Here is a 69,498-nt window from a genome sequence, read left to right as displayed (position 1 = left end):
TGATGGAGTAAGGATCAGTGTGAGACGTAACAACAACAATAAACACATTGTACTCTTCTGATAACCCTTCTAGAATACTCTCAATGTGATCTTCAGTAGTGACTGGGGCATCGATTGCAACAAGCATGTTGACAACAAGTTTGAGGCTTATGGGAGTGGTGAATTGCAGAACAGAGGTCATTCTGGAAGAAGAGGAAAGAAAAACAGAGGAAGAAGAAGAGGTTAGGGACGAAGACATGAGTAAAAAACATTGGCCCGTGATACCATGTTAATAGGAAAGAGAATGAGTGGATGACCTAGAGGGAGAAAAGAGTAAAAACTCATATATTGAAAAGTGAATTAAAACTAGGGATGACAAAGCGGAGCAGGCTATGCAGGCCAGCCCGAGGCCCACTAGTAAAAAACGTAGGGCAAGCTCATTTTTTCAACCCGCTGACCTGCTTTACCTCGCTTTGCATAACCTACATGGGCCAATAGAGGGTTGGGGCGGGCTGGCCCACAAAAAAAAATTGTGTGTTGACTTGGCAATGGAAAATTGGACTAAAAAAAACTAGGTTTATGTTTTCCATTCATATTCATTCATCTACGTTGCACACTGGAAAAAATTAATTCATTAATTGTCATTGTTTGAATGTATGCATATGACTGATAAGATTATAATTATGAAAATTCTTTTAAGGCTACATCCAATGTTATTGAAATGAAAGAATATTAATGTTTTTGAATTAACTATGTTTATTATAGTAGTGTTTATGTTTAATGTTTTTGGATTAGTTATTTTTATTGTTTTTGAAATGGAAGAATATTGATATTTGATTTTTATCTTAATTGAATTATTAATATTTGATTATGTTTGAAATGGAAGAAAAAAATATTGATGTTTGATAATAGCAAATATAGGTTCAATTTGATAATTTTTCAAGAGAAAAAGTAAAAAAACATTTTCATTGAATTTCTTAAAAAAAAACAACAAATGTGAATTGGCCCACAAACCCACAAATTCACCATTATGTGGAGTGGAACAGAGAATCCAACCCACGTTCATTACGCGGAGTGGACCAACCTGCTTTATCATCCCTAATTTAAATTAATAAAAAACATAAAATATAAAGACAAAGATAAACTACTAGTAATAACAAAACTTTAAATAATAAACTTAGATAATTTGTTTAACATCCTAAACCTATAAGTGCCACATACCAACATTTATGCCAACTTAAAATTACAGATACCAAATGCATGTACAACTGGTGCTGGAACAACCTAAAGTCGTGATACTTGTTTAGTTCATTTTTTTTTCTTAGTAATAAAAATAATAATCTTCTTGAATATTTTTTTAATTCTTTGCCAGTTAGCCATGTTTTTTTTTTAAAAAAGGTATATTCTTCCTTATAGTATATAATTAAACATTGTAAGAATACTTTTAAGAAAACTTTAACTACATCTAACCTTTTTTTATTAGCACTATCTACATCTAATCTTATACACTACATAATTTTAAAAGGTAAAAATAGACAACAAAAATATTATGGTAATTCTTTCTTAGAATTCATTAAATGTTTGGCTTAACACTTGGTGCGTAAAAGTTTAATGGAGATACATGATTTAGTTAATTTTTGTTGTCTTCTTTAAAATTCTGTAATCCCTACAATTTTAATCCCATGCATTTATTGTTTTAATTCTTTAAATTAAGCATTCTGATCCTACCATTAAATATTTATCAATTGATCGTGTTTTCTTTTCTCATCTTGACCATTACACAACCAATTTATCTAAAAATAAGTCTAATTTGAATTATGTGGTAAATGACTTGTGGGTTTTTTTTTCTCAAAGTAGTGCATTTTTTTTATATTCCCAAATGGGTAATTTTTTTTATTCTCAAAATAGATAAATCGTCAACCACAGTAGAAATTTTGATAAAATAAAATAGTCAATCATAAGACAAATTTTGAAAAAACTTAAAAATTGTATACTGAATTTACAATAAGTAACTAAAATCATATTCTACATATACGATTTTATATTAAAATATATTTTAAAATATTAAATTTTAAAAAAAATGGTATATATAAAATACGATTTCAACATTATACGTTTATATATAATAATATATAATATTAAAAATAATTATATAATAGATATTTTTTAAATATTTAATATATAATAATTTTAATATATATGTTTTTAGTATTTAAAATAGAATTAAAAATAATAAAAATAGATAAATTTAATTTATTTTATATGTAATTAAGAATAAATAAATTTTAGTATTTAAAATAAAAATAATAATAATAGAAATTAGATAAATTTAATTTACTATTATAACTTTTTTTATATAATTAAAGAAAATTAGATTTTTATAAAAAAAATAACTAAATAAGTTTTCATAAAATATTTTTTTATTATACATAAAAACTATTTTGAATTTTTAATAAAATTAATGATGTGATGTAATATTTTAATAATATAAATTAATTATTTTAAAAAATATTAAATTAAATTTAATCCATAATATAAAATTAAGTTGGTAAAATTCTAAATTCGATATACTAAAATAAAACATAAACTTTAATCGAAAAAGTATAAAAGAGAACGTTAACCGAAAACTTAATTGTCATAGAAAGTAGAAAATTAGTACAAGAGTCTACATTCTACTATTGTCTATATGAACAATTTGCTCTATTGTGACCTTCATTCTTATAATAAGAACATTTTTTAGGTTTATTTGGAAGTGGTTCATCCATTTCATTATGTATACGATTAGTTGTTGGTGTGCCAAATTCCTTACAACACATGTGGGGGTTTGGGATGAAATTCGATCTCATATAAGCAAACCAATAATCTTCATTTCGAACCGGATGAAATTCAACTTCATAAGCCTTCAAAATATACTGCAGACTATAGATAGGATCAACGAATGTTGTTAGTTGTAAATGGCATGCCGAACCAACAATGATAACATGAGGACAAGAAAGTTGGAGAGCTTGAAACTCCCCACAATCACACCATTAGTCATTAAGTCTTATTGTGTATGACATAGGTAGGCGTTGTAGTTGAGCAATGGATGACTCTTAAACATCAAACTCTGAATTTTGTCTATTGTAGCTTTGGACATGACACAGAGCAGATTATTGTTCTTTTTTCCGTAACAAGGCGGTAATATCTTTTGGATATTGATGGTCAACTTGTAACATGCACTTTATCTTCGTCCCTCGTTCAACAAATCAAGATTTGGTTCTTTCAAAAGTTGTCTTCACAAGAGCTCCCTTTAATACAGAGTTCATGCACTCAGCTAAATTTGTTGTCATGTGGCCATACCTCATGCCTTCGTCATATGCTTGTGTCAATTTTTTCCAAAGGTATTTGATCTATCCAGACAAAAGCTTTCTGAAATTGTGATCTTATAGCCAACAACTTTGCCTGAACAATTGGTTGTTTCATTTCATAACCTGTGAAATGTAAAAAATTAAATGATTTAAAGTGATTGTGTTGCAACAAGAATAATCAATATAAGTGAATTAAATTAAGATAAATACCCATGTTTATTTCGTCTTGGCATTGTTGAACTTCTTATTGAAGTTAGATGCAATGTGGCGTATGCAATATATTGATAGAAGACCATGTCCTTCCCAAGCTACTTTTTGGAGATTTTAATGCTGATAAAATGGTCTTTCCTATGTCAGTTATCTTGTAGATATTTTGTTGCGGTATGACATGTGATCGCAACAGGCGGAAGAAATAGATCAATGCTTCTTTTGTTTCACCTTCAACTATTGCAAAAGCTAAAGGGAATATGTTTTGGTTGCCATCTTGACCAATTGTAGTTAGCAAAGTTCTGTGGTATTTTTCGGTCAAGAATGTTCCACCAACTTGGACTATTGACTTGCAGTAATTAAAGCCATCAATGCAAGGCTTGAAAGCCCAAAATACACGTTTGGAGATGTTATACGAGTTGTCTTTAACACCGTATATAACAAAAGGCTGAGTTACATATTCGACAATTGTCCCAGGGACACTTTCTTGAACTGCCTGCATCCTCTAACAACTAAATTCTTTCTGATTAATCCAACAAATTAATAATATTATTTCCTGTTGTTGACAGTTTTTGTGGACTCCATATCGGCAACCTCAAATTAGTGGTTTAATTACAATTGATGTGGCAGTTGTAAATCGGGTGGTTGTACCTTTAATCTATTTTGCAATTGTCGAATTTTGTCAAGCAGATCAGATGATGCAATAATTCAGGTATCGACAACCCATTCCACACGACCCATGCAACCTCGATGAAGTGCACAAAGAAGACATGCGTGGGAGATCATATAGGTATGGGCCACAGTATCATCAGAGAAGGATAACAATGTTGAATGACCGAAAAAACCATTTAATTGAGGGAGTACCATTCCACGAAAACGGTCATTTGCATGATGAATCAACTTACATGCAATGGTACACCACTCATACCATTCGCTACGTCTCACCTGTAGACACATCTGAAGATAATGTAAGTTCAATTTATACCCATTTGACATTGTTATTTTTTAAAATTCATACATTGATTTTTTTTAGAAAAATTGTAAATTATTTATTTTTTTAAACAACAATACAACATGTCACCCGATAGTCAACCAAACTATTCCAAAGGCCACCATCATCATGTTGGGTCTTCATCAAATGTTGTACAATTTGGACAACAAGTCCAATTTCAATCCGTCCCCAATCAACCACCACAAATATTCAACTTTATGGACCACCACAACAACATGTCTGCCCAATTTCCCTACCAACAAGTGTCATCAACTTACCTCAATTTTCCATCGCAGTGAAATATTTTTTCTAACGAAGAAGAAAACAATGATGATGAAAACTCACCTCCACTTAGACGTCCACCGAGACAACGAAGAAGACCCCAGGCAAAATCTCATAAATAGTTTGTTAATCTTTATGTTCCTAAATTATGTAATAATTTAAACTTATCCATTTTTTATTATGTTTTAGCTTTTCGATTAATTTTTTTTTATTAAAAATTAAAAATATTTTTAATATATTAAAATCCAAAAAGTTATATTTAATTTTTTTAATTATATATAATAAAAATTCAGTTATTTTTTTAATTATATAACAAAAAATATTTTCTGAAAACTTATTTTAATTTTTTTTATAAAAATCTAATTTTATTTAATTATATATAAAAAAAAGTTATGATAGTAAATTAAATTTATCTAATTTCTATTATTATTATTTTTATTTTAAATACTAAAACTTAATTTTCTTTAATTATATATAAAATAAACTTATAATAATAAATTAAATTTATCTAATTTTCTATTATTTCTATTTCTATTTTAAATACTAAAAACATATATATTAAAATTATTACATATTAAAATATTTAAAACATATTTATTATATAATTATTTTTAATTTTTTATATTATTATATTATTATATATAAACGTATAAAGTTGAAAATGTATTTCATATATATGATTTTTTTTAGTTTAATATGTTAAAATATATTTTAATATTAAAATCGTATATGTGAAATACATTTTAGTTAGAAATCTTAAATCCTGTATAGAATTTCTGTAACAGCGTAAACAAAACAAAAAAAAGATAAAGAAGAAAAAGCCCCCCACACACACGAAACCTCTTTCTCTTTCTCTCTCTCTCCAATTCTCTTCTCTCCCTCTCTCTTAATTTCTCTCCCAATCTTCATCTATTTTAGAATCTGATCATACCACGCTGTAGCAGAGGAGTTAAGGAACATTTCTACCCGATCAGATTTTCAAACAGAGTAAGTTCATTTTTACTCTAAATATCCTTTGTTATCTGTTTTTCCTTAAGATTTAGTCATCAAGGGGTCAGTTGAGAAGTTTAATCCTCTCAACTTATTCTATTATATACTGAAATTTTGTTCTGTTTGGATAATTTGCATTAGGCCCGTAAACCTTGAAGTTTATCCAAACGGTGGGGAATAAAATTCTAAAAGTTGCTTGGAAAGCAAGCAATTGAGGTAAGGGAAGCTAAATTTAATTTTTAATAGCACCCTAGGATAGAGTGTTATTTGTTTATATATTGTGTGTTTGTTTATATATTATTTAAATTTATGGAAATATTGGGTTTTGATGATTTAGTATTAAAGTGTATTTTTTTTATGTCAAATAAACTTTTGAATATTGTGGATAACTTTTGAAATAATATTGTATGACGAAATGGTATGAAATTGAATTCATACATTTGGGATAATATATGGACTGATGTTTGTTGTGTATTAAGTATTGATGTCGGGATAATGTATGGACTGATGCTTGTTGTGTATTAAGTATTGATGCCTATGTGGTAACAGAGATCTCCGAGCTTCACTGATGATCTAAGTCACATAGACTAAGATATCAGGTGGTGAGAAGCTGATGGGGGAGTTCATGCACACCGTGACATATGAGATGCACGGCTTGGGTTGTATTGAACTTACCCTGATCCTTTCTGTTGGATTCGCTGGTAATCTTTGGATCAAGTGTTAGTCTCTGGTAGGACTTACTTAATACGGGTCTTCCGGAAGACGTTATTTGTTGAATATTCTGGATGTGTAGATCCATGTGAGATCTATATGATTGTTTATTGTTGAGATTTGAAGAAAATTGAATAACTTGATAAATTGATCATGTAATTTGGTTTTCTCTTTGGATTTAAGTGTTTATATTATAAAATTCTATTTTTAGTCGCTTACCCTTGCTTTTCTTGCTGTGTTTGAACTGCGATGACTGTACTATGTACACGAGCAGATGACCATACAGGTGCAGGAGAACCTTAAAGGTTACAGAGTTTTATTTTGAGCTGTGGATATGTAAATATTTGTATTTCTATAAATCCTAATAATGTATTAGGAATATTTTGAAAAACTGTAAGCTTGTATAGAATTATGTAGAACCGGTATTGTAATAGTTATATGTAAATTATGGGGTGTTACAATTTCTAATTTTTTTTCAAAATCTCAGTTTCATTTTATTAAATTTTTATTGTGGTTAGCAATTTATTCATTTTAGGAATAGAACAAAGTTGCCCATTTTGAAAATATAAAAAAAAAAAAAAATTGGAGGAAAAAACCTGACTTGTGAGTATTTTATATTGTCTCAAGTTTGACTGTATTAATTGTCATTGAATATAAAGCAAAAAAAAAATAAAAGAAAAAAAAATTGTGGCATAAAAACAAAATAGAAAAAAACACGATATTTGCCACTTGTTAGAAGTGCAGCTGATTTCTGGAAATTTCCTAACCCAATTGTCAGTTGCCAAACATCCAGTAATAAATAAAATTGGATTGAAATATTTGATAAATTATGTAATTTTGTCACTCTTTTAATTAAAAAAATAGTGATTATAGAATCTTTTAAAATTGACATTATTTCTCTTATTTCTTTTATAAAAAAAATTAAACATTTAAACATTTAAACATTTCAAGGATTCCAAAATTATATATGTTCAAATTTTAAATGTAAAAGCAATTTTTAAAAATATAATATTTTATAAAAAAAAAATCTTCTCAAATTGCTCGTTTTATTACACAGATTTTGTGTTTTTGTATTTGTTGACCCTTATTTTTATTAAAAAATTAATTTTATTATAAGAAGTAATCACTTATATACGAAATGTTTTTATTTAAATTTAATATAAGAGATTTTACACATTCACGTTCTGAAACTTTAATATAACACTCGCTTAAATTTATCAACTCATTCATAAAACTATATATATATATGAATAGTTTTGTACCGATTTAAAGACGGATGACCTAATATAATAATTTTTTATTATGATAAATCTAAATTACTCTAATATTATATTAAAAAATAAATTTTAAATTTAATTCAATCTATAAAATAAAATAAGTATAAGATATAAAATAAGTATAACAGGAAAATATACATTTGATTTATTGTGCGAAAGTAATCTATTTTAAACATCTTTTAGTACTTATTAAGATAATGCCCCGCAACACACTCTTCGGTCAATAAACTTTGCGACACTAATCTTGACTAACTACTTTTGTATATCCCAATTATGACAAACCACCAACAAGAGAAACACTTGGCCAGAAAAGAAGAAGTTCTTATTGTATGTTCAAACATGGTGTTCTCATGAAACATAAAAATAAGTGTGTTAGGTAGCGACCCACAGTTACAAAGTAAATTACACAAAACAACAGAATAATGTTATATATTTATGAAACAATAATATGTTTAGATGTTCGAAAGATAAATTAATAAATATAAATCAAGTATGAGTGCGTTTGATTTTGATTTACAAAAAATTAATCACTTCAAAATATTGATTCCTAATTAAATTCATTTTATGGAAACTAATGACATCTACTTTAGATATCTAAATTTTTAAAAAAAATCAAATTATAACATTATGTTTATATATCATACACTAATTATCGTTATTTTTTTAAATAACATTTCACATTGCGCTGATCATTACCTAATGTTACCAGTAATAGAACCAAAAACAATTAATATTTTGAAGAATAAAAAATGATAAAGATCAAAACAAAAAACACGTTACTTAAAAGCTTATTTAAGAAAAACAAATACATAAGTTGTTGTAAAATTTTATTATATAGTAATTAGTTTGTTAATATCATCTGATTAGAATCTGCATATAAAATATCATCTTCCCGTTCTTGGAAGCGTTGACTATATCTATATTATATCATTGGAAATATTCGTTTTAGTGACATTAATATTCATTATTAAATATTATAAATGTGATTACGTGTGATAATAATTAAATTGTATAGCTGAGGTGTGTTAGTTTGGATTTACAAAATATTCATTTAACCCAAAAATCAAATAGGTTAGGTTTTGGTATTTTGTTGGTTTATGTAGTTTGATTTATTTAATCAGAGTTAAATGTTTGAAATGCGGGTCAATCCGCAGACATTTTTTAAATTCTTTTTATGGTTTTAATACTTTTATTATTTAATTGTTTACCAAAATATAAAAATAGAAACTTAATACTAAGAGTATTGTTTATTGAATAACCTATACATATTTTTATATTTTAGGTAATCCGAAAAAAATCATCAAATTATCAAATATTCAATTTTAAATTTTAAAAATTTATTTATTTTATTATTTAACTCTCCGAGTAATTCATAGTCTGCTTAAGTATACTTAACACGGACAACACAAAAAGAAACCCATTCAGTTAACCAAAATCAGAGTGACACATTCGCTTATACAATACAAAATTAGGTATTGTATTCTGCACCCTATATTTTCAAGGTGCACCTCTACAAAATTTAAAATTCCAAATTTATGAAAAAAAATCATCATTAGGTTTTCATTTTTAAGATTTCAGTTTTAAATTGTATAAAACGGTGACCTTTTAGACTGCAGATTCTAAAATATTGAAAATAATATTTGTGTATTTTAAAATATAAAATTTGTATTTTGGGATGCAAAATTTAAAATATAAATTTTATATTACGAATGAAACAGTTACATAGATTAAAATACAATTGAAATATTTATTTATGTTAGACAAAACATGTTTCGTAAACTAGTATCCATAAGATAAAGTCATTGATTTCTTAAATGTTTGGAAACTTGCTCCTGAAAAATCTAATTTGACATCACAGTAACTCGTTTCAATGTAAATCCATAAGAAACATCTTTAAATTACATAATTCAAAATTAAAACTACAAATCCTAAATTAGAGGATAAGTTGGAATTTCTAATTTTATGGGAGCGCAGCTTCAAAATATGAAGGTGTAGATTGGAACTGCATACAAACCTGTAGAACCAACTAACTTAACTTTTTTTATAACAAAATGGGCTTTTCTAAGCCCAATTGCGTCACCAGCATCAAGAACCAAGGAAAGAAGGTCTACGAGCATGAGACGGGCCCAGGTTTCACATTCCTGAATTGCTGATTAGAAGCATTTGCTAACTAAAACGTTTATATTCTGTCAATTTTATGGGAAACTTTTAAAAATAATACCATTATGCAAAATTAATCCCACTTAAATATGTAGTTATAATACCAAGTTAATAAAAATAAAAAAAAATAGAAAGATAAAGGAAGTCTTTAATTAAACTATATTAATCCAAATAAAACTAGGTTTGGATTTTCTTAATAAAATCTTATATTCAAATTTGATAGATGGTGAAAACAATAAATTAGAAGGAAAAATTCAAGTCAGGTTTCAGTAAATATCTCACACTTCTCTGCTAACAAAAACATGTACACTCTTGTATAGTAGATGGTTGGCCAATATCCAAGCATATGGTAAATTTTAAGATAACATATTTTAAAGTGTGAAAATAATTTGTCATACTTATTATTATTTTATTTGAAACTTGTTAAAATGTAACATTACTTATCAAATTATCATAAGTTAAGTTAGTTTTCCAAATTTAGATAGTGAACTTCGAGCTTTTTATCCAATGAAAAAAAAAAAGGAATAAGACGTATAATTTTGTGATTATGTATAAACAAAACGAGTATTTTGATGTATTTGAGAACCTGCACCATATTACAACCTTTTACACGCTTCAATTATCCCCTTATTTAGCCGTTCTCAATTCTGATCAATTACCTAGTTAAACCTCCATTGTTAACATCAACGTCAATTCTGATCATATTTATCTGTTTTATGAAGAAAAAAAATTATCATTGTTCTGATCAAACTATATCCACACGTATCTTATTCTTGTAGTTAACAAAAAATTGAAAAAGTGGATTCCTTGTTTAGTTCTTCAGTAACCTTAATACATTTTATATATGGATTAAATAATATATACACAGTGAAAAACATGACAATTATATAAGATTTTAAAAATAAATATAGGCTTAACATAATATTTAATAGTCTTAAGAAATTTATGTTATTTAATAGTCTTCATAAATTTTAAATAATTGCAGGTAATGGTTCTTTTAAAATCTTATTTATATTTAGTAGATATCCTCATAAGTTTTATCAACATTAAATTTATGTTGATGCAAAATTTTGGAATGTACTTATTTTGAATTTATTTAGGTCAAAATATTTTGTAGTTTTACCTACACTTACTAATAGTATGGGTAGATAAATATATATATATATATATATTAAATAAATTATTAAATAATTTTTTAAAAATAAATAAATAATCACTATATTAATAAAATTATATATTATTTTAGAGATTATAAAAATTATTAATATCTATTAGTTTATATTATTAATAAAATAGTTTTTAAATTGATATTTCATTAATTATTTAGATTTTAATCTGTTAGATAAAATATTGATAGTTAATTATATATTAATATAAAAATTATTTATTAATAATAAAAACTAGTTTAAATATCAATAATTTTTTAATTTCTAAAATATTATTTAATTTAATTAATATAGTAATTAATTATTTTTAATTTTAAAATTAATTTTTATTTAATAAATCTTTTGTAGTGATATTATTTCTTTAATAACAGTTAAAACAATTTTTATATACATTATAGAATAACATTTTATATTTCTAATATATAATTAACGTTACTATCATTATTATAAAATTATATACTAATATATATATATATATATATTATTATATCAACGCAACATTGTAACACTTAAATAATTTAACAAAAGTGTCCGAGTTTTGTTGTTCATATATGAGTCGGACACTCCTCTTAAATGGCATGTCGGTGTTCGATACTCGTATCAAACACTGATATTCGTATGACATTTGTAGGACACGTATCCGTGAAGTGTCTAATTCAAAAAATATTTGTTAAATTTCTGATCACAATTTTAAAAAGGAAACATACATTAATTTTCTAAAAATTCAAATTTTATTGTATAAATTGTTATTATGATTATAAAATTAAGAAACAAATCTTTGTAAATCAGTTATAAAAAACATCTTTTTGCTCCAAAATATAATCTTTATTGTCAATTTATATAATTCATAATTATATAATATATAGATCTGTGTCCTCATGTCCTACAATTTAGAAATCTTACATATCTTCATGGCCATATCCTTATCGTAATAATGTTTGTTATAGGACATAAACAACCATCCAAACAAAGATGAAAATAGATAGTGCGAATAAAAAGTAAAAGACATATTAAGTATTTTTTTTAATATATCTTATACTTTTGGCAAACGATTCTCTCCTGAATATTTGAGGAACATGTGTTTTATATATTTGGTATATGTTGTACCACTTTTATTTTTATTTTATTTTTTTATGATATTTTGAAATTAAACGAATAATGAATAGTTGTATAGTGCCACGTCTCTTACAAGTTTTAGCCCATGAGATTAGGAATCATACAAATTCGAATCAATTTGTTTTTGTCGAAAATTGGAATGAAGTTAAACGACGTTAGTAAATCCAAGTGGCACTCGTTGGGCTCATAGAACGTTATATCACGTGAGATCACATGGGCCAATGAGTACACGTGTTACGCAAATGCAGAAGTTCTCGTGGGCTGGGGCTCATTTTCCAAAGTGAATTCACGATACGCAAAATGGGTCCAAATGCATTGTTACATTTTCTAGCAACCCTACTTTTTTTCCCCTGGTAAAGGATAAGAAAGAAAGTACAGAATTCATGAATGTATATAAATTACATAAATAAAATATTAATTACTAATAATCAATAATTCATCCTATATCATAATTGAAAAAACAGATATAATATTGTAATATAATTGTGTTTTATGTTATTTTATTTTAAAAAATTCTATTTCATTGTGTTACCTTGTATACAATTATTGTTTTAATTATTTTTATAAATCCATCCATGTTCATTAACTACAAAAATATGCATATGGGAGAATGGTAATTATGGAAAGACAAACTGTTGTTATTTTCACGTTTTAATGACAGTTACTAATTAAATAGTCATTGTTTTGACATTTTAACCATGATTATTAACAAGTTGTTTTAAGGAATATTAATAATAATAATTGCATAAATTCATCTTTGTTTTTTCAGCCTGTTTTTTTTTTAAGAAAATTTGATGATAGTTTTTCTATATTATAGTTAATAAGTTCACCATTATTAAAATATTATTTAATAATGACAGTCTAAACCTTCGTTAAAATACAAAACTTCCATAATAACTTTAATAATGACAACTTCATAACTATTTAAAAGTTTTTTTATAACCATTATTAAAAGTTGTTGCTATCATTATGATTTTTCTTTTTGATGTAAAGTGCATTTCACAAATCAATTTATTTAATAAAATTAATAAAAAAAATATTTATTTAATTAAATTTTAAAAAAATATATACATGATTAATTTTTTTTAATATATATTCAAATAAAAAGTAATAATAATAAAATAAAATTTTCAACTAGTTACGACCTGCCTGAACCATCCCATTTATGATGATCAATGAGGATTTATCTTATAGTATTCAGTTTACATCAAAAGGTGTAGTTTTATTTTGTAATTATAAAAATGGATAAAGAAAACTTATTATAAAATAGATTAAATTATATATGAGTGATATGACTTTAATAAAATAAAATAAATTGAAATCTTCAATTATTTTTATTTAATATTAAAGTCGTTACACCTGGACCAATTTTAATTATTTTTATTTTACATTTAAGAAGTTGTATATAAATTTCAATGTAATTTTTTAATCAAAATAATCCTTCAAATTTCATTAATCCTAAAATCGTGTTTATTGATTACCACTTCTTCCTACAAATTCTTATACTGAGAGAAGACTTATCCAAATTTATAATTTATTCATTTTTATAATTACAAATAAAAATTACACTTTGATACAAAAACCGGTAGATTCACTGTTACAAAAGCGACCCTTTCTCTCAACTCAATTGTCTTCATTTCACACAAAACCATCTTCAATTGAAAACCATTGGAGAACATGGGAAATCACACCCACCATGCCATTACTGCTTTCCTGTCTCTGGAATTTATGTAAAATGTAAAAAAACAAATACAACAACCACACCAGGAATCTCCCAATTTACACTGTTACAAGTTTCTGCACTTTTCTATACTTTTGTGTTTAAGGTGATAGCTTTAGCTCTTTAATGATTACTTTGTTGATTATACATGTAAAACCAACAAAGTTTTTTATTTGTTCACATATATCCTCTATATAGGATGATAATTTATAAATTTTGAAAGTTCTCAGATTTATATTTACTTTATTTTGTTTTTCCTAATATAGTGGTCTCACTCTCCTTTTTTTCCAATTTAATATTTTTGTTTTTTTTTAAGAAATTTTTACTTGATTTCTCTCTTAAAGTGCCCAATTTTCATTATTAAAATATACATACAAAAATTTTAAGACAATGTTTTTTGGATCCATCAAGGCAATGCTAAGAAACATATTCACCTCATTAATCAATATATTTTTGTTTTCAAGGTAAACAGTTGAGAAACATCAAGTCCGCTGCAGCAGAATTGGGGGAGAATTTTTTTTATTTCATTTCACTAAGTACTGTTATTGGTACCTTGTATCAAGAAGAAAAAAAACTGTGTAATTAATTTGTTCATACAGAGATAGCTATGATTTGTTTTAGGTTGACAAATTTATCCTTAAACTTGTAGTTGGCATTCTATATCGTCATATATTATAGAGAATAACAAGAAATTATCCCTTAATATCTGTGGTTAAACATTTTTGGAAAAACAATTAAGAAACACAGAGAACATAAACAATCAAACTCTTGTGATTTGTTGACAATTCTATCTTGTTTTCCGCATTCACATGATTGAAAAAAGTGGATGAAGACTTCTAAATTCAGCTACTTCCTGTGAATCTAATTCAGACCCTTTTCAAATCTCTGTAATAATCATTAACTTATTGTTTTAATTAACCCGTTCAATTTATTCCTTGTTTAATTTAATTACAATCTCGAAAGTAAAGCTTAAGCAATTTAAACCAATTAAATTTGATTGTATTCCTTATTGTGATGATTAAATTTAAAGATGCCTTTTCGGTTGAATACTTCTATTTGGAAATAAAAAAAATAAAAAACACATTGAATTCTTTTACTCAAAGGATCACAAAATTGGTATCAGTAATGAATAGTGTTTTTACTTTTACATTCATAGGTAATAAATGGACAAATATACAATTCGGCGCAGGAGTGAACGTGCAACCGGACACGTGTCGTAATATAGTGCTCACCTGGGTCAGCCTTTCATCGCATCCAACGGCTGATATTCGATTAAAAAAGTACATTCGTTTTGCAGCACGAGATATATAAAGGGGGTCCGTTTGCACTTTTAGAAGTCAGGGGGTTGATCGCTCTTTCAACACTTATCCTTTTCAATTTATCAAAACTATGGGAGTTTCTCTCATCCGAACCGGTTCGCTGCCGGTCCAGAATCCGGTTTTCCACGGTTCACCTCGACGTGCTCTCTCGCGTCAAGCCTCTTTCGCCGGCGAGAAGAACCACGCGAAATTTTCCACGATTTCAATGCACTATTCCCAATCCAACGCCCGCAGGGACGCACCGCAAAACGGGATCAACAGAGCCTCGTCGGAACGTATTCCTGAGAATCCCGACGTTTGCCGGGATCTGAACCGCACCGGATCGTGCCCGCCGATCATACCTCACGAAGAACAATTCCTCTCCGACGCCAATATACGCAAGCCGAGCTACTTCGGGATCATACCGTTGGATCTACAATCCGGAAGTGGCGGCGGCGGTGACCATCACGGCGACGAGACCCTCACCGGCGGAAACGGCGGTGATAGGATGAAAATGGACGCGTACTACGTGGAGATGTTGAAGTCGAACCCGACGGACGCGCTTCTTCTGAGAAACTACGGCAAATTCCTCCACGAGGTGCGTGAAACGCTCCACAAACAAAGCACGATCATTGATTCATTGAATAAAAAAAGAGTCAACGATTTTAATTTGAACGGATGATGCAGGTGGAGAAAGACACTACAAGAGCAGAGGAATATTACGCAAGAGCAATTCTAGCGAACCCTAGAGATGGCGAATTGCTATCGCTCTACGGATCGCTAATATGGGAAACGCAGAGAGACGAAGCGAGAGCCAAATCTTACTTTGACCAAGCCATTCACGCCGATCCTAATGATTGGTATAATCATAATCTCACATTTTCCCGCATAGCCAAACAGAGAATAACGAAAATAACAGCAGTAATTATTATTATTTTAAATTATTAATTATTTTATTTTATGTTCAGCACTGTGCTGGGATCGTACGCGCACTTCATGTGGGAAGCGGAGGAGGAAGAGGAAGAGGAAGTTAACGGAGGAATGACGGAGAAAACGGCGAATGAGATGATCGCTGCTAATAATTAAGAGTGCCACCTGTTTGTTAGTATATATATTCCTAACCGGCGTTGAATGTGAAGGTTACGTTACAAGAAAGCAATAAATGGTGTGGTTTGTTTGATTTGTCGAACCGTAAGCTACAAAAAGAGACCATACACCGGAAAATGAGAGACTGAACTGAAAGTGATACCTATCTCTGTCTTTTTCGTTCCTTCTACTCGCTCTAACATGTAACTTGTAACTTGTTTGTACATGTAACTATGTGCGGTGTTTTCTTAACATTTTTCGTCTTAGTACGCAGTTTTAAAATTTTGTTCATGAGCAGCTAATTTTCCTTATCAAATCTTGGTTGCTGATTAATTAATTGCATCCATTGTTGATACCAGGTTGCTCTGGATTTCATAACCCTAAATTGTATCTAGCTTCTCAACCCAAACACCTTTTGTTTTCATAGTTTAGTAGCTGCATCTATCCTTCCATGTTAAAATTTGTTGCCCGAACTCTGTCTGATATTGGCCACGAATCTAGTGATTCTCTTTTTGTGATGGGTTTGAAACAAGTGTATTTTTAGTTAGTAACTAAGAATAAGTTTTTGGCTAATCACTTTCATGGATGTGTCTTTCTCCAGCCATTTTGTCTCTGAATTGAGTTCTTCAAATCATTTATACCAAAATGCTTGAGATTATTCTTGCTCAGAAGAAACCTGTGAATATTTCATGGACAAATTGGAGACGTATCTCTCTCATCACATGTGACCTGACGTATGTCTCGATCGGTGAACTGTGTGGATAAACACATGGTTCCTGGGTTATGAAAAGCTCTGAGATCTGTTCACCAACCCTACAGTCGATGGAAATCATGGATTTTGCTGTTAAAAGATAGTCGGTTTCTGCCTGTAACTAATATTTTTGTTCTGGTACCAGTTGTTCATACGACAAAGATTCAAGACGAATTTTGTTACAAGTTGTGATAGAATAATCCACATCCTCTGTTTTTGTAAATGGCTCCATGCCTATTGTTTTGACATATTTAATAAGTAATTGCAACTTAAAAGTCATTTTTTAGGTCTACATGAATTATACGGGGAGATTTATACCCACAAAGTCTGCCCACAGAAAGTAAGTACAAATTCTAATAGAATTTTGAAAGATAAAGAAGAAATTACTCATGTTGTTGATTTTTCATGAATTCATTAAACTAGAGATGGAATAACACAAAAAATAACTATATTTAAAGATAACTACATAAGAAAACAAAACAAGTTAAAAAAAAAGATGATAAGTACTATAAAGAAAATAAAAATCTAACGAAGATCTAATACTCCGTTTCAAGGTGGGAACATGGGATAGAAAAATGAGAGATTCTTATATCTTGATTTGAATGATATGACCATCAATTTTGATGTCTTGTTTTTTTCATGAAAGGAAAATCTTTTGGCAAGTTGAATGACATGAGCACTTTCTGATAAAGCCAAACTTAAATGATGAAACACAAATCATCATAATAATACTTTATCCATTGTAATCCACAAGTAAGGGAGGCTAAAATTAAACACTTATTTTTATTTTTTTTTATAACTTTTGGAGAGGGTAGATTACTTATGGAATTTCCATAAATTAAAGAACTATCAAAGAATGCATACTTTATAACAAGAGATTGTCTGCTAACTTGACATATAGCTCACTTTTGAAAAACTTGAAGTGAATTTTATGATCATTATGAATAAACAGAACAATCTCATTTTTAATGCTCCTCTCAATATATATTAGAATTTCTAAGATTGTCTACAAGTGAGGTGTCCTTGGTTTAAAAACAAATTGGCTATTTTGTTAAACAACAAAACCTATGTTTCCCAAAAGAAGTAGGAACAATAACGAGGTATCCATCAAAATTCAACTTTACAAAAGGATTAACATGAGAATTGGCTAGTTTACAACATTCATATTAAAAAATTATTTCCAAGCAATACTTTCTTTCATTTAGAATAAGACCAACTTTGATTTTTACAACTTCAAACCCTAAGAAATACTTTAAATAACTAAGATCCTCAATGTGAAACTTATTATGAAGTTCTTATTTAACTTTGTTAATTTCATTGAGATCAAGGTTATCAAACCCTAGGGTTAACCCTTAAATTGGCGAGTCGACTCAGAGTAAACTCAGAGTTGACTCGGTCAGTCTCGGTCAAATTCGCGAGTTCAAGGTTGAGTAAACGAGTTGTGAAAAAAAGGTTCAAAACGGTGTGTTCCATTATGATTAGGTTAGATTTTAGGGTTTCTTTACCTAGTTACACTCTTCACGCTCACGGTGCTTTCCTCACTGTCATCGTGCTAGCATTTCCGTTGCACTGCACCATTTGTCACGCTGCATTGCTCATCGCACCGCATCGCATTGTGTCGTTGTAGCACCTCACAGCTCAGCTGCTGGTGTAGATTTTTAGGGTTATGACATATTGGAATTGAAATTAGGCTTAGGGATTTTGAAATTAGGTTTAGGGTTTTTTCAATTGGGTTTGGGTTTTTAAAATTGGGTTGGGGTTTAGGGCATATTGGATTTCTTTTGGTTTTTTGATAGATTGTATTTTTTTTTTTTTGGACAAACTGTATTTTTTGGGCAGATGTCTGGAAGTGGTTCAAATTCAGCATTTTCACTATCACCTAGAAGTAAGAATATTGTGGGAAATAGAACAGATGTCTGTAAGTGGTTCAAATTCAGCATTTCCACTACTACCTTAGAGGATTAGATGAATGAGACTTTTAAACTTGATAACATTTATGTTGTTTTAGTTATTTTGTTGGTCTATGAACATATTTATTTCAATATTATGGAATTGGTATCATGAATTATTTTTTTTGTTAAATTTTTATGTGAAGTAGACTCTTACGAGTCTACAAGTCGGGTTTACTGGCCTCCCACAAGTCTGAGTAGACTCTCGAGTCTGATAACCTTGATTGATACTATTTATAGGAAGCACAACATTATCAACTTAAACTAATAATGGTGCAAAAGACAGTTGGTTTATCTTAACATATGAGGAACGATTTTAGAGCTTTGAATGTATCTAAGAGAAAGAATCGCTAAATTAAGCTTCTTATTACATAGTCTACTATCTTACTTTATGTCTTATCGAGATTTCTAATGTTTGCATATACGAGTTGGGTTAGAGATGGTTATACTAGAATGTGGTCTCATGTAAACTTCTTCATTAAGCTTATGTAATTGATGAATGAATCATTTTTTTAGACAAAAATAGACAAGATAACTATCAAAGTAGATGATTTTGGTGCATGAGAAAAGTCTAAAAAAATTACCCTCCATTGGTTTGTTTATTTAAAAGACTTGAGCTTAGTATGAATAATAACAAAAAGATAGAAAGAAATATGATTGTCATAACACTTGGGATTAAGAAATAAGAAAAGAGATGTGGAGGGATATATATGGTTTGTAACACTACTATCAAGGATAAAAAAGGAGGATTGGAAGCAATACCCAATGATTAACCATGGAATTCTGAACATATTTGATAGAGTATGAAGGAGTTTTAGACTTCTAAATAAGTGCTAAAATAGTTTTACATTTTACATTGATACTTTGAAAAACTTAACTGATATTGGCTTGGGTTGTCCACCAAGTTGGCATTGGTGAGGGGTGTCTAAGTCTATTTCAAATAGATTAGTAGAATACTTGAAATTAGAAGAATTTCCCTTGCCCTTTGTCTTATATCGAACACAAAATTCATGTTGAAGAATTTCACTATAAAAGTCACGAGTTTCATAAAGATTATCTACGATCGAACTTGTGCATATATACCATAAAATTCACGTAAGAATCTAATGATTCCCATCCTTTTCTTTAACTTTAAAACAAAGCCAAAAGAAAAACTGTTAAACATGTACATTGCAAAATATATCTATACATTTCCAATTTTTTTCATTAGATCTTAAGACAAGTATGATACTAAAAAAAATGCTTGAATCTTAGCGACAATTTTAAATTTGATCTTAAAGATGTGCAATGTGAAACTTATCAAAATGAGAAAAATGATATTTGAAGATCTTTTCATATTTTAAAAGTTGTATCCATACACATGACTAAATGCTTTTTTTGGAAGACTCACAAGAGAGCAATAATATTATCATTTGATTGTATCTCTTTCCAAGCTTCATGCAAGGGATCTAATTATGAAGGATAAGTTATTATTGGGGTTCGAGAGCAATACTTATGTCGTGTTTCCATTGACGTAAATTACTTAGTTAAGAGAGGAAAATACGATTAAGTGTTAAATTTTCCCAAGAACGAAGAAAATATGGATTTGTAGGATTAAAAATATGACTAGAGACCTTGATCATGATTATTTGCGACCATAGTTAATAAAAGATAAAACCTAAAAAATTGAAATTGAAAAAGTGAAAAGAAAATAATAAAATAAATAATTATAAAGACTAACAAAAGATTAAGATTGTGAATTCATCATATATTCATTAAACAATAATACAAAGAAAGGAACATAATTATATAAAAAAATAAAGCAGAGGAACCAACAAATAATAGATTAGGCTTTAAAGCTACTTGGCTAATACTGAACCACGATAATAAAATCCTATGATATTGATGCACATCTGATAAATGTCATAATTCAGTAATATTTCATACAAAAAGATAAGCGCTTATGGACTTTAATTGATAAAATAATTATAATTCAACCTTCGATTTAATAATTTTAATCTTTTTACATATTTTTGGATTATAAGATGAATATGAACGATTTATTCTCAATTTTGTGTTATTTTCAGGAATTTACGAGAAACACATTAGATCTTCTTTTCTTGCTATCTCTCTACTAGTCAACACGAGTGACTAATTATTTTATTTGGAATTGAGAGTAATCTCTTCAAACTACTCTAAATACATCATAAGAGTTTTTTTTTCTTCAACAATTTAATTACAATCATATCAATGATATAAAGTCACTTACCAACATTCATGTCCCTCAATTATTCGTCTTCTTTTCCAACAATTTGATTACAATCATATTTACTTAACACTTACATAATTCATTAAACACCATTATTTATATAGACATCTCACAAAAAATTATTATCATTTTCACCTTAATCCTGACTAGTGTTATGTAATGAAGTGTTCGTCTTGTTTGAGAGAAACTTATTTGACATTTAAGTATCTTATCTTTAAAAAAAGAATATAATTAATTATTATACCTTATTTAAATTAAAATTAAGTTAATCTATTTCAAATAACCACATGTTTAAAACAATATTTGAAACACATGTTCTTTTGAAAAAAAAGTTTGTAATTGAAAATCTTAATAGAATCAATGTTGTAAGTTGATTCTGATATTTTTTAAAATGCACTAATTAAAACTACTGTATGTAAAACTTCAAATAGTGTGGCTGCTGGGATTCGAGCCCAGGTCTCCACGGCCACAACGTGGAATTCTTACCACTAAACTACAGCCACTATATGTCTAAATTGTTAACTTGAAATTAACTGGTTTTAGTTACTTTTTTAATTGTGAGGTTTTTATGAATTTTGTTGGGAAATTTGGTTTTAGAGCTTTCAAGTCTCTAATTTAGTCAATATCTAATTTGAAATATCTTTAATTTAAGTTAATTATTTTTAAATAATTAAAAATAACACTTAATTGCAATATAAATTATTTATCATGAATATACAATAGAATTAATATGTTTAAAAAATCTATTATAAATTATCATATTACTAAACGTATAATCATAAAAATAATTGTTTTTACCCAACAAATTAAAATATTACTTAATTAATATTATTAATCGTTGAGACATTGTTAGTGGTTAGAAAAATAGGAATTATAATATTTATGTTTTCAAGTTTTTCTTTTATGTGCAAAATATATCTGAATACATATCAAATGCCTTTACCTTCCCTTCATTCGACCACCTTAAACCTATTTTAGGGTTTCTTCCAAAGCTCTCTTTTTTCTGGAAGTACTTCTTCACAGATTTCCGATTCATTCTTTCCAATCCAATTTACCAATGGGCAAGAAGAAACCCAAGGACCCGCAACAAGCCGACACTGTTTCATCCCCTTCCAGCATTTTCGACAAGCTATTCGGCAACGCGCCGGAACAGGGCACCGCAACCGCCGCTCTATTTTCTGACGACAACCCCTTTCGGAGAAAACCTGCTTCACTTTCCGACACAGTCAACAACGCTCAAATCCCTTACAATGGCGACGCCGAGAATCGCGATGCCGGCGACGAGAAGAAGCGGAAGAGGAACAGAGAGATAAGCCCAGCCCTTGATCCAGTTCCTGTAACCGAAGCTTTGAAGAAATCGGAGAAGAGGAAACGCGGCACCGATGAAGGAAAAGAAAGAGACCTTGATTTGGGTGCAGAAGCAATTGGGAAAAGGAAGAGGAAACGGGATGAAGTTGAAAGAGAGTGGGAGGAGAAGAGATATGGGCCGGTGGAGAAAGTTGAAAAGGAAGGGATTGAGAATAAAACTGTTGGGAACAAGAGGAAGACGTTGGATGATCCAGCTGATACGATGGTTTCAAAGGAGGGTTTTGATGACGAGGATAAGCTTCTGAGGACTGTCTTTGTTGGGAATTTGCCTCTCAAGGTGAAAAAGAAGATTCTGTTGAAGGAGTTTAAGAAGTTTGGTGAGGTAGAGTCTGTGAGGATTCGTTCTGTTCCAATACAAGATGTAGGTTTTCCTCTTCTCCTGTGAGTTTGTTTTGTACTGTTGAGGTTTTCATTGTTTTTTATTGGGATGATAATTTAATGTTTGTTTGTTCTTTTTTCTTGGTTAACCAGACCAAGAAACCTAGAAAGGGAGCTATCCTCGCGAAGAAAATAAATGATGCTGCTGATAGGTAATGGTTCTGAATTGAATGACTGATGAGGATATTGTTAATCGTTTGTAGTGAATGCGGTTACTTTTTATATTTCATTTGTTTTGAAATGATTCCATTGATTTTGGAGAAAGGTTAAACCTGTTTGTTTTGGGCTTCGAGAAATCATTATGTTTGTTTTTATTTACTTATTCATTCTAAGGATAACTATAAAAGCTCCCTTCATATATTTTATTTTGCAAATAGGTATAGTTTTTTCCCGGTGGACTCGAGTGACTTGTAGTGTGTCTGATAAGACTACAAGCCTGCTCTGTGTAAAGGATACCTTTTTATGCGTTTCTAATAGACACATTGTATTTTTTTTTTTGCAGTGTACATGCATACATTGTTTTCAAAACCGAGCAATCGGCACAGGCTTCTTTGTCACACAACATGTCACTGGTATGTCCTTGGTTCTCAAAGCTGATGTGGATTGGATCAAATATGCTGTTTTACCTTGTGTTTCTTTTCATTGGAATAATTAACTTTTTTAAAAATTATTGTGTATTCATCTGGCTGTAGGTTGAAGGAAACCACATTCGTGTTGATAGGGCTTGTCCACCCCGCAAGAAACATAAAGGGGAAAGTGTTCCTCTTTATGACAACAAGAGAACTGTTTTTGTGGGCAACCTCCCATTTGATGTGAAGGTGTGTTTCTAAGATAATTTTATATTTGAAGGTCACAGAATTGTGTGGTTGTTGTCTAATGGTTCTATCATGTGATCCTTTTCTACAGGATGAAGAGCTTTATCAGTTATTTTGTGGTATATCCAACCTGGAATCAAGTGTAGAAGCTGTCAGAGTTGTTCGAGATCCTCATCTTAATGTTGGAAAGGGTATTGCTTATGTGCTATTTAAATCAAAGGTATGATCAGGGGCCTGAATAGTGCATTTTCATATTATTTCTTATTATAGGCTCTTTTCATATTTAGTTCAAATATTTTATAGTTGATGGATGTTCTCGTGTCCCTTGCTTTTGTGAAATCACTGTTTTTTGGGGTTGACAAGGCCATAAAGACCTAATTTCTTCATTTGTACGATTCCTTTTAAAGGTTCTTGTTATCTATTTCTTAAGGAGATACTTTTTGTGCTATAGATTGCCTTGTTTTGATTGTTTGTTTACTTACTTTGGTGTGTTATGGGTTGGCGCTTCATATTTTATATCATGTCTTTTTGTAACTAGGTACATATATGTCATTTTCAAAAGGTACCTTGTTTCAATGAATTTAGTATTAGTTAGACTTAGAGACTTTGATATTGTGGAGTAGCAATGCGTTATGCCTCAGACCATTGTTTATCTACTGTTGCTGTGTTTTGAGGTAGCAGGAAAAGTAGTGGCCCATTGTTCTTTTGATCTTGGAAAATTGTGGCCCCTGATGCTGCTACTGCTACCACTCTTCTTTCACAGGGCAAAATCCCATATTTATTATCTTGTTTTAATGCAACATTTAAGAAGCCATTTTATGGTATTTTTGCCATTTCGTGATGTTTTATATCAGAAAAACTTGTGTTTCCGATTTGTGAAACCGAACACCTTTCTTGTACTGAGCCAGCTTTGGCAGTGTTTCTGGCCACTCTGGATGTGTCTTTGACCAAACCTCTTTTTATGTGACATTCCACAATTTTCTTTGTCTGTTCGTGTGCCAAGCTATGCAGAGAGGTCTCTGTCCCCTCCCGCATATCTGTTTTCTCCTTTTCTTTGTTTGCTGAGTGGCAGGATCGTCTCTATTCTTTTCCTCCTTTTATGTTCCTTGGCTTCTGTTGTTAATGCGTCTATTGTATAAATAACTGCATTCCATGAAGAGACCTTATTTTTTACTAAATAAATTTTAATTTTTTTCAAGTCATTTTCTTATTTTTAAACATTTATCTTACATATGATCACCACTTAAATAGTATATATATATATATATATATTTTTTTTTTAATTTTATTATTATTATTATTAATTTTTTCTATCTGCATTTTATATTCTTCAAAGTAGAAGTCATCTTGCATTTGGTTATCCTGTTAGCTGTCTGTTGTGTACCACATTTAAAGTCCATATGATTTACTCTCTGTTTACCTGTGTCTGATTACGTTTTAGTCACCACTCCACATTCTTGTAAAGCTCACTACGTTGTGACAACGCAGATATGACTAGACCTTACAGTTTAGATTTATGAATGATATAAACCCAGTATATTATTGTACATATTGTACGCTGACTTTAGTGCTTTCTCCCTTGTGTTCTTGCTTAGCCAGTCTTATTGCAAGATCAAGTGCCATTATTCCACACCTCTACACCCTGCTTTTGTTACCCGTGAAGAGCTAGGCACTGATCCCCCTCTCCCTCTTCAGGCTTGCAAACGAAGTGTGGCATAATATGCGACAGTTGATTATGGCTAATCCATAATCTACACTCATTCTGCACGTAAAGTCAATGCAATGTTAATCCAAAAAACCCATTCTCATGTGGTTTTTGTCTTAGCTTATGTGTAAATTAATATAATATGGGACAAAGGGCATTATGGTCAGTGCCTAGTTAAACCAACTACATCTCTTTTTTTCTTTTTTCAAATCATCTAGATACACTTACGAACTTTCAGCTCAAATCTTCTTCCTTTTCAGTTTCTTTTCTTTAATCTAAACAATGTCACTTTGCATTTTTTTTCTTCTTTCCTTTCACATTTCCTCATTTTCTATCACGAAACGTGTAAAATTTGTTTGTGCAATTAGGAGAAAATAAATAAATTAGAGAAGCTTTCCATAATCCCAATGCAGATTCAACTTGGGGTGATGCGTGATGACCCTCAGTTGGCTTGCATAGCAGTAGTCTGGCCAAAACTGGAGTACGACCCTCTGGCCAGAACTGCTGATCTTCTGAGTGCGGTTTAGTGTATGAGTACAGAATGAAAATTTTAGGGTTTCTTCTGTTGATTACTACGTGTAAATGAACTGTTACTTCATTTGGTTTATACTGCTAATTCTTCAAGTTTACTAAATGGTGTTTGATTTGTTGTAAATTTAGACATGTTAGGTTGTTATTAGAGGTGTAGTGTTTTTGCATTCAAAATAAAAGTGGCATAAGGAATGTTCAAACCTTTTTCATGTCTTATACCATATGTCAATAAATTATTATTATTATTATTAAAGTTGTCTTGTAAATGCAGGAAGCTGCTAAATTTGTTGTTAAGAAAAGGAAGTTGAGACTTCGAGACCGAGAGTTGAGACTTTCTCATGCCAAAGCAGATGCTATCCCATCTAAAAGGCCAAACCCATCATCAACACAAGCTTCTACCCCATATAAACGGCCAAACCCATCATCAACGCAAGTTCCTACCCCTTCTAAAAGGCCAAACCCATCTTCAACACAAGCTCCTGGTACTCCTGCAAAGAAATTTTCTGTGGCTTCACGGTCTCCTTCGAGCAGTATTAACAGGTCAAACAGAAAAACCAATGCATCTTATCAGGGTCTACGTGCAACCAAATCAGATGTGCACAAGAAAACCCACGGTGGAGAAAACCCAAAAGAACGCCAGACAAAGAGGCCTTCAGTGGCTGCCAGAAAGGCTAAAGCAAAAATGCACATGGAGAGTGGAGCACCTAAACAAGCAGGGATAAAACGCAAGTTTGATAGTCGTACTCCAGACAGTTCCCTGCGTATTAAGAAAGTAAAAAAGAACAGGTAGCTTGTTCTAATTGTTGGGAGAGGAAGTGTGCACATGGAGAAAGTTTTGTACCGACCCTAGCATGGATTCAAGGCAATGGGGGATTTCTCCTACATTTCTCAGTGGACTTGGCACATTTGGTGGCGAATGGTGAAGACGAATTAAGAAATCAGTGGACAGGAATTTAACGTTGTCTGGTCACTTTATTATTTGAAATTTGATGTGTAATTTTAGTTTATAGTGTTCTTTTATTGGTAAGTTGTAACTTTCACTTTGAGGCCTGTTTAATGGCTTTTTTGCATGTCCTACCTTTAGGAGCATTTTTCGATTCTTTTTCATAAGTTTTTTTTTATAATTATACTGTTGTATACTTTATCATGACAACATTCTGCAGAATTTATTTGTCATCTTATTAGTCGAATGGGTTGGTGGGCAATGAAACAGGCAGCATCTTCATCGTCTAAATGTATGTAATCTTATCAACGGGATACTTTTTTTTCTTTGGTTTAAACATTAAAGGATTGATCGAGTTCAAAATTGATTTTGGTACTAAATTAACATTATAGTTAATAATATAGACTTAGAAAAATGACCTAAATTTTCAAGATTTACAAATAATAGAACTTACAAGAATTTATAACATTTAAGTCAATTATTTTATATTAGATTTAAATTTATAATATATAGAAAAGGAAGAGTCATGCAATCAATTAATATATTATTATTAGTAACCATACTTTATTATTTTTATCGTTATAAATAAAACTTTGATTTATGATGTATTAAAATTTTTATTTTATAATATAAATTAGAATTAAATACTATAGCACGAATTAGTTTTTATCTATAATTCAAATTTTAAATATCCTAAATACTTATAGTAAAAAAACTATTCTTATCAATGGTAAGTTTGGACTAGGAACAAAAAATAATTTTAATTTAATAAAAACATATTTAATTTTATAAATTAATATATACAAAATAAATTTATATTTATAATAAAAATAAAATATAAAAAATTTATTGAAAAATAAAATTATATATAATTATTTATTTATATTAAACAATAAATATATCATTTAGTTAAATTGTACATTTAAAATATCTAATTATTTTAATTTAAAATATTTTTATCTTAATTATTTTAATTAATTTTTTAACATTCATCATAGCGTAAAAATATATTTAAACCTTCATTTTATCAACTTTTATCTACGTTGCCGATCCAAAGAATAATAAACAGAATTGAGGTATTGCCCAATGTTTTTCCCTATCTCTTACCTAAAAGGAGAAGGCCGTTTCTTTCCTGCGTACGTTTTTAAGGCTCAATTCCCTGTCTAGCACCCTTTTGTTTTTATTTCCCTATCTAGCATCCTTTTGTTTTTATTTTCCTATCTAGCACTCTTTTATTTTTTATTTCCCTATCTAGCACCATTTTAAAAATAAATAAATAAATAATAAATTATTATTTTTTTAATAATTTTAATTTTGAATGCATTAAAAAATAAATATTTTTAATGTTTAAAATAATTAGAAATATAATTAATGAATAAATAAATGAGTTTTTACAAAATAAAAATAAAAAAGTAATAAATTAAAAATATTTAGTTTAAAATTATTTTTTTTTACAAATGTTACACTTATTTTATTGTTGTTGTTTTTATTTTCTAGACTTATTTATTTTTGCATTTTTTTCTTCTCATTTTTAAGCATTAAGTGTAACATTTGTATTAGTTTTTTTTAGAATTTTGCATTTAGGTAAACACTTCAATATTATTTATGTGTCCACTATTAATTAATACTAATTGACTTTGGTTTTTTTATAAATATGTCCTGTATTTTTTAGTTGAAATTAACATGATTACATCATCAATAATAATAAAAATAAATAGTAATTTATGTTTATAGATTCAACTTTTATGTTGTTGTAAAGTTTAATTTTTTATTTTCTTCATTTAAAAAAAATAATTTTAAACTAAACATTTTTAATTTATTACTTTTTTTATTTTTATTTCGTAAAAACTCATTTATTTATTCATTAATTATATTTCTAATTATTTTAAACATTAAAAATATTTATTTTTTAATGCATTAAGTGTAGCATTAAGTGTAGCATTTGCATTAGTTTTTTTTTAGACTTTTGCATTTAGGGTAGACACTTCAATATTATTTATGTGTTCACTATTAATTAATACTAATTGACTTTGGTTTTTTTTATAATTATGTCCTGTATTTTTTACTTGAAATTAACATGATTATATCATCAATAATAATAAAAATAAATACTAATTTATGTTTATAGATTCAAATTTTATGTTGTTGTATAGTTTAATTTTTTATTTTCTTCATTTAAAAAAAAAATTAAACTAAACATTTTTAATTTATTACTTTTTTATTTTTATTTTGTAAAAACTCATTTATTTATTCATTAATTATATTTCTAATTATTTTAAACATTAAAAATATTTATTTTTTAATGCATTCAAAATTAAAATTATTAAAAAAATAATAATTTATTATTTATTTATTTATTTTTAAAATGGTGCTAGATAGGGAAATAAAAAATAAAAGAGTGCTAGATAGGGAAATAAAAACAAAAGGGTGCTAGATAGGGAAATAAAAACAAAAGGGTGCTAGATAGGGAAATAAATATGTAAATGGTACTAGATAGGGAATTGAGCCTACGTTTTTATGTCATTTTTATAAATTTTGTATTTTAATTTTTTTTAAAAAGTTAAAATGTATAAAGGTTATAATGTGGTGTAGTTTATATTATGAATTATATAATTTATAAGTCTTTTTAAATTAGGGATTAACTTCCAGATTATATGATACATAAACATTTTTTATATGTGAAATTTTAAAGATTAATTTATTTTTTTACTAAAAAAAGAAAAGATAAAAAGATACTTTCACAACATTTTATATAGAGTAGCGCTAGAATGTATGTATGAGCAGGAAGAAGCATCTAAAGGAGAAAGATGAATAAGTATGAAAGGAATAGTATATTATAGAGTATTGCATGAATTCATATTTTCGAATCGAAAAATGATGGTTGAACAACCGCATATGCGTTGCTTCAGCATAAAATCGCTGACGTGGCAAAGATAATAATATTTTATTTTTGTTGTGGGACTTAGTAAAAATTTATGAGAAAAGAATATTTGGGTGCCCTTGTTCACATTGTGAAATTAGGTTAGAAATTGGGGCTACACCTCTTTCAGTTTCTTCTTGAGTTCGTTGTCGTTTCTCCTATTCTCTTCCACATCCTCTTCCACCTTCTCCTCAAGCTTTCTCTTCCAACGTTGGTGGTGGTCGTGGTGGGTGCACCTCTTTTAATGGTGGTTAGTCGTGGTAATGGGTGCGACTGTTTTGACGGTGGTTGGTCATGGTGGTGGTGCGGCTATTTTGACGGTGGTTGGTCGTGGTGGTGGGTGTGGATGCTTTGACGATGGTTGGGTGGTAGTATTGGTGACCAAAGGTAATACACTTTGTCTGTGTTTAATATTTGCTTATTTTTTCGAGTATGATGATTTTTTGTGGAATATACTGTTCAACCGTATATATTTTGGTGCACTTAGTTTCTGTAAATATGCATGGTTTTTTAGAATTTTTTTTCTCCAAAAAGGCATTTTTTGAAGCTATGATATTGTGAAGAAAAATGATGTTGGTATGAGTTGTCCAAATATCGAGACTCTATTGTGAATTCAGTCACCATTGAGTATATAAACTAAGAGAGAGAGGTCACTACATACTGATATTGTATATAGTTAATCCTTGTTTGAGTATCTATTACATATACATGTCTTGGTGTATAAATAATGCAGAGTCTTGCTTTGGATAGGTAATCATGTGAGTTATTATTGCATATATGTGCCTTAATGTATACATAATGCAGAATGATTCTTTGGAATTTGTTAATCATGTGAGTGATTATTGCATATATGTGCTTTGGTATGTAAATAATGCAAAGTCTTTCTTTAGAATGTTAGGTTGATGAGGAACCAAAATTTTTAAGGCAATGTTTAATCTTGATGGTTGAAATTGTATGTTCCTAATTTATTCATAGCTATTACTTTAGAAATGAAAATGATTATGTGAAGTTATTTCTGTATATTTTAATCTGAGAAGAACCAACTTCCATTATAGTAAGCACATAAACAAGTTTAGTAGTTGAAAGTTATGGTAAGAAAACCTTATTTTTGTTCTTTGTGCAGATTAAATATATCAAAACATATTATAATCAAACACAATGGTAACGAAGAGTTTACTATTAATGGGAAATAATCAAGAGACAAAAACTGTCTAATTCATGTTTTCCTCAACAAACTGTTTTGTGGTAAATCGTGCCACTATACTATGTAACCTTTGATCCATGAACCACATTACAAAATGATTTCATTAGTAGTAAAATGCCAAATAATTCTGAAATTTTAATAAGATACTGTGATTGTCTATGCAAAATGAAGATTATATTAAGTTAAATTATTGAACTTAGATGTGAAAAATGGTAAAATAAACTAATAAAGTTTTCTGGTTGGTTGGGGTGGGGCATGAGGTGAGGAGAAAGTGGGTTAAATGAGGTCTTTAGAGACCATGAGTGTAGAGCAGTGTGAAGTGAGCACAAAAATTCACTGAACTTAGAGGGTGATGGTATGTGGTGACCCTAGTACGAATATATGTGACCCACATTACACTTCCTGCACAGACCCAGGGAAGTTTTTTCTATAAATGTGAAGTCAATGTTCGTCTTGGTTGGGAATAGGCATTAGGTGGGGAGAAAGTAGGATAAATGAGTTCTTTAGAGGCCATTAGAGTATGATAGTGTGAAGTATCCACAAAAGTCACTCAACTTAGGGAGTGACAACATGTGGTGACCCTATAGGGAATATGTGATGACCCACATTACACTTCCTGCACAGACCCAGAGAATTTTTTTTGGAAATGGGAAGTAAGTGTTTGTGCTGGTTGGAGTGGGGCATGAGGTGGGGAGAAAGTGGATTAAATGAGTTATTTAGAAGTCATGAGAGTAGGAAAGTGTGAAGTAACCACACAATTCACTCAACTTAGACAGTGAGAGCATGTGGTGACCCTAGTAGGAATTTGTGGTGACCCACAATACAGTTCCTGCATAGACCCAGTAAGCTTTTTCTGAAAATTTGAAACTGAGTGTTGGGGTGGTCATGAGGTGGGGAGAAACTGAATTTAATCAGTTGTTCTTGCACACACGCATTTATATAATACGTTCTCTCTTAATTGGTTTATTTTGTTTTTGGATGAATTGGTTGATATATTTTGTTTTGGACAGTTTTGAAATGGCTTCTTTTGGTTCGACGGGAAAGAATGACGAGGAAAAGTTTGATCATGAAGGAAGGAAAATGAAGGTTTCATTTATTATATTACTAGGTTGCTAATTGATAGTTAATTTTGAAATTGTAAAATTATAGTTTTCGTTAATAACACTACATCTTTTGCTGTGTAAAGGACCGTGTTATTCAAGAAATGAATAGAACTTCGGAAAAGAAAGAGTGGGACAAGAAGGATTAATGTTCGTTTGTAAAAGATTTTTTATTCCATTTGAATCACTATCACATTGCAATTTTGTAAGTTTGTATTATATAATTTTGTATAATGTTTTTTGGGCATAATTTTTCATGTTTTTCATGGAATTGCATGTCTTGGATCCCCTTGGTCATAGAAGAAGATAACACAACAAAATTGTTAAAGCCATGGTAAAGAGTAGAAGATGATGTTTAGTAAAGAATGAACCCATGAATTTGGTTTTTCGTTTGTGATGTTCTTATATTGTATGGTGCAGGCTGTGCAAATTGACCATCTGTACAAAATTCTTCAGAAGTTCGGTGGAATGAATAGTCCCCCCAAAAAAGTAGTCAAACAAAAACTTCCTATACAACCAAATGAGTTAGTATTGATATGAAAACTTTTCTTATTTTTATGCATATGAATATGTAATTTATTTTTATGTGCTTTCATTTATGTAGTTATGAATGTGGAGTTTTGGTTTTGAAATATATTAAGGTGTGGAATGGTATGGTTGACTATGAGGGGAAGACGATGCCTGAATACAACACCATACGTATTTGTTCCCTTCACTATTAGACTAAAAGTTCTAAGTTTTATTGTTCACTGAAAATTGATTTTCACAGTTTTTCAGGATGAACTACAAGCATTCCGTCAGGAAATGGTTTGCAATTGGGTCCTAGGTGCACATAATGCACAACGAGAAAGTGTGTTGACGGACTTCAACTTTCGTGGAAGTTCAGAATGATGGTGGTTCAGAGTCCACAGGATCTGAAGTTTCATGTCGTGCAATTGTCTACTTATTCATTATATGTCTTAGTGGATTTGAACAATTTGTTACATGTTCTTTGTAATCAAATGTGTGTGCACTTGTTGAATGAATTTTTGTAAATGATGTATGAAGTGCGTATTAAAATACCTAGTAAAGGTCCTGGGACCATTCATAAATCTAGAAACATAATGACTTACACAAACTTCCTTTGAGTTGAACAATGTTCCAATTTTTTAATGCGAGAATTGAAGACCAATATTGTTCTACCATATGATGCAACAAAGCTTCTAATTACACTTAATATTACTTTCTGTGATTTCTGATTATGATGACAAGCTTTTCCGAAAATGCTTTTATTGGTATTGAAACCCAAAGGGTCCATTAGCAGGTGCCACATACATTGGAAGGTAAATTTAATGGTCGTCTCTGGTGAAGGATGACTTCGTTCTTAGTTCCTTGGACTCAGTAAAAGAAAGTTATAAATATTTAAATTTCCCCATTTTGCTGCACTAAAATTAGTGTAAAGTGAAGAATATTAAGTTAAAGTACAAAATTTGGTAACTTATTTACCAAGTCTTCCGTATTCTTATTCCCAAATAAATATTTGAGTAATGATTTTTAGTGTAAGCTAAACAACACCCTTTCACCGCTGGATCATTTTGGCTCAATCAAATATTTTTAGTGCAAGCTAAACTGCATCCTTTCACCACTAGATCATTTTGGCTTAATCCAATATTTTTAGTGCAAGATAAACTGCACCCCTTAATCACTGGAGCATTTTGACTCAATCCAATTTTTTTAGTGCAAGCTAAACCGCACCCTTCAGCACTGGAGCATTTTCGCTCAATCCAATATTTTTAGTGCAAGTTAAACTGCATCCCTTCAGCACTAAAGCATTTTGGCTTAATCCAATATTTTTAGTGCAAGCTTTGCACCCCTTCAACATTGGAGCATTTTCGCTCAATCCAATATTTTTAGTTCAAGTTAAATTGCTCAATCCAAAATTTTTAGTGCAAGCTAAATTGCACCCTTTCAGCATTGGAGCATTTTCGCTCAATCTAATTTTTTTAGTGCAAGCTAAACTGCACCCCTTTAGCACTTGAGCATTTTGGTTTAATCCAATATTTTTAGTGCAAGCTAAACTACATCCCTTCATCACTGGAGCATTTTTGCTCAATCCAATATTTTTAGTGCAAGTTAATCTGCACCCCTTCAACAATGAAGCATTTTCGCTCAATCCAATTTTTTTAGTGCAAGCTAAACTGCAACCCTTTACCACTGGAGCATTTTGGCTAAATCCATTTTTTTAGAGCAAGCTAAACTGCACCCCTTGACCAATGGATCATTTTGGTTGAATCCAATATTTTTAGTGCAAGTTAAATTGTACCCCTTCACCACTTGATGAATTTTGTTCAAGGCATTAATTTTAGTATAACCAAAAAGGCACCCTTGCACCACTGAACATGTTTGGCTCGAACGATATTATTAAGTGCAAGCAAGAAAACATCAGTGCTTAAATACAAGTAATTTTGGCTTTTGGGTGGAACGAAATTAGGTGTGTCAAGTAAAAATGCATCACAGCTAAGAGCACTCACATAATTCTTGGATTTAAAAAAATCTTCCGCATTCTTATTCCCAAAATAAATATTTGAGTAACAATTTTTAAAAGAAGAGAAAACATAACGTTTTGTAAAAAATATATATTTTGGGGATAACCATGTACATTTTTATCTTACAAAATATATTCAATACGGTCACAAAAATTTCATACAAACATATACAACCCATCCATTGCATTAAGTGGGTGACTGAACATCTACCACCATTGTTCAATAATACATAACAAAATTGTACACATGTCATTTATAACTCCATCCTGATTACATTCTCGCATTCGTCAACATTTACTCAAAGTGTTGTTTTTTACTTGCAAAGGAATAAGAAAGATGACTTAAAAACATCTTGATGTATAACAAATTTAGTGAATACAGATATTGAAATAAGTTATAGTAGAAATAAAAGAATGACCAGAGGTGCACTTCAATGGTGTGAACTATTCAAATTACTATCTAATGATGTCAAGAACGAAACAAACCCAATAGAAGGACTGCTTGAGACCTAAGAATGGATACAATACCATTAGTTATTATTACATATTATTCAGAGTTATACATAATTTGAAACAGTTAAGTTCTTCAACAACATATATATTTTATACGTACTCCCTCAACTATTTTACGTATCCCATTGAATGTATTTAGGTTAACTTCAGTTAAACCCATAACCCTCGAACACATAACTTTTGAATTGGGTAGCTCGTTTATGGCATATAACAAGTACAAGTAACTTCAATTTAAAAAATCTCGTGCATAGTTATATGGATAAGAACTGTTTTAAGAGATGGAAATTAAATCGAATGTCAAATATGTTATGCATTTTACTAATAGTCACTAGGGTCACCACAACAAGTGACCTTCTAAGTTGAGTGAATTTTGTGCCCACTTCACACTGGTCTACACTCATGGCCTCTAAAGACCTCAATTAAACCAATTTCTCCCCACCTCATTCCCCACTGCAACCAACATGAACACTCACTTTCTATTTTCATAAAAAGTTTCCCTGGGTATGTGAAGGAAGTGTAATGTGGGTCACCACATATTCCCTCTAGGGTCACCACATAGTGCCACTCTCTAACTTGAGTGGATTTTGTGGTTTCTTCACATTGTCCTACTCTCATAGCCTCTACCGAACTCATTTAACCCACATTCTCCCCACCTCATGCCCCTTCCCAACCAAGAGGAGCACTCACATGACATTTCCAACAAAAGTTTCCCTAAGTCTGTGCAGGAAGTGTAATGTGGGTCACCATATATTCCTACTAGTACCACATACTGTCACCCTCTAAGTTTGTGAATTTTGTGCTCACTTCACAGTGGTCTATCTCTCATGGCCTCTAAAGAACTCATTTAACCCACTTTCTACCCAACTCATGCCCCTCCCCAACCAAGACGAACATTAACTTCATATTTCTAAAAAAAAATTCCTTGGGAAAGTGCAGGAAGTGTAATGTGGGTCACCACATATTCCTACTAGGGTCACCACATACTGTCACCCTCTAAGTTCAGTCAGTTTTTGTGCTCACTTCACATTGCTCTACACTCATGGCCTCTAAAGACCTCATGTAACCCACTTTCTCCCCACCTCATGCCCCTCCCCAACAAAGACGAACACTCACTTGACATTTCCAGAAAACGTTTCCCTGGGTCTATGTAGGAAGTGTAATGTGGGTCACCACATATTCCTACGAGGGTCACCACATATTGTCACCCTCTAAGTTCAATGAATTTTTTCTACACTCATGGTCTCTAAAGAACTCATTTAACCCACTTTCACCCCTCCCTCCTGATCCTTCCCAACCAACACGAACACTCACTTGACATTTCCATAAAAACTTTCCCTGGGTCTGTGCAGGAAGTGTAATGTAGGTCACGACATATTCGTACTAGGGTCACCACATATTTGTACTGCGGTCACCACATACTATCACCCTCTAAGTTCAGTGAATTTTTGTGTTCACTTCACACTGCTCTACAGTCATGGCCTCTAAAGACCTCATTTAACCCACTTTCTCCCCACCTCATACCCCACCCTAACTAACTGGAAAACTTTATTAGTCTGTTTTACCATTTTTACATCTAAATCCAATAATTTAACTTAATATAATCTTCATTCTGCATAGACAATCACGGTATCTTATTAAAATTTCAGAACTATTAGGCATTTTTCTATTAATGGAATGCTTTTGTAATATGGTTCATGGATCACGGGTTACATAGTATAGTGACACAATTTACCACAAAACAGTTTGATGAGGAAAACATGAATTGGGTAGTTTTTGTCTCTTGATTATTTTCCATTAATAGCAAACTCTTGGCTACCATTGTGTTTGATTAGAATATATTCTGATATATTTAATCTGCAAAGAGAATAAAAATAAGATTTTCTTACCATAACTTTCAACTACTGAACTTGTTTATGTGTGTACTATAATGGAAGTGGGTTCTTCTCAGATTAAAATATGTAGAGATAACTTCACATAATTATTTTCAATTCTAAAGTAATGGCTGTGAATAAATTAAGAATATACAATTTCAACCATCGAGATTAAACAATTGACATAAAAAAATTGGTTCCTCATCAACCTAACATTCTAAAGAAAGACTTTGTATTGTTTACTTACCAAAACACATATATGCAATATCACTCACAGGATTATCTATCCAAAGCAAGACTCTGCATTATTTATACACCAAGACACATATATGTAATAGATACTCATACAATGATTAACTATATACAATATCAGTATATAGTGACCTCTCTCTCTTTGTTTATATACTCAACAATTATTGAATTGACAATAGAGTCTCCATATTTGGACAAGTCATACCAACATCATTTTTCTTCACAATATCATATCTTCAAAAAAAGACCTTTATTGGAGAAAAAAAAAATCTGAAAAGCCATGCACATTTACAGAAATTAAGTACACTAAAATATATACGGTTTAACAATATGTTCCACAAAAAATGATCATACTCCAGAAAAATAAGCAAATACTAAACACAAACAAAATGTATTATCTTTGGTCACCAATACCATCACCCAACCACCGTCAAAACAGCTGCACCCACCACTACGACCAACCACCGTCAAAACAGCCGCACCACCACCACGACCAACCATCGTCAAATCAACTGCACCCACCACCACGACCAACCACCGTCAAAACAGCCACACCCACCACCATGACCAACCACCATAAAAAGAGGCGCACCCACCTCGACCACCACCAACGTTCGAAGAGAATGCTTGAGGAGAAGGTGGAAGAGGATCTGGAGGAGAAGAGGGGAAACGGGAAACTGGAAACTGAGAAGTGTAACCCCAATTTCTAACCTAATTTCACAATGTCACCAAAGACACTCAAATGTCCTCTTTTCAGAAATTTTAATTGGACCCCACAATACAAATAAAATATTATTTTCTTTGCCATGTCTACGGTTGTATGCTGAAGCAACAAATTTGAGATTGTTCAAATATAAGGACTCTTTTGAACCACACCAGATACATGCTTTGGACCCATTTACTTCAGCGGGGAAAGTTGTTTTCTTTAGAAGCTATTGGAAACCCTGAAAAGCTTAGGTACTGTGACAATTAAATATCACAATTTCATATTAATTAGGGTGTGTTCTAGAATGTCTACATTTATAAGCTATGTCAACTTGGGACTTGGGTTTGCTTTCCCTTACTTTGTACGTTATACTTTTAGGCAAATATACAATGAAGAATGCATTTGTGAAGATGAGTGAAAGTAAAGAAGTGTATGTAATAGGCTTCCTTCTCTTACTCTTGCTGAAAGAGAGAGCCAAGTTGGCATGTTTGTATCCCAGAAAAGAAATGCAAAATTTTACTCGCAAAAAACACGCAGAAAATAAAAGAATAAACACAGAAATCAAAATGTTTTTTTAATTTAAAACTTTCTTTGTTTCTTATAAGTGATTTACGAAGAAAGTTTTAAATATATATATATATATATATATATTTATAATTTACTTTCTTATTTTTTTCTATTTTAAACTCAAATAATTTTTATTTAAAATAAAATTACATAATTAAATATAATATAATATAATATAATAAAAATAAAATGATAAATATATTTATGTTATAAAAATATATAATAACTAATAGTTATTATAAAATTATAATTATGAATAGTAATAAATAAATAAAACTAGTATAATAAAAAAAAAATTATAAAAAATAAAGATAAAGTTAATAATGTTATTTAATATAAGAATAAGTTTTTATTAAATATTTAAATATTTTTTATCAAATTTATATCATTTTTTACCTTTTCAAAGTTAGTTCTAATATATTACCAAAAATAATATTTAAAAATCACTGAAAATAATATTTTAAATAAAAATAATTATAATTTATAGATAAATTAATTAAATTATCTTTTAATAATTTTTAAATATAAGGATAATTTTAGAAATTTATATTTTTATCAACTTAAAAAATATAATTTTAATTATATCCATCAATCATTCATAAACTTTCAAAAATTTCCTTATACTTTCTAATCTTATTTTAATCCAAAAACTTTATTTTCTTCACACTTCCTTTACAAATCATTTCAAATCCACTATCTCAAATTCACTTCCTAATCCAAACAAAACATAAGTATATTGTATTAGAATATACAACTTTATCATCTCTCATTATAAAAAAACAAATTCTTTCTCCACTCTCATACATCTTTTTTACCTTCATATTAAGTGTGAAAAATTCAATTTTAAATTTTTTAAATTTTTAAATAACTTTAGTATCCCACACCCATTACTTCTCTTCTAGTTACATACCTCCCTTCTAGTCACAATATTTTCATTCTTTTTATGACATTTGAAAGAACAATTCCATCATTTGAGTGTAAAAGAGTTGATAAAAGATTCATTGTATTTAACGTTCAACCAAGAAAAGATATTTTTTTTTTGGTTATCTACTCCATTTTTGCACATTAGTTATTTTTTACCACTACAAGAAACCATTACCAAATTGATTGTTCTCTCTTTTTTTCTTTCTCTTGTCTCCTTCCTCTTTTTACACAATAAATAGATCCTAGTCAATATAACTTGAATCTCTATATTAAATTAAAACTAAAATGAACAGAGAAGTAAGAAGAATTAGAAATGACACTGTATACATTCCAAAACTGAAGAGTTTCTTGATAGAAAAAATAAATGAGTTGCTTGAAGTATAAAGATATTAATTTTACATGAGAAAGTGATAGCTTTTAAGATATTTAGTACAGTAACCCATGCTTACACACTTCTCTTCACATTCATTGCTGGTGCGGTAGTTCCATATCCTACCTGCCACCCAATGCACATGATGCATTGATTCCATGTACGTAACGTTGTAAAACGAAATACTTGGAAAGTGAATGAGTGATTGATGCGTAAACAAATGATGGGAAAGATGAAGAGAAGATCTTTTGTGCATGTAAACATGACAAAACAACTACCATTCAATAAGTGAATGTTTTACACATAATCGACTCATGAACAATGTACATAACTAATTCAGCCACTGGCATAGATCCGACCAATCATACGCTTGTCTTGAAATGCTGCAGCATTTGGAATAAATCTATTTGCAGAGAACCACAGTGAAATTGTTTTTTTTCTCTTTTTCTTTTGGAGATCTGTACAAATACTGAACTGATATTAGCTGTCAGGAGAACAAGGCTACACAATGACTCTTGGCCTATAAATGCTATGATTCGTTCTTGCTTATGAGTGTGGGTGTAACTGAGACAACACCAATGAGAAATAAGGTAGCAACTGAGTTGAAATCATAGAGATCCCCCATGGATTTTAACTCTCCAAGAGCTAACCCAGCCTGCATAAGAAAACGAGAAACTTAAATACAATCAGAGACAATTGAAATATTTTTTTCAAGATACTACAGTTCAATAAATAAAAATACAAAAACTCATAATAAAAATGTATATGATTGATTCATTAGGATAATAGGGACCTTTTCAAGAGAGAAGGACACAAAATTATTCAACATGTTGAGTATTAAACATCAACTTTATTTCAGTTTCTAAATGGGGGAGCATTCACAATTTGCAAAAATTGAAGTGTAAAATCAAATAATAAGAATGACTTGTGTTATTTGTACAATCTGTACAACATTCTCTATCTCATAGAATCACATCATTAATACATTTCACTCTTCTTTGTCCTCTTTTTGTTTAGCTGTTGTAATATTTATTGTACAAATAACAATTTTGGTAGGCTACATACCTTAACAGTGACATAAGCAGCAGGAATCAGTCCAATAACAGTTGCCAAGAAGAAGATATGATACGGCACATCCACAATAGGTGATGCAAAATTAATAAATGTGTTGGGTAGGGTTGGAGTCAATCTCAGAAAAAGCATGTAATTCAACAAACTCTTTCTTCTTCTAGCCACCTGTGGATTCATACAAAAAGCTTTTTATGTTCCATGTGTAGATTGGATCAAAACCAATGTGGTGGGAAGTTGAAACAAACCTGAGTCTGGAAGAATTTCAACTTTTCAGGCCAGAGGGAGGAGAGAATTGGACGTCCAATCATTTTAGATAGGAAGTAGCATGAAGAAGCTCCTGCTGTGGCAGTGAACACAACCAGAGCCACTCCTTTAAAGACTCCAAAGAGCGCTCCAGCAAGCAATGACATGAACACAGTCCCTGGAATCATGAAAGTCTGCATGAAAATATATACCACGCAGTACCCCACCAAGACTTGTGCAGTGTAGTCACTTGTATAGCTCTCAAGGTTATCTCTACAAAAATAATTAAAAGGTACATAAAGCTTTGCACAGTTTATATTATTATCAACTTCCCGTTCTACATTCAGGATTCACTACATTCCCTTTTCTGCCCAAGCACAAACATTTTAAACAAATAGGAGAGTTATATACTATCCACACATGGAAATGAAATGCAAGTCAATAGACTATCTCAAAGCATAGTAGATTCAATCATTTAGCCTGCTGCCACTGCAGACCAAACGATTGAGAAAACATAAATGGGTTTGTGTCAGGTAATATTTCCTTCTCCAGTTAACCACCTCAAGTGTCGGTATTTAAGGTTAGGCTCAACCATATATGCATGACTTGTGGTCAACCTATGACGATCTGACCCTGTGCCTCCAAGTTACAAGGCGTCAACAAATACGACCATAACTTTGCACCAAGGCTCATCCTAAGTCAAATACAATGGAACCATAAGAAAACATATATCTTCATCTCAGTCAAAGCCCCACCGCTGAAGAGTTGGTCGGGGTTGCAACTATTTTTTTATTTATTTAAAGATGGAAAACAAGCTTATCAAAAAGAAGAAAGATGATAACAAGTTAGAACCTAGGACTAACTGCAAACTTCACCAAAGTGTCATCAACGGAACCCTACTATAATAGCACGTGAACCTTCGACCAATATATACTCGCAACTTGCAAGATGCGAGCTTGTTGACTCAAAGCACAACCCTCTATTAATTTATTAACAATAACAAACCTAATATTCTCATATACTGACTCCAAGCTGCGGGATCCCCCGAGACCCAAACACCCTTTTCAGATCTGCTTTTCAAAGGGATAAAATAGAGAAAAGGAAGAGAGAAAAAAATAAAACAGCCTAATCCTGTTTACTCAGAATCCTTATAAACATCATTCTCAAATGGAAAATGATACAAATGATATTTGAGAATCCATGGAGTTGAAAATGATATAAATGATATTTGACAATCCATGGACTTGTTGTGGGTTGTAAATATATCATTACCCTTCTCAAATCACGATTTTAATCATGATTTGACCGATATCACTGCTCCGGGTCAGATCTTTTCATCGGAATAAACCCGATTTGACAATTAGAACGTTCATTTAAACAACAAAAGTTGGAACAAATTAACTGTCGTCAAATTAATAAAAATCGCATCTTGCACTGGAAAGAAACACCTAATAAGAAAACAGAGAAGAAAGAGAACCCAACAACGAAAACGAGGTAAGGGTTGGTCTTTTTTTTTGTTTTTCAATATTTACTTTTAAAATAACAGAAAGGGGAATGTTGGATAGAACATTACCGGAGGAGTTGAAGGTCTTGGAGGGTGCGGGGTAGCTTCAGAAAGCTATAATCGGAATCGGGCATGGTGAGGTACACACCGATTAGACCCAAAGCGAAAATCAAAGCCACCGTTGAAGCCACCGTGGTTTCCCAAAAGCTCAACGGAAACTTGGACGGCGATGCCACAGGTTGCTTCACCACCGTGTTTGCACCTTCCATCTCCTTGTCTCTCTTTCCTTCTCTTCCCTGCCTTATCTTGAGGAGAGAAAGAGAAAGACAAGAGTTTCACAGAGACAAAGAATATTGGTGGTTGGAGGAGTATATGTATATCAAAGTAACCAATCAACTAACTCAATTTTTATTCATATTTTTATAACAGAAGAAAAAAACAGATTCACACACAATTTATTATACATTTTTTCTTGCAAAAAAAACACATTATTATCCGATTTTATTTTAATTTGCACACAAATAGTTTTTTACCTTGTCAATATAATAAATGTTATTTTTAATTATTGAAAAATTCTTTAAGAATAATAAAACTAAACATATTGAAAATCATAAATTATAAGAGATAAAAATTAAAAAACTATGAACATTTTAATAAACCAAAACACTCTAACTGAATAACAATATATTATAATATCCTCATTAAAAAATATTCTAATTTAAATATTTATGTATAGAAATATAATAAGTATTGAATAGGTTTTATATTCTGAACTTAAAATGAATTTCTATTTGAAATATTATTAAATCCAAATTAGTTACGTGAAAATATAAATTCAAACACTTGATAAATATAGTTTTGTTAGGCTTAGTATTTTAAAATTTTCCAATTAATTTTATTTTAGAAATAATATTTTCTTTTAAATTATTTTGTTTATGAAAGGTTTTGGATAAGGGTGAAATTTGAAAAAGGTTTTCTATTTCAAAATAACCAACAGAGTTATTGGTTAGAACGTATCTGTATCTCTCAAAAAAAATATTTAATTCATTAATTGAATAATAATGGTAACTTGGTAAGTTATAATAAAAAAGAATAGAGATTGATACTATGCAAGTGAATGGCGTGGGTGTGGGTCCCACAGAACGGCCCAAATACTTAACCCCACATGCTACTGTTGAATCTTTTGTTGTTGGAGTGGAACATGGTACTTGTTTGTTTATTAAAATTGTGAGGTGAAGTGCCACGCAATAAGCACGTGGGAGGGTGAACATGAAGGAGGAGAAGGCGACGTCGTATTGTAGGGAAGTTAATCATTGACGAACGTCCAATGCGGTATCAAGAATGTGGCATTCGAGTGCTTCACGTAACACCCCTCTCTTCTCCGTTACGTTGTTTTCTGCTTTGTCGTTTCTCATTGCACTGTGTATTTCCTTTTTCTTTCTCAAACCAAGGCTTTTGTCGTTTTTTCCCTTTATGGTAGTCAAACTTATATATTCTAAAGCATAATTACTTTAAAAAAAATTATTATTTTGATATGTTTAATAATTTTACACATTATTTAAAAATTTAAAGTTGATAATAGTTAATATTTTTTTTAATCCATTTAACTATTTTTTAAGGATAATATCATAATAAAATTTTAAATTTTAAAGTGAATAATATTTTGAATGTGTACATAATGTTATATCAAACAATACTTTTAGACATGATAATTAACTATAGTAATGTGATCTCAAACAATAATTTTAGATGTGGTAATTAATTATATAAAAAATAAAGAAAAATTAAAATGAATTATTATGAGCTAAAATTAAGTTATATATAATTTCTAAATCAGAATTAAAAATAAGTATAGATGAAATGTTTACAATATTATTTTCTTAAAAAAAATTAGACAATTATATATTAGCATTTTGGAAAAGTTTGTTTTATTTTGAATATATATTAGTTTAACTATAAATTAGTTTATTTTAAAACAAAATTTTTTATATTAGATATCACTATGTAACATCCCAGCTGACACCTCAAATAACAATAATTTATTATTGTATGAAAAAATTATTATTAAAAAAAATAAAAATAAAAAATAAAAATATATGAAAAATTAAACCAAAATTCATATATTAAAAAAAAAAAACGTAATTATAAATTAATTTTACTATACCCAAAATTTTGTCTTTTTTTTTCTCTTGAAAAGTCTATCCCATAGAGACAAAAATACTAATAATTTATAACGCGATAAATAAATAATATTTGATTTTTTTGTTGAAAGATGTGTTTATATTTTTTACGTGTTGGAATATAATTAACTAAAAAATTGTATGTAAAAAGTATGTTTGTTAAAAAGTATTTTTTTTGAATTGGATAATTTTTCTTTGATCCATTTAGCTCGCGGTGACTGACTTTATACTTATTTTAGGAAATAATAATTCTATTGTAGAAAAATAAAATTATTATAGTAAATTTTTAAAAAGCATTTTACTAAGATATGTTTATGTATTATAACTTATATACCAAAACTACATTTGAAATTAAAATTTGTTTTATTAATATCACTTAAATTTTAAAAATCCATTTATTTTATTTAAAATTATTTTAAAATATTTCACCTTTATAAAAACATAATAAAATGAGTTATTAGTCTAACATAAAGTTAAATCAAACTTAAAAATGACCGTCTATTTAGCATGAGTTCAATCAAATAAAAAAATATTCAATAGGTGTTCCATAAAACTCTGGTTCATTTAATATTATCTTTAGAGTATAATTATTAAGTTTGATTTAGATACACTAGTAATGTAACTGTTTATATTGTTACATAATTGAAAAAATCTATATATAATTTAAACTTATTTGGTATAATATTCTAAAATTACCTACAACCAAAAATTCAGTTGTATAATATTTTATAATTGTATAACAATAAAGTAAATTGTTTTAAGAAACTTTAAAAATTGGTAAAAAAAATGGGACTTTAACAAAGAAGTTATTTGCTTTTGCTTGTCGTATGGATCATTCAACTAATAGATTGATTGGACTCTGCAAATTTTAGGTCCAATATTTATTTACAGTCATTAAAAAGCATAAGAAGCAGTTAGAAGTTTTCATTAATACATAATAAATTAAGCATATATCACAGAAAAGTAAAACGTTTACATCCTTACCAAAAACAATATATATAAAGCACGCACAAAGTTCAAAAATACAAAGAATAATAGCACAAATAAATTGTAAAATTAAAATAAGATAAATGAATAAATATATTATAGATTTCACTGAGGATGCTCATTGTCGTTTATTTGGCTACAAGCTTACCTTTTCATTTTGGTTCAATTATATTTATTGGGTATAAATTATGAATAAATAATCGGCTTATTTTATTGTTCACTTTTCCATGGGTGTTGGGTCAAGTTGAATAAAGTCTTCTCATGTAATAAATAAATAAGGTAGATAAGTATTTTTATATTCGGTTGCATAATATATCATATAAATTATTATATAAATATGAGGTGTATTTTTAGTTTAAATCATAATAAATAAATTCACTATAAAGTTAATGTGGAGTGTATTACTAAAATTGATTTAAGGTTTCATGTTAAGGTGAGATAAAGTATTTGTTAAGAAACTAAATGTAATAGTGATAACAAATTATATACAAAGTTTCTTTTACTGATTATAATTATTACAAATCTAAATTTATAATATTTTTATTAAACTAGTATTGTATTTTTCCTGTTACTTAAAGATCTTAAATAATTCTATATATTTTTACATTACCCATTAAAAGTCATACAAACTATTTATAAAGGATCATTCAAACTTAAACTTATATACATATATACGATTACATATAGATGTATATAAGTTATCCATCCTAATAGACAGTCTGTAAAAGGTTATACAAAAAGGCACTGGTCATGCATACATCATGTTATGCATCTCATCTTTAATCATATGTTTTCCAGAGTCTATATAATTAATCTCACATTTTATACATCAGATATCACAACATATATAAAAACATACAACATACATAACATTATCTCATTTTCAGCATATCATTGTTCGAGAGAACTTCTCTTGCTTAAACAATCTATTAATATATAAACATAGCATGACCCATTTCGCTTGAGCGACACACCTATCGCTTGAGTGAAATGTAATAAGAGAACAAACATATTCTTAGATCCATTTTGCTCTAACAACCATCTTATCACTTGAACGGCCCAATCAACCAAAATTAACTTCCATATAACTTTCAACAATCCAACTAACCAAAATTAATTTCCATAAACTTAATCCAAGACTAGTGACACATATGAGAAAAGAAAAAAAAATATTAAAAACTTATATAAAATCGATTATACTCACCAAAATTAAATTTTGCTCGGTTCAAAACATTTTATACTTCTTTAATGATGTGTTTTTGAAAGAAAAGATGTATAACTAAATATTTTTGAAATGAAAAATTTAAAATAAACTAAAAAATAAATGTTAAACTTTTATTTATAAACTTTATTTCTAGTTTCTCTGTAATATACTATATAAAAAGTATTATGAATCTTACATATATCAACTTGTTTATTTTATTTATTTGCAATTTTTATATAGACTGATATACTCCCTTCAAATTTTGAAAACTATATAAAGTATATAAATAAGATTTGTAAAATTCAAGATGTATAGGATAATATGACAAATTATATGGTATAAAAAAGGAACTTTATGCCTGTTTTTCTAAGAAGATTTTCTATTTAGGTATTTTTTTTTATTAATAATTAAATGGAATATCAATTTTTATAAATGATGGAACAAATATGCCATATGCCATAATTTTGTTTATCCCATGGTACATCAGTTAAACCTAGTATATCTTTCATATTTGTTAATTAGGGTTAAGGATTGTCCTGTAATTTCAGATGGAATAAATAAAGTTTGCTTCATTTACTATGATTGGGTCAGGGTAATGATAATAATAAAAACATGTATCGGAAGACGCGCTCAATGATATCAATGTTTGTTTGATTTAGTGGTTAAAAGAAACAACGATGCAACATAAAGTGCATTATGGTCTACTAGGAAAAGAAGAAAAGAAGAAAGAAAATTATGAGTTTGTCTTTCAAGATAACTACTATTTATATCTATATTTTTAAATTGCAAAACTTTTGAAGAAAGTGTAAAATATATTTTTGGCATCTTTAATTTTTTTTTAAAAATTGATTTTAGTCTCAAAAAATTGTATACAATTTTTATTAGGTTTAATTGATTTTTAGGTTTTCATAAATTAGACTATTTTTAATGAGTATATATTAATTTAGTAACATTTATGAACTATAAAATATACTTTAAAAATAATAAAGTATGTATAGAATATTTATTTTTTTGTCTAAAATTAATGTATTGTAAATAAGGAGAATGATATTTTCTTTAACAAATGCATTAATTTAATTTGTATACTCAAACACTTAGATGATGTGAAGTAACTAGAACTACATCTTCTCCAATTAGTTACTTATATCAATTAACTAAAAAATAACATCATCTTAGATTATTTATACAATTAAGATTACACTATAATCTCAAGAATAAAGTCTTATTCAAGCGTTAAGAAAATTGGCAAGAATAATTTAAATCCATGAATATGTATTGACATTTCTCGATATATACTATTCATTAATTGTATATTTATTATTTTTATTCATACCCGTTTACATGAGTACTGGAGTATTTTTACACTTTCTTCTCATCTTTACATATATACTATAAAGTAATCATATATGTGATAATCCCAAATAAATAAATAAATTGAAGAAGATAAATTCTTGTAAGACCATCTTTATTTTAGTAAAAATAATAATTTTCTAAAGTTTTATATTGAAAATAAATTTCATAAAAGATTTGTCTTAAACATTCTAAAATGATTTAGCCACCCTAATTTATAATTGAACCTTCCTGAATTTAAAAAAATTATTTAACTTTTCGTGTGATTTTAGATTATCTATTTTGGAACAATATTTCCAAAAATTTCAAAACATGATTTATGGAACAAAATTTGTGGAACATTATTTTCAGAACACGATTTTAAGAACAAATTTTCTAAAACATAAGTAATATGCATTATGGAATAAGTTTTCTCCGATAGAATTTTTAGAAAAAACTTTCTCAAACATATAATATACTTTCTAAAACAAACTTCCATAATATAAGAGATATGTTTTGGAATAAGATTTTGATAACATATATAATATCTATATATAATACCTCCTTGAACCACTTTTACATAATAAACCTTCCAACAGTAGAGAACAAATGTGTAATTGGAATGAAACGACAATGGTGACAACGCGGCAATGGTGATCTGGTGTAATAGGGAAGAGTATTTTAGTCTTATTAATGTTATTATAGAATGCAGATAATAATATTGGGTGGAGAAAGAAAAGGCTTTGTTATATGGGTTAAGAAAAAGGTTTCCTATAGTCTTTGGATTTTTTGGCCAACCATATCTAATTTTGATTTATGGGTTGCGAATGAATAAGACTATTTCTTCTTGCACCTCCATATATTTTTTTCACACCTCGATAATCTTTTTTATTTAAAAAAAATATCCTTCTGTAACATTTCGGATTACGTAATTCAGAAGTTCTTTTAAAAATTTGTAATTAACGTCCAAATCATATAATATAGAAGTTTTTTTTTTCAGATGCATGATTAATTTTCGGATTATGTAATTCAGAAGTCTTTTTAGCTTCCAAATTATGTAATCCAGAAGTCTTTATTCAGATGTGTGTCCAGATTACATAATCTAAAAACTACTCTATAAGAGTGACAAAAAAAGATAAAAATGTATTTTCACATTTTGTATGTGATAGGTGGAGAAAGAAACAATAATGAATAATGAGTCTCAGGTTAGTCTATTATCACCTATCTGTAATGTTTTAAATTTATTATATATTATAAATCATTCATAATTTGACTTAATTAAAAAAGAAACTAATATTGATGGAATAACATATTATTATTAAAAGTCATTAATGGTTCAAGTATAATTAAGTTAATTATAGTAATCAACATCATTCCACTCTTATTATACCTATACTTTTCACATCATAGGATAGGACCAGGAGTATGGGAAATGGCAACTTGTACGACCAATGGAAAGCACCTCTTCCTATATTCGCATATGCTAATGTAGGTTGGTCCTTTCGTGTCTTTAAAGTCATCTTATATATATATATATATATATATATATATATATATTTTAAATCTGAACTTAAATTCAATTATTTTTAATAATTATATATATATATATTTTTTTTTTAAATTTTAAAATGTTGACCTAGGTACATTGTTGATAGGTACATTGTTGATGAGCATGAATAATGTTTTGTATGGACGAGATTGAGTTGTTTGAAAAGAAACCAAACTTCGAAATTTCAAGACTTAAAAAATTTAGGGAGTGAAAAAAAATGAAAAGGGTATATATTTAAATTAAAAGAATTTATGTGAAAAGTGAATATTTATTATTATTTAATGTTTTTCATATTAATTATTATTATTATAATATAAAAACAAATTTTTTTTCTCACTATTGAGCACTAATTTTTCTCTTTCCATTTTTCCACATATTTAACTGCATGTTACTTACAACAAATCATTATCATTCACTTAGGTATTCTCTTTTCCATGTTTATAAACAGTAAACTCATGGATGGAAACGGAACATAAAAATACTGATATTTAATATTTAACTTATGTTAGTAAGATGAGAAGATAATCAAATTAAATAAGAACTCTCTCATTAAATACAGAACGTAAGAGTAATTATATTAATAAAACTAAATTATTAATTTGTTTAAACATTAATATAGCCTATTTTTTATTTTTAAAAGGTATATTTTTAAAATATACAAATAGCGCATCATCCATAACGATAAGGAAAACAAAGATCATATACATAAACATGTCCCGTATTATCTTAGTTCCAGTTTTATCTATTTCCTGCTACCAAACACCAACAAAACAAAATCTTATCAAGCTTTGACTTTGACAATCAAGAAGCATAGATTGTCCTCTTAGAACAGTGATACAATCTCTCCCGAACTAACACGCGCTTCTATGCCCGAGTCCACATAGCGTCCCAAACAAAAATTGACACATGTATTAAATCTTCTTTCAAATTCACCCGGCCATTTTATCACCTCACTCTCACAGCACTGAGCCTAGTCTAAGCTATATATATGTACTCACCACTTGCTCATCACTTGCTCTCCACTTTACCTCTCTTCTCTTCTCCTTTCATCATTGTACACTTTGCAATTTCGGGTTTCACTGAACGACGTTTGAGTCAAAAGTGCGCCGCAACAAAACCCTAATTCAAGTATTCACTAAAACCTAATTTAATTATTCACCAAAACGTCGCAATGACAGAGGAAAAACCGTTCCGGGTAGGGTACGCCTTGTTGATGAAGAAGCAAAGCAGCTTTATCCAAGACTCGCTCGTGAATCTTGCAAGATCCCGAGGGATAGACCTGGTCCCGATCGACCCGAATCGGAACCTAACCGATCAAGGTCCATTCCATTGTGTCCTCCACAAGCTCTACGGCGATGATTGGAGGAATCAGCTGAACGAGTTTACGGCGAATTACCCAAATGCCGTCGTTTTAGACTCGCCGGAATCGATTGAGAGACTCCACAACCGGATTTCGATGCTGCAGGTCGTGCCGGATTTGAAAATCAACAACCAGACATGGACTGTCGGGATTCCGAAGCAGATTGTGATAAACGAGAAGACGAACTGTTCGACCGGCGGATCTGGAAGGTGTTGAAGTTTCCAGTGATAGCGAAGCCTCTGGTGGCTGACGGCAGCGCGAAGTCGCACAAAATGGCGCTGGTTTACAACCAAGAAGGTTTGAATTCTGTGAAGCCTCCAGTGGTGGTGCAGGAGTTCGTTAACCACGGTGGCGTGATCTTCAAGGTGTATGTGGTTGGGGAGAGCGTGAGGTGCGTGAAGCGTAAGTCGCTGCCGGACATGGGAGAGGAAGAGTTGATGAGGGTTTCAGAAGATTTATGGGCGTTTTCGCAGGTTTCGAATTTGGCAAGGGACGAAAGAATCGACGATAGGTATTATAAGAGGATGCATTTGGATAATGCTGAAATGCCTTCCCTAAACTTCCTTACTCAGATAGCTGGAGAGTTAAGACGTGTGATGAAGCTGAATCTGTTTAATTTCGATGTTATTAAGGATTCTCAACTCAAAAATCATTATCTTATTGTTGATATCAATTACTTCCCTGGGTATGCGAAAATGCCTGGTTATGAAACTGTTTTCACTGACTTTTTGTGTAATGTGTTGTGGAACAAACAACAAAGAGGTGTGTGAAAGATGCAATGAGAGTTGTGAGACTGGTTATGGTGATAGGGATGAGGGTGCCATAAGTTTCTCTTTATCCGGAAAACAAGAGACTTCTTTACAATTATGAAAATATAGTGTTCATTATGTTTAACCTCCTCTTTATTAATATATGTGTATTCGGATATTCCTAACAGGTGTTTCTCAAGAAATTGTGTTTCCACCAAATATTATTATAGGTTTTAAAATGGTAGAAATTTAAATTATCTTTATTTAATATTTACTTTTTAAAATATTGTATTTTTTTTATCAGCATTTAAAATATTGTATTTACATTAATTTGTTAATTTCAAGACGGCACACTTTAATTCCTATTATATGTAAAAAATATTTATAAATATATTTTAAATTTTAATGGTGGACTTTATAAAATAAAACAATTTTGAAATATTCAATAATACAGAAAAAAATTATAATATCAGATAATATTTAGTAACAATCGAAGTATAAGGTAATATAGGTCAAACTTAGTCTAATATTTTAATCCAATTGAATTAAATTTAATCAGTTCAACTTATTTTTATTTAGTAGTGCAACTATAATTAATTTGATTCACCAGGTTTAATAATTTTAAATAAATCACCTTTTATTAAGAAAAAAAATAAACATTTTTAATAATAGTAAAATAAAGAACCCACAATACTTATATGACAATATAAATGATAATCATGTGATAAAATATAAAATTAATTTTGATATAAGAAATAAGTTAAATATATTCAAGTTTTTTTTCCTTTCTGGAAACTCTTTTATTTCTACCTCATTGATGCCTTAATTTTATTATGTATTTTTTTTATAATAATTTTCTTATTCAGCTATATAATTAATAGCATCATTGAAGAAGGATTTGTCTTCCTGACCTGAGGTTTCTAGAAAAGGTTGAAGAGTTGGCACACAGTATGATGAAACTGATGAAACAGTGGATAACGACAAGCCAATTAAGATTTAATGTCTTTGAGATTCGCACTCTCTATTCATGCTTAACAGCTCACAGGTTGTCTCTGTGTGTATGTCTCTCTGTCTCTCTTGTGTGTCTATGTGTGCCATCCTGCCATAGCTTTTCTGAGGTTGGCTGATCGTTGCGGTGTTCTACGATTCCTGACTAATTCACTGTGCCATATAAATGGAATACAGCAGTTTTCCTATTCTAACTTGTGCATTTGAAAACAGATGTGTGTCATAATGTAAAATTTTCAACATGTATTCAATGTGATATAAAAAAAACATAGTTTTGAATCAGTTTTTACAAGTTAGAAGGGATGAGAATATTAGTTTACTATAAAATATAAAGAAAGTGGGTATTTATTTCAAAATTAGAAAAATAATATTATTATTATTATCATTTAATATAATTTTAAGATAAGTACATATTTTTTATTTTTAACACTAAAAAAATTAAATATTAATGTTTTAAAACAAAATATAATTAATCATTTATATTGAATAAGTTAGTTATTATTTTATAAATTAAAAATTATTAATATTTAAAATAATTTTTATTATTAATACAAATTTATAAAATATTTAAAGTAATTTAAGATTTTAGTTTTTAACTATTTTAAATTCTAAATTAATCTAGAGATTAATTTAAAATTTAAAATAATTAATAACATAATTAATATTATATATATTTTAAAAAATATTTTATAAATTTTTATTATTTATAAATATTTATAATTTTTTAATATATAAAATAAACTTAACTTAATTTATAATGATTATAATTATTTTTTATTTTTAAATTAGATGATAAGTAATAATTTTTTTAAAATATAAATTTTGATAGTCAGTAAGGATGTTGGATGGATAAAAAGATGGGATGGTTTTGAGTGTCCATTTATTTATGTTTCCTATCTATCATTTAATTAGGCTATTTTGTATATATTCTTTAGACATTGTACACGGTAAGAATTATAATTTTAATATTAGATTTTACACGGAATAGAAAATGATTTTTTTTAGCATTTCTAATTTCAGTTACTTACTATAAGTTTATAAATAAAAAACATTGTTTTAATATAAATCTTAACATATATAAATTACTCGACTTTAAAGAAAATTAGTTATAAATTTAACAAAATTAATTTATATAAATAATTTTTTTATTTTTTTACATTATTAAAAAATTATTAAATAGAAATTAATTTTAGAAACTAAAAATAATTAGTTACTATATCAACTAAATTAGGTGTTATTTTATAGATAGATTTTTTTTTATCTAATTAGTTTCTAAATTGATAACTAATTAACTATCAACTAAAATAAAATATTATCGGCTAACACAAGGTCGTTACATAATAAAAATAAATAAATTTTTTAATAACTTTATATTTTTTAACTCATTAAAAATACTTTAAAATTATTTGTGTCTCTTAAGAGTTGGCTAAGTCAATTCTAATAGTATCCATTTTAGATTGATGTTTTTGTTTAGATGCTAACTTATTATTTTCTAGTAAAATACAAAGTCAGATGTAAGTTTCATTTTCAATTTTTAACCACCTGAAATCCTGTCTATGTGACACACACGCACTGCACGCGCACACACACGCGCGCGCGCGCACACACACACACACACATATATATATACACTCACACAAATATAAAGGTAAAATATCCATTTGTGATCTACCATTCATGAAGGGTGATCTCGAAAAAGGCATATGTCATGTATACATCATGTCATACATCTCAACATTAATCATATACCTTATGACCAAACCTCATATACATGTATACCAACATATATACTCGTATGTAAGTGATTCAACTAGGATCCATTACCCACAAAGGACCAACCAAGAGGGAAAATGTCATGCATATCTACATTAATCATATATAATTGCTTGAGTGACAACTTTGTCGTTTGAGTGAAATACTTCAAGAGTAACACTCTCTTTTGGATTATTCTCACTTTAACAACTACCTCACCACTTCAAGGTAAATCATTTGAGATCTATAACCAATTTCTAAGAGATAAACATGTTGGGAAAAACGGGTAATTTTCCCACTAAAACAAAACCCTAACAGAGCTACCCGACAAATAATATTGAATAAATAAAGCGGAATAATAAAAGAGATAAAGAGGAAAAAACACACCCGAAAATTGTTAACGGAGTTCGGCCTGTTTAGCCTAATCTCCGAGCACAGCAAAAACAACTCCCTTTTATTATTATGAGAGAAGATATTACAAATTGGGATATATAACAGTGAAGGAGGAAAGTTTAATTTATAACCCTCAAACCTCCTTCCCAAACAATGAACCCACCGATGTGGGACTTGGGATTAAGCCAAAATCAACAAATCTCCACCTTGACTTAATTTCAAGTCCCACCTAAAACAAATCTTCTCAAAACATAACAAAAACAAACTTTACAGTGCTTCAAATTTGCACCTCCGGGCGCCAACTTCAAATGTGCAAAATATTAACCAAGTCTAAACAATGTTCAAACTTGGCCCTTGTATCCACCTTGCCTTGTAGCAAACATCTTCTTTATTAGAAAATTCTTCTTTCTTTGCAAATACCCATTTGCACCCAATTGCCTTCTTACCTTTTGGTAATTGTGCCAACTTCCACGTCTTGTTCTTCTTCAAAGACTGCATCTCCTCTTCCATCGCACCTGCCCAATTACCAATCTCTGAACTCATAATGGCTTCTGGGTAAGTGGATGGAATGTCATCAACAACTGGAAGTGCATAGGCAACCATATCCATGAAACGAGCAGGCTTCTGAATATCTCGTCTCTGTCTTCTAACTGCAATTGGCGCTGATTGCTGTTGAGATTCTTGGGTAGGAACCTCTTCCTCATCTGACTCTTCTTCTGCCATAGGAGAGTCACTTGTGGTATTTCGTGTTGGGATCACCACTGTCTGCTCAAACTCCACCTGCTTCCGAACACACTCCACCTGTTGCAGAGTACTATCAGCTCCTTCTGGATTTACCTTCTTTAACATGGAAGATTCATCAAAGGTAACATCCCTGCTGATAATCGTCTTCTTTGCCTCTTGATAAGTGTCTAATTTCAGTAATATTTCATATTAAAATATAGGCACTTATGAGGATTTATTGCTAATTTACATATAAAATAATCCCTAATTTATGAATTTATACCTTTTTACATTTTTTATGATCTTTATTTGAATAAGAGTATTTTATTTCCAAATTTGGTGTTAATTGCAGATTTATAAGGAATATTGGAGATTTGGATTAAAGATGAATGATTTGAGCTAAAAAGATAAAGATAGAAGGTCCCAGAATGGAAAAGATGCAAAGAAAGATTGGGCCTTTTTTATGTTTTATCATTTAGCCCATTAGCGCGACACAATAAACAACCTAACCCTAGAAAACTAGGATAAGTAGAGGGCTAGAGGCTCAACCTTAGGGTGCCAGATTGAGAGGAAAACACCATAGAGTGAATTGTAACCCAATTGGGAGAATGGAAGGTGATAGAAGTATGCGTAGCTAATTCTACCCTTTGGGATTGGGAGTAATCTGTTCAAACTCTTATGTATTGAGGTGATATTTTATATATTAATATTCAGTTCTTGATTGATTATTGGTATTGTTGTTTTACTTTTAATTCTCCGTGACAAATTGAGAATCTTAAATCTGACCGGGAGGTATTTTTAGGGTTCGGACCTAAACAACAATACTTAACATATTTGAGTGCTAGGAATAGACTTGAAATGTTAATTGCTATTAAACGTCTGAGCTTCGTTCTAAGTTGTTCTTATAAGTATGCGAGGGATCGATAGTTAGGGAACATTCTTAAGGATTTTATATGCGAGGAATCGATATAAATGATTTTTATACGGGCATCAATTTCAATTAAAGAACTTAATATTAACATGCTAATCAAAATACATGAGAGTGAGAGAGATGAAACTTAATCCCAATTTTTCCAATTGAAGCAACTAATTCTTTGTTTGTTTTCTTATTGATCAGTGCCAACATAATCACTTCACACTCTTTTTTATTGTTTTGTTGTTATATTTAGCGAATATTGTACTCGATGATTAACTGTTCTTTGTGGGATCGATATCCGTCCTTAGGGACAATTATTACTTCTGACAAACGCGGTGCACTTGCCGTAAAAAGTCATCAAGTTTTTGGCGCCGTTGCTGGGGACAGGTTTGATTTGTTGAGTATAATTTCCTAAATATTGTGAATATACTAACTATTTTATTTTTTTTATGTGAATAATTTTTTTTAGTTTTTATTTTTTTTAATTTGAATATTTTTGTAAATATTTTGTTTTTCTTTTTAGATGTGAATAATTTTGTTTTTTTGTTTTCTAGATTTTTTTATTATTTTGTAAAGATTTCTCATGACAGAAAACACAGTCATCTTTGGCAACGGCTCGACCTTTAGACTTAGACATCCCTCTTCTCTCCTTTGTTTGGCTTTGCTGACGACCTCTTGCCACCAATGCTTCTTCTGATGTCGTTGATTTGGTTTTCATCTTATCCTGCTTTCTCAATTCATGACTATATAAAGCAGAACAAACAGCATCTAACGACACATTCTCCTTCCCGTGAAGGAGCGTAGTCTCCAAATGTTCAAATTCACCAGGAAGAGATGATAACAACATCAAAGCCAAATCCTCATCCTCAAACTTCACATCTAAATTCAACAGGTCTGCTACTAATTGATTAAACATAGTGATGTGTGCATTCATAGTAGTACCTTGTTGGTAGTCAAATCGGAACAACCTTTTCTTCATCAGGAGCTTGTTCTGACCACTCTTCTTCAGAAACTTGTCCTCCAATGCCTTCCACAGTTTGTGTGCAGAAGTCTCATTTTTTACAGCGTACTTCTGCTCTCTGGACAGGCAGGATCGAATAGTTCCGCATGCCAACCGGTTGATGATGCTCCAATCTTTCTCCTCTACCTCTTTTGGTTTCTCTCCTTCAATAGCAATATCAAGACCCTGCTGAAAAAGAGAGTCCAAGACCTCTCCTTGCCACATGCCAAAATGTCCAGTGCCATCAAATATTTCCACCGCCAATTTCAAGGTGGACACCGGGAACCTCGCCCATGATGAAGAGGAGCCCGACACTCTGGATACATCCTTGGCTTCTTCTTCTTGATTTGCCATTACAAACTCAAAATATAATATTCAATATTACAAATAATTTCAAACAACTCAAGGTGAACCTTTGGCTCTTGATACCACTTGTTGGGAAAAACGGGTAATTTTCCCACTAAAACAAAACCCTAACAGAGCTACCCGACAAATAATATTGAATAAATAAAGCGGAATAATAAAAGAGATAAAGAGGAAAAAACACACCCGAAAATTGTTAACGGAGTTCGGCCTGTTTAGCCAAATCTCCGAGCACAGCAAAAACAACTCCCTTTTATTATTATGAGAGAAGATATTACAAATTGGGATATATAACAGTGAAGGAGGAAAGTTTAATTTATAACCCTCAAACCTCCTTCCCAAACAATGAACCCACCGATGTGGGACTTGGGATTAAGCCAAAATCAACAAAACAATCATTTGAGATTTATAACCAATTCCTAATAGAGAAACAAACGTGGAAGACAATCCAACAAGTTCCAAAAAATTCATTTTATTTTTATTTTTTTTATTAGCAAAGAATAAATAAAATAAAATGAGACACTTCAGGGGTGTCCCAACCCTTATACAAAAAATCCAAAACAAGTTTCCTAGTACCCTACCAACTAAGGATCCAACATACACTACACTACAAACCAAAATAATAAACCAGATCAAGAAATAGAAACCCAACAAATACAATTACATCTACCCACTAAAGAGATCACACCCTCAATATAGGACATACATTCAACAACTAAACAAGATCTTTGCCAGCAGGCTGAAGTGCCATAACCCAGTGCCAAACTCAACAAACCGATCCTACTAAAAGGAAACGTAAACCAGAAATGACCCACCAAAGAGATCACACCCTCAATACAGGACATAACATCCAACAACTAAGCAATATCTTTGCAACAGGCTGAAGTGCGCCAAATAACCAAGTGCCAACATCAACAAACTGATCTTACAATGAGGATACATAACCAGAAATAACCTAAAAAAAGCACACAACAACTTCCGGAACTGGACAGATCAATAAGCTCATACACCATAAAGATTCCAACACCAGACCGAAAAGCATAAATCAAATACACTTTCCATTACCACAGTCCAAGAACAAAATCATCAACCCGACCCTGCCATGTAGAAAAAACCAAGAAAACCTGCACAAACACACCATGCCTTCCAAACTTGGACAAAAAATTAAACAAGAAACACCAAATATCAATCTTTCAAATACCTCATACAACATTGAGGTTCCAAACACCAATCTGAGTAAGAAAAATTAGCCACACTTTCCTTTTTCGTGACCCAAGACCAAGTCTTCCTTTGTATCATAGTAAAAACCTCCACTAGGTCTACACGCCCATTCTAAAAAACAACCCTATTCCTATGATTCCGAATTTCACTTACAATCCCTACCCAAATACCCCCAACACCTAATAATAGCATGTTTCACACCTATAGGTTTAAACATCTTAAAATGCATTTGTGTCTCACAATGTAGAGGCAAAGAAGATCCCAACCACTCGAGACACATTCCCCAAATTTTCCAAGAGACCTTACACTAAAAAAGTAGATGCCTTACCGTCTCTTCCTCCATACCACAAAAGGGACACCGAGCACACACCATAGGTATACCAAGTCTCAAGAGATTGTCCTTAGTGGCTATCGCATTACAACTCATCAATCGCCTTAAGACACATTTGAGCATCCAATCAACACTTGAGTGTCTAAACCATGTCTCATGTAGTACCACACATTCATGACACATGCACTTCCTTAACATCACTCTTAAGCATTTGAAAATAACGTTTGAACTAAAAGACATATCTCTTTAGACTATTATCCAACGTTTGAACGATATACTTTTAACAAAGAGAGAATCATCTCGATCTCTCTTTGTATCAAGCTTCAAATCAATGCTTGAGCTATACACCACAATGCTTGGGTGAAGAGAAAATCATTTGAGTGACGTAAGACTTGTAGTACAATTAATGTACACTGCTCAGTCTTACCTGAAATACCACATGTAGCTTGATCGAAATTCAATTTTAAAATAAGCCAACATGACTTCCATATGATTTTTTTATAAATTTTTTTTTAATTTTTAGATTTATGAATAAGGCTATTCCCATGCTTTAACCAACAAATGTAACAATATACATCAATTCCACCATACACTCCACAATATCCTCATATCTTCATTTTTTACATACATATACTATACTACCATATTCCAACAACACATTTAACAACAAATAGATTATATAAATGTATTATTAGTTCCTCTTATCTAGATTGAAGCGTGATTTATCGACAATAAATATTTGATCATCTTCTTAAAACTTCAATAAATCCAAATAAGTCCCCACGATTAATTTTATACTCACAATATTTTCTCTTGACCTTTGATCAAATAATTAAAAAAAGGATAAAACTTAGAGAAAATTAATATTACTTATCAAAATTAAGATTTAATTGGTCAAATAAAATCCTTACACTGTCAACTCTGCATGGTCTTGATTTGACAAGTTTTCATTATTGAAATATCTTTTATAGTTAAATAAAATGTTGAAAGAGAATATTTTTAAACTAAAGGTCTAACTTCTATTTATATATTTTATTTTCTATTTAATTTAAAATATAATATTAAAATATTTTGGTTTTTATAATATTCATCTTAATTAGTTATTCTTCTATCCTCGCAATTATGTGTATTATTTTAATTAGTTATTTTTTATTAGTCATAATGTAGTGCATTATAAACATGTACAATATTTATGGAATTTAATTTTTACAACGAAATCATCCATAAATGCTTTATAGGTCTTTGTTAATAGTTACTGTTGACAAGTAACAAGACATCTTCCTTAAATAGCTTATCTTATCAAAGTATTATCTTTTTTGTGAATTATATTTTGATGATGTAAATTTTATAGATTGAAGATATTTTAATTTAGTTAATTGTATCCTTTTACTCTTATAAATCTCTTTCATGGAATTCTTATTATGAAAAATCCACTAACTCTTTCTACCTTATACTTATTGAGTTTCTTTTTAATAAATGATACTTTGCAACATTTGCTGTTTGTAGTTGACTTGGTACTGAAAAAATGCAAATAGTAGCATTTGATGACATAAGCCCGGAGAAATTGTAAGGATTTGGAATGAAGGACAGGAAATTTATATTCATATGAAATTATTTCTTTTATATAGGTTAGAATTATTCTTTATTTATATACTACTTTCAGTCTTTGTTTTTACTTAAAGTCAAATTTGAGTTTTTTTAGTATATACATTCTCATGTCCATGATTCTTATTTGGTATGGGAATAATAATGTATTAGATGACATTTTGAATATATTTAAGATAAGCTATCATTTATACTTTAAATTAGTTTTGTGAGATTAAATTTACTTCTATCTTAATTTACCTCAAACTAAGTTTAGTAGCGTCTCCCTTGAATTGGGTTAAGTTGACTCTACTTGAGACCTACTCTAGTTGGGTCTACATAAGGTTAAAAATTGAGTCGAGTCTATGTCAAATCGAGTCGTGTTGGGTTCACATCGAGATGAGTAGAGTCGGTTCCTTGTTGGGTTCACATCAAGATGAGTAGAGTCAATCCCTTGTTGGGTTCACATTGAGACGAGGAGAGTCGGTTCCTTGTTGAGTTGACATCAGGTCGAGTCAAGTTGAACCCATTTCGAACTTAGATAGAGTCGTGTTCGATCCAGCTCAACCCGAATATAGTTTGGCCCACCTTTGCCCAACTCGAGTTGGGTTCACCTCAGGCTGAGTTGAGTGGAGCCCATCTTGGATCGAATTGAATCGGGTCCATCTTGGACCGAATTGAGACAGGTCCACCTTGGGTCAAGTTGAATTGGACCCATACTGGGTCGAGCTAAGTCCAGCCACCTCGGGTTGTGTTGAATTAGGTCCAAATTGGGTTGAGCGTGTTAGGTCCATATTAGTCGAGTAGAGTCGATCCCTTGTTAGGCCTAGTCGATTCAGGTCACATAAGGTCATGTGAGTCGGGTAATGTCGTACCGAGTCGAGTCAGACCCACTTCAAACTTAGTCAAGTTGAGTTTATATCAGGCTAAGTTCATATCAAAACATGCTAATTTGGGCTAAGGCAGGGTCGCCCATGGTCGGATCCAAGTCAAACAATATTGGGTGAGATTGAACTCAAATTGGGTTGGGTTGATAAGTTGGACAAGTTAGGTTGTACCTTAATCTTCCAATTAAGTTACAAATAATATAAATTAACTAAGGACCAATTTATAATGTAAAATATTTAGAAATCAATTTATATTTTATAATATAAAAAAAATAAAAATTTATCAATTTATCATTTAGTGTGCTAATAAAAAAACTTAATTTAGAATTGAGTTAGAATTGAGTCATTTACCATGATCAAATTTTACAACCTAATCATATATATATATATATATATATATATATAATTCGCTATAAGACTTTGAGAATAAAAATGAGTTTATGTAGCTATTTGCATTCTTGGATTTGTATTATCTTCTCTTTCTATCTCTCTATATAATGTATTAAGTGTTATCTAATCATCAATTTTTATATAGTTAAAAAATTAATTAAAATGTTTCTAATTAATTAATAGTATACATATCTTTATATTGACAGTAATAAAAATTAATATAAATTAAATTGATTTTTTAATAATTATTTTAGTGAATTTAAAACTCTAAATATTTTATACTGATAATATATCAAAATTAAATTCGCATGACCAATGCTTCTTCCATGGTGGCATCAACAAAATATTCAAGTGGACTTGAGATTTAAGAGTTCGGAAGTTGGACTTTTAGTTTTTTTTATTTCAGTCATGTGTTCCATTAATGGTCTTGTGAAAACTATTGAATGTTAGAAGATGCTTCTTTCTACACCTTCATAGCTTCTACTGCACCTCCATAGATTAGGCAAAAGGATAATTTTGTGCTTAAAAAAATACATTTTCGGATTATACAATTTGCAAATATATTTTTTCTATTTATACCTTCTTAATTGTAGAATTTAGAAGGTATTTCTAGATCCAGAAATATCTTTCTAATTCTATAATTCAGAATATTATTTTTTATAAAAAAATACATTTCGAATTACAGAATCCAAAAGATATTCTTGGATTCAAAAATATATTCTAGATTGTAGAATCCGTAACACTTCTTACTGTAATATGTATTTCGAATTGTACAATTTGAAAGGTAAACTTGGATATTAAATTGTCTTCCAGATTGAACAATCCAGATTGTAAGTTCAAAATGTGTTACATATTGGACAATTGGGAAGACACTTCCAAATCCGGGTTTACCTTCCAAATTATACAATTTATAATACATATTACACTAAGTGATGTTATAGATTGTACAATCCAATATACATGAAAAAAAACAAACACACGAAAAACAAATTCTAAAATAACCGCAAAACTTATCTCAACCACCAACAATCACCACCACCAATCAGCATTGACCACCACATTCCAACCACCACAAAAACCCAAGACTTCTTGAAAATGAAGAAAAAACCACCACACTCTCTACCAATACAAAAACCCTAACATATATTGAGAAGGATATGGTTGAAATTTTAGTGTGGGGAGAAGAAAAGGAGGTTCATGAGAATTTGCCATGTTAAAAATGTGAATCAATCTTGGGCCATTCAACTTAAAATAATTTAATTTAAAACTTTTATCTAAATGAAACATTTTATTTTAGATATAATTAATCATATGAAAGTATAGTGTATTAATAGTCATACTATTAGTAGAAGTATGAAATATGTTTTGTAAGCAATAATATAAATTAATGTTAACAATATTGAAATACAGAGTGCTTCAAACACATTGTTGCGTTACTGGGAACCTTGATTAAGGTAGATGAAACAACGATGACACTGGATGAGATAAAGTATGCAAGGTTTAAAGTTAGAGTATTAGTGGGATGTGAGGCGAAGATAACCAACTATATGAGAATCAACGAAGAACTGTATAAGATATTAGTGGAGGAGGAATTCACAATTCCTGAACACAAACTTTGCCAATGCCATTGGGGTGAAACATTTGACGGAGCCGAAACAGATGATGATTCGATTGCATCTCATGCATCCGTGCGCTCGGGGAATGGGGCTTTCGAAGATGCAAGAAAGTTTGTTGAAGAGGAACTGATGGTGGAAATGAGCAATGCACCGTCACCGTTCGTACAGGATCGCCGACGATTAGAACCATCATTACCGCTACACTGATGTGAACCTTTTTTGGCAAAATCCCTAGGGGCTATATCTGCACCTAATATCTACCTATTCACAAGAAAGGAAAACATAGGGTATGTAACACCAACAACTATAAGTAGGGCTGACGAGGCAAAGAAACATGGGCCTCTAGAAACGACCTAATGCGTTTCGTACCAGACACCCCTTGCGGCTGAGGAAGGGAGGTGCAGGAAAAAAAATCACATTGAGACCTTTTCTAAAGTTGGCCCAAATGTTTGTAGGGTGGAGGATTCAATATGGTTTGGGCTGCTTGGAAGCCCGCCTAATGCGGAAAGGACGAACATTTTAGGAGAATCAGAACAGGTAGGGCAACTTCGGAACGACGACGCCACCGCACACTGTGCCCATGGCCTACCTCGGAAAGACGATGCCACCGCACACCATGCCCATGGGCAATCTTGGAATGACGATGCAGCCACCACTTTTCACCCCCACTCAGTAGAGGTAGCGGAGGAGAGACGGAGACAACTACCACATACGATGAAAATGGCGTAGCAAGGGGAAAAGGTTTCCTCCTATCAAGTTATGTCAACGACGGGAGAAGATATCGTGGGGGAGGTGGTTGCACTACTGTCAATCTCGAGGGTGGAGGACTCTCTCTGCACGACACCTTGGGGGAGGTTAGGCAATCATCTATACATCATATTATTGCCACCGCGGATCACAATTACATGCAAAGCCACCTTCATTGAGGGTCAAGATTGTACAGAATAAAAGATACATATCTATCGTTCAATGAGCAAAGAAAAAGGGGGTTTCAACTGTTTTTGGATGGAACAGAAGAACAAACGAAGGAAGGCAATGAATTGATGTCCTTTAATTCAATTGCCACAACGGAAAGAAGAGTTTTCTGGGTGGGTAAATCAAGCAAAAACAGTAAGCAGGAAGAACGCAAGCATATAAGGTCAGTCTTATCTCAAATTAGTAATTATGTTTCTGACATGGCTATAAATAACTGCAATCGTTTATTTTGGTTAAAACATGGAAGTTTATAAATGATTAAATTATGGGAATTGGGTAAACAGTTAGGTGCTACATGTGGGAATGAAGGAAATATTATGGTAAGCCTGGAAGAACTTGAAAAAAGGGATAGGATTTTAAAATCCCAAAGGGAAGCGGGGGAAAATATGGTTATCAATGAGAATTATATCTATAAATGTGAGAGGATTTGGTAGTCCTGTGAAGTGGAGATATATTAAGGATATCATTAGGAAGGAAGGTATCAGAATGGTATGCTTGCAAGAAGGGAAAATTGTAAATGTCAGTTTAAACAATTGTTGTCAGTTATGGGGGGATAATGATATAGATTATTTCTACAACGAACTAGTTAATGGAGCAGGTGGTATTCTTACAATATGGCACACATTTTTTTTTCCAGTGTTCTAATCATATTATTTATAAATGGTTCATAGTGTTTTTTTGGGTTTTATAGGGAGAGCAATATTCCTGTTGTTATTGCAAATGTGTATTCTTCATGTAATCTACAAACGAAAATGCAAATGTGGGAGGATTTAAAAGAAATCAGACAAAGGGAACCTTGTAACTCATGGAGCATATTGGGGGATTTCAATTCTATAAGAAGTGAAGGGGAATGAAGGGGGATAAGTCAAGCCAGTGGTAATAAGAGAGAAATGCAAGGTTTTAATAATTTCATTGATAGTATGGAGATGGTTGATATACCTTGTATTGGAAGGAAATATACCTGGTATAGACCTAATGGCAAGGCTAAGAGCAGGCTTGACAGGTTTTTAACCACCTTTGAATGGTTGCAACATTGGCCGGGTAGCAAACAATTTGTCTTAGATAGACAAATATCTGATCATTGTGCATTGTTGCTAAAATCAAACATGACAGATTGGGGACCAAAACCATTCAGGTTTCTTGACATTTGGCAGGAAGATAAGGAGTTTGACAACTTTGTTAAAAACAAATGGGAAAGTTATTTGGTTCAGGGAAACAAAATTTTAGTGTTAAAAGAGAAATTGAAAATGCTAAAGAGTGACATGAAAGGATGGAACAAAGATGTCTTTGCATATACAGACAAGATCAAAATTGATATTTTTAATAAAATACAAGAGTTTGATAGACGAATTGGATGAAAACAAGATAAGGGAATGCAAAGAACTTTTGAACTAGTTACAAGATATCAATATGAGGAATGAATCTTTACTACAACAAAAGTCAAGAGCACTATGGTTCAAGAAGGGGGATTCTAATTCTAAATACTATCATGCATCAATTAAATGTAGGAGGATGAAGAATGAGATCAAAGGAATACATTGCCATATCTCTGACAAATGGGTGGAAGAGCCAAATACGGTAAAGGAGTTGGTTAAAGATTTCTACAAGAAAAAGATGTCGGTTGTCGAGGATATTGGTGTTAGGTTGGATAATGTTGAATTTAAGGAGTTAATAGACTATGATAACATGTTCTTGACTGATCCTTTTGACGATAAAGAAATTAAGGATGCTATTTGGAATTGTGATAGTAGTAAAAGCCCTGGCCTAGACGAAGTAACTTTCAGTTTTATTAAAAAGCATTGGGGTTTGCTAGAAAAGGATGTGATGGGAGCAGTAAAACACTTTCACAGCGAGGGGAAGATCCCAAAGGGATGTAATGCCTCATTCATTTATTTATTTCGATCAGCAAAGAATATAATAGAATAAAAGAGGTACTTCAGGGGTACCCCAACCCATGTACAAAAACCAAGTAGCCCAATACAAAGGTAAATATAAACTCTTAAAAAACACCTTACAAGCAAAACAAACAGATCCTAGTAAAAGTTAAAACCATTTCCTATTAGCTCCTAGCGGACCCACAACCATCACCTATTTTAACCAAATCTTCAGAGAAAACAGATCTGTGACCGCATGGGCTGGTATGCACCGCGCTATAAAGCTCGAAGACCCCATCACGTGTCTTCATATGCTAACCCCAACACAACTGCATCTTTTGAGAATCAGGAAAAAAAACCAGCTAGAAGCCAAACCTACCTTTCTTTTATACCCCTTAATCTGTACAAAACAGAACTACCAGCATTCTTTGTCTATCACAGAGCAACTTCAAACCTCCCTTCCACACCTCTGAACGACTTCTAACTCCAAACTATGGCATCAGAACTTCCTGAAAGCCAACTAGCAAACCAGACATCCTTGAACCAGCGCCTGCTCGGGACCAGAAGCACCTTATTTCCTATCCTCACATCCACCTTATAGCCTGCAAGAAAATACTCCAGCAAGGATTATATCATTTCCTTTTCCTGAACCATTACATCTACAGAACATATTTCCACCCTGCAACACCCCAACTTCTCCTTAAACCTGTGCTAAAAAAATCGAAGTCCCCTTACCCCCCACATCCCTATACCAAACCTGTAAAGGCCTCCCTACTCTTATAACAAATGCCAGATTAAAACTCCAAAACTAGAAACCTGCTATTTAATTTAACAACATTGCCACCACACCTACCTGCCATCCTCGCCCCACTCCTAGCTAGCACAGTTACCTAATACATGACATGAAGATACAGAAACATCTCAACATCCTCCTCCATATCAGTAACTTTGCAAACAAATGTTTGGATTAAGAATCCAATCCGAGTAGGAATATCTAAAGGGAGCCGCCCCAAACTTCAAACATAACCAAGTGGCCAATTGAGCTGAATGGAAGATTTCTTCAGCGTCCGATATCCCTTGTTTAAACACAATTAGATTTCTCTGATCCCATATGCTCCGAACAATTGCAACCCATAGGCCCTTCCAGACTTGATTTTGCTTAGTAGTTAAATGAGTTAGGTGGAAGCTCTCAAAGTGAATTAAGAGGTCCTTGTGCTGAACAAAGACAATACCCATCCACCTTAGACACAATGCTCATTCATAACGTTGATCCTAAAGTATGAGAATCCTCAATCTCTTGAAAAGTATAGACTCATCTCACTTGTAGTACGTTTGTACAAGATTCTGACCAAAGTGCTATGTAGTAGGATTAAAAAAGTTATTGAGAAGGTGATAGATGGGTCACAATCAGTTTTTTTTTTTTTTTAATCTAGTAGAGGATTATTAGATAGTGTCCTATAGTGAATGAGGTCATGGATGATTTGAAAAGAAGGAGAAAAAGCGGGGTGATTGTAAAACTTGACTTCGAAAAGGCGTACAACTCAGTGAGTTGGGAGTTCTTACTCTTCATGATGAGAAGATTAAGGTTCTGTGAAAATTGGATACAGTGGATTAGAGCATGCCTTGAATCTGCTACTATCTCGACATTGGTAAACGGTAGCCTGACAAAAAATTCAAACTGTTTAGAGGCCTTAGACTAGGGGATCCGTTGGCACTGTTTTTGTTTCTGATTGTTGCACAAGGTTTGGCTAGACTAGTAAAACAAGCGACAAGGAAAAAACTTGTTTTCGGGATTAAAAGTCGAGGATAAAAAGGTGAATGTGAATCTACTCCAATTTGCTGATGACACCGTTTTTGTATGCGAATCAAATGTACAAAATATCAAGGCTATTTTAAGATGTTTCGAATTAAGCTCTGGCCTCAGAGTAAACTTCCACAAAAAGAAAAATTGGTGCAATTGGAGTAGACAGTTATGAGGTTAAAATGTATTCAGAAATACTCCATTACGGCCTAATGGATATACCATTCACATACTTAGGTCTACCTATTGGTGGTAATCAATCTAGGCGTTCATTATGGAAACCAGTGATATCGAAGATAAGAAAGAAACTTTCGGTATGGAAGGGGAGGAACCTCTCCTTTGCGGGTAGAGTTTTCCTTATAAAATTTGTTACCAATGTCATACCACTATTCTTTCTATCTTTTTTTAAAGCCCCGGTTGGAGTGTGCAAGGAGATCACAAAATTATAGAGAAAGTTTTTGTGGGGGTGGGGAGCGGAAGGGAGGAAAATTGTCTGGACTAGCTGGGAGAACATTTGTA

The 69,498-nt window shown here is 30.7% G+C and overlaps 4 protein-coding genes, 1 non-coding gene and 1 pseudogene across 5 annotated transcripts in view; 4 read left to right on the top strand and 2 right to left on the bottom strand.

The window, feature by feature from the left end:
- The first annotated feature begins 15,284 nt into the window (after positions 1-15,284).
- On the top strand, positions 15,285-16,582 carry LOC137811253 (uncharacterized). The gene is made up of 3 exons (XM_068612924.1): positions 15,285-15,842; positions 15,932-16,104; positions 16,213-16,582. Exons 1-3 carry the CDS (start codon positions 15,336-15,338, stop codon positions 16,328-16,330), a joined length of 798 nt encoding a protein of 265 aa, XP_068469025.1. The 5' UTR covers positions 15,285-15,335; the 3' UTR covers positions 16,331-16,582.
- Positions 16,583-21,709: 5,127 nt separating this feature from the next.
- Positions 21,710-21,781, bottom strand: TRNAH-GUG (transfer RNA histidin (anticodon GUG)). Its single transcript has one exon. It is a non-coding gene; the product is annotated as a tRNA-His (tRNA).
- Positions 21,782-22,155: 374 nt separating this feature from the next.
- LOC137811251 (nucleolar protein 12) lies at positions 22,156-27,309 on the top strand. Its single transcript, XM_068612922.1, has 6 exons — positions 22,156-23,007; positions 23,118-23,176; positions 23,527-23,596; positions 23,717-23,842; positions 23,931-24,059; positions 26,347-27,309. The coding sequence occupies exons 1-6, from the start codon at positions 22,336-22,338 to the stop codon at positions 26,863-26,865; spliced, it is 1,575 nt and encodes a 524-aa protein (XP_068469023.1). The 5' UTR covers positions 22,156-22,335; the 3' UTR covers positions 26,866-27,309.
- A 12,597-nt stretch (positions 27,310-39,906) lies between these two features.
- On the bottom strand, positions 39,907-43,214 carry LOC137811252 (uncharacterized membrane protein At4g09580). The gene is made up of 4 exons (XM_068612923.1): positions 42,857-43,214; positions 41,286-41,556; positions 41,035-41,205; positions 39,907-40,624 (listed from the first exon to the last, which is right to left on the bottom strand). The coding sequence occupies exons 1-4, from the start codon at positions 43,054-43,056 to the stop codon at positions 40,499-40,501; spliced, it is 768 nt and encodes a 255-aa protein (XP_068469024.1). The 5' UTR covers positions 43,057-43,214; the 3' UTR covers positions 39,907-40,498.
- A 7,790-nt stretch (positions 43,215-51,004) lies between these two features.
- LOC137809680 (inositol-tetrakisphosphate 1-kinase 1-like) lies at positions 51,005-52,286 on the top strand (annotated as a pseudogene).
- A 13,938-nt stretch (positions 52,287-66,224) lies between these two features.
- LOC137809316 (uncharacterized) overlaps positions 66,225-69,498 on the top strand; it is a 3,738-nt gene continuing 464 nt past the window's right edge. The window contains exons 1-2 of the mRNA XM_068610445.1: positions 66,225-66,439; positions 66,813-67,177. Coding sequence (XP_068466546.1) covers positions 66,225-66,439; positions 66,813-67,177 — 580 coding nt within the window. The remainder of the gene's footprint in view (positions 66,440-66,812; positions 67,178-69,498) is intronic.

This window comes from Phaseolus vulgaris, chromosome 2 (genome assembly GCF_000499845.2).
Source record: "Phaseolus vulgaris cultivar G19833 chromosome 2, P. vulgaris v2.0, whole genome shotgun sequence".
In the NCBI taxonomy this organism is placed as follows: domain Eukaryota; kingdom Viridiplantae; phylum Streptophyta; class Magnoliopsida; order Fabales; family Fabaceae; genus Phaseolus; species Phaseolus vulgaris.
The sequence above is the reverse complement of the archived record's forward strand: the minus strand, read 5'-3'. Positions and strand labels throughout refer to the sequence as shown.

Excerpts from the sequence above, each read along its gene's own strand:
- LOC137811253 (XM_068612924.1), top strand. The coding sequence starts at position 15,336 with ATGGGAGTTTCTCTCATCCGAACCGGTTCGCTGCCGGTCCAGAATCCG. Across the intron at positions 15,843-15,931 it reads ACGGCAAATTCCTCCACGAG|GTGGAGAAAGACACTACAAG; the intron begins GTGCGTGAAACG and ends CGGATGATGCAG. Across the intron at positions 16,105-16,212 it reads CACGCCGATCCTAATGATTG|CACTGTGCTGGGATCGTACG; the intron begins GTATAATCATAA and ends TTTTATGTTCAG.
- LOC137811251 (XM_068612922.1), top strand. The coding sequence starts at position 22,336 with ATGGGCAAGAAGAAACCCAAGGACCCGCAACAAGCCGACACTGTTTCA. Across the intron at positions 23,597-23,716 it reads TGTCACACAACATGTCACTG|GTTGAAGGAAACCACATTCG; the intron begins GTATGTCCTTGG and ends ATCTGGCTGTAG. Across the intron at positions 23,843-23,930 it reads ACCTCCCATTTGATGTGAAG|GATGAAGAGCTTTATCAGTT; the intron begins GTGTGTTTCTAA and ends CCTTTTCTACAG.
- LOC137811252 (XM_068612923.1), bottom strand. The coding sequence starts at position 43,056 with ATGGAAGGTGCAAACACGGTGGTGAAGCAACCTGTGGCATCGCCGTCC. Across the intron at positions 41,557-42,856 it reads CAAGACCTTCAACTCCTCCG|AGATAACCTTGAGAGCTATA; the intron begins GTAATGTTCTAT and ends TTATTTTTGTAG. Across the intron at positions 41,206-41,285 it reads TGAAATTCTTCCAGACTCAG|GTGGCTAGAAGAAGAAAGAG; the intron begins GTTTGTTTCAAC and ends ATGAATCCACAG.